Source organism: Callionymus lyra, chromosome 16 (genome assembly GCF_982586985.1).
Source record: "Callionymus lyra chromosome 16, fCalLyr1.hap1.1, whole genome shotgun sequence".
In the NCBI taxonomy this organism is placed as follows: Eukaryota; Metazoa; Chordata; class Actinopteri; order Syngnathiformes; family Callionymidae; genus Callionymus; species Callionymus lyra.
The window spans coordinates 988,811-1,040,778 of record NC_141833.1 but is presented as its reverse complement, the minus strand read 5'-3'; the positions used below and the strand labels follow the sequence as shown (position 1 = coordinate 1,040,778).

Genomic DNA, 51,968 nt, shown 5'->3' with positions numbered 1-51,968 from the left:
ATCTGTTATAAGGCATGGTTCCCATTTTATTTTCATTCAAGTAAATCCAAGTCACATTTGTGTGTGTTTCTTAGAGCAGCTCATATGTTTCATAAACTTGCATTATAGTAAAACTACACTATTAAAAAACACTATTTTCTGACCAACTAAACTTGTTCGGACTAGATATCTTTCTTTGTGGATTTTTTTTATTACTTCGTATGAGATACTGTTCCATCACATCTGTACATGTTCTCATGTATGCAGTTAGGAGATAAATAATACAACCTTAATAAAATCAAACTCACCATATTTTCACCATTATTATCATTTTGCCATCGTTTACTCTTGCAGCTCAATAGATGGGGAACCTTAATTGGTGAGAAGGAATATCTATTACAAACTCAAGTGGCAGTCAACCAGTTTTCCTCAACAAAACCCCTTTATTTTCCCCATGTATGAAATAAATCTAAAATTTTGCATCTTCCTAATTTTAAAGGCCTCTGTGCTCTATAATCTTTTTACCTCTTCACCTGTTCCACACAGGTTAAATGATTAAAAAAAAAACATGTTATGGAAAAGCACATAATTTTGAAAGTTAATCACAATTACTATAATAAGATGTCTAAAGTAAGCTTTTTCTGGCCATTGTCAAACCCATTCCTAAGTTAGCTGACTTAATCATGTGAGCAAATTCAAACCACATGTTCAAAAAAGATATTTAACATGATGATTCATGAAGTACTGTCCTCATTTTCAGATTTCATTCTCCAAAATTATATATTGAAATGTTTTTTCAAAGTCAAAGATTATAAAGCAGACAGAGCAATATTTGAAATGGCAGAGCCTCATTAAGCTTAATCTACCCAGTGGGATTTGTGATTGGCTGGGGAAAGACATGGGATTTTCTCTCCCACACTGCACAAATGAATTGGGTAAAGCAATTCATTCCAAACTAGATAACCCTTATCAGGACTACCACTGGTATTGATTTGGACCCTAAGTACCTCTAGAATGTCCTAGATTTTTCATTAAGACATTCTTCACAAAACTTTCCTCTACATTTAGTTGACGCACCATGTTGATTATGTATGACGGTTGAGGGCCCACTGTGGTCGTCGAATGGATGGAGTGAAGTCAAGTAAGTTCCTCAGCATGGTTGTGACTTCAGAGGTGATGTTTTCAGTGTTGTTCAGTTTCAGTGAGATGACAGTAGTAGCCCATGTATGAACTTCGGCTCTTATGAACCATCTTCTCAAGTTTTATTTTCATTCGATTTTAATGAGATCGTGACAGGATAGCCTAAAAGTGTTTCTGGAAATAACCGACTTAAACAGAGTTTGATTGAAAGGAGTAATTCATACTATCATTTATAATGCCAAAAATGACCTTTCTGGCTGTACCAGTCCACAATCAAGTAAAAACGACCAAACATCGTTGTGGAGTGTTATGTGAGACATCATGTTCCTGTGGTCAGGTCTAAAAACAAACTCAACAATATCTTATACTTCAGCTGCTCAGAGGTCAGTGAACCGCAGGAGTGAGGGAAGGGAAGGACTCTATCTGGACAGTGTCCTGGATATTTGAGCCCTGAATCATGTATGACAAGCGTACCCGCATCTTCAGGACGACCTGAGGGAAGAAGCAAGTTGGGTAATGTGGGTAAAAACAGTGACTTAAGAAACACTCAAATAATCATTTAAAATTTGCTGACATTGTGCTGAATCCCTCAAAAAGCCTCCTACCTTGTTTGGGTTGCTCAGAACAACAGTCTGGGTTACGTTGTTAGAGCTCTGTGCAGGGAGGGAGTCGCCGCTGGGAGCCTTCATCTGGAGCTGGATACTCTGAAGCGAAACATGTAACAAGATTTAAAGGAATGATACTGTGAGGCTGAAGGATCAGATCAAGTTTAGTTTTGAAGATGTTTTAAAAAGCTTTTTAGTCAGTTCAAACCTAGAATATATTCCAATATTACAAGAAAATGTGCTAATTGTTAATACACTGTACATAAAACTATTGGATTCAAAATGAATTATTATACCGATATTCATTTAAAAAAATGAACGTAAAATGTCGTTTCGAGGAGCATAATAAAAGGATTTTCAAGGGCTTTAAAAATATATTTTCTTTAGTGACCATTGGTCTACAAAATGCTTATATTCATTGTGTTGTTTCTGAGTCAAGGTGAACAATCTCCTTGGCTTCCATTAATACATATACAGTGGTGAGGTGCTCCTGTACTCTGGGGTCCGTTGTAACCCGATGCAAAGAAACTAGGGTCTCTTCTTGTCAACTGCTAATCTGGGATGAGGTCACAGAGCAGCAGCTCAGCAGGGAGGCCCAGACTTTCCACTCTCAAGCTTCATCGTCCAGCTCTTCCTGGGGGACCACAAAACGATTGCCAGACCAGCTTTAGGTTGAGGTCAAGCCAACTCAACTGACTCCATTCAACGCGGAGGAGCAGAGGTTCTACTCCGAGCCTCTCCCGGATGTCCTTGCGTCTCACCCCATCTCTAAGAGAGAGCCCAGCAACCGTACAGAAAAACTAATTTCGGCTGCTTGTACCTTAACTCTTGTACCTTCAGTCAATATCCACTATTTGTGACCATTAGTGAGGGTAGTGATCATAGATCAACCGGTATAAAAATAAACATACTTTCTTCTCCAAAGTGGGGGCTGTACGCGGAAAATGAAGGGCGACAGGAGGGTTATGGAGCACACAACTATTGACATGACAGACAAGAGAGACAAACCTTGGGCACCGCAGCCTGCAGTGTGAAGCAGCTGATGTCTGCACTGTTGAGGTTAGAGGCTGCGAGTATAACTGTCAGGCCAGAGTCAGAGTGTTTCTCACAACGCATAGTCAAAGTGACACCATTCTTCTGATACACCGTTTCCTCAGGAGCTGTTGGGAAGATGCACACGTTAGAAAATCCACTATATTTCTAATGAGAGGTGTTTTACCTGTTGGTGTAAAATTCAGATCCAAGCCTCCCAACAGATCTAGAAGATCTCCTGCTGCAGGATTCTGTACATTTGGTGCCTGGTCTGATGGGGCTGTAGTAGGTTTATGATGCTCCTCAGAAGTGCTTAACAAGTCCAGCAGATCACACACCTGAGGTAGACAACAGACACAGGACGACTACTAATAAGAAACTGTATTATTTCAGCAGCTTGAATTGTTACCCAATCAGTACCTGGGTTGCTGGTTCTGGGGGTAGCTGTAGCTTTTCCATTCCAGCTTTGGGCACATGAACGTCTGTGCGGCCGCCGTCTGCCAACTCTCCATCAGAATTCATGGATGTTTTCTCAATCACAGGCATCCTCTCCAATACAGCAGCTCTGTGTTAAGAGAGACATTGCTTGTATGTACTACTATCATTCCGCAGACAATACTTTTCTGGTCCAAGTGTACCTCATGTGGTCGTATTTCTTGAAAAGTGCGTTGTACTCCACTGCTCTCTGCTGGAGCTCCACATCTATGCAACTGCCATAGATGCTAACAATGCTTCGGATCCGACTAGAGCACAAAGAAAACCTTTTTAGTCTCAGCTCAATTATCAATCTCACAGATTTTTCTTTTTTAGTTGGTACACATTAGATCATTCATTTTATATGCTGCTTATCGGGGTCATGGGTCGCTGGAGCCTATATACAATAACAGTTAAATATGCTAGAAAGGTGTGACTTGCCTGATGTCTGACAATATCTATTTCTTCTGTTCATTAAATACAAAGAAACTGTTAAAAAGCATACTGTTTGAGACAGGGGTAGAAGCACATTTTAAAGATGAAATCATATATTTGATTCACTTAAAATTAAAATGATTCCTGGAAAAAAAAACAGAAGAAAAGTTTGCAGTAATACTGTTTAACCAAAAAGATCCTTACTCTACATTTTCCGTGATACGAGTGCTCAGTTTCATGGTGGCTGTGAGAGCAAATCCTCTGGTAGCTGGCGAGGACATGTGGGACTGAAGTACCGTTTCTAGAGCATCCAAGATGTTGTCCTCTGTCACCTGATCATTCAGCAATAAAATGCACATACATATTATATAGTCTATCTTGACCAGACAAGAAGGAACATGTTTTACATACAAATGTTGTAGCAATTTACATGCATAAATTTAAGGAAGGGAAGAGTCTCAATAGATGCTAAATCTTAGTAATCTAAGGGTTGAGGCTAAAAAAAGATTTGCTTTAATTTAGGAAAGCAAAGCGAATGGATGTCATTGCCAAGTGCAGTATACCTGAACTGGTTCCATCTCCTCACAATCTCCTGTCAACAGCAATTCCCCATACTCTCCAATACACCAGCAGGCTACTTGAACGAGAGATTGCTGCAAGCACAGATGAAAACCATTCACCACATAAATCACTGAAAAACTTTACATCATGGTGCGGTGTTGTTCAGTGTGTACATTGCTGCTCTAGACAAATTTCAACCAAATACAATAAAAGAAGCTTCTTTTTTTTAATAAATCAGTCCTTTTTTTTTTGGACTGAAAGATAAAAAGGTTTCAGATAATGCAAACAGAAAAATATATAAATATTCAGAAGGTTATTTTTTATGTTTCAGAATCAAAATGAAATACGTGCATTTTCTTGTTTTTATTCAATTAAAAAGAACATACTTTTGAAAGTATTAAAGTTAAATTCTCCTGGAAAACCAAACAATTAATATTAAGGCATGACCTGCTTAAGAATATATATTTTCTATTCTAGTCAAGAGGTTGTTTGCAAAAATGTACGCGTCATCAACAATCCATGAGTACATATATAGAGGAGTACACAGTTCTGTTGATTTGGTTTCTGATTGTTCAATCACAGATATGAAGTATCAAAATAAACACGACACAAAACACACTAACCTGGGAGATGTCTCTGAGCAGTGCTCGATAAAGCTTGTGGACGATGTAACAGTGAAGCTCTGCAGCAGTAGTGATGAGCTGGATTAGATTTGGGACGGTTTCATCTCTTACATCAGCCCCTGCCTGAAGAAGTAACAGTTATACAAAGCACCGTGGATTTTATTATGTTCTGGGCTTGGGATTTGAACTTGTATCTATTAACAAAACCTTAAGTAATACTGCTTAGTCACATGAAACGAGAACACAAGCTTGAAGGTATTTTCTAAGTGCCCACAAACAGTACAAGCAATACAACTTGGCAAAGTTCCAATAGACTCAAATAATGAAACCAATGTGTTCAATTACCGTTGTGAGGACATGCAGAATAGTGTCAATGTGCCAGCGCTGCGAGGGTGCATACCTGACAGACACACACATACACCATCAGTGGACAAGCACACAAAGGACATCCAGTGCATGAGGATATACAACCGAATAGAACTCATCAACACCATACCAGTGAAAATGCGGTTACTATTGTCAGAACCAATAGTTAGACAAAAAAGCCACTGACGATGTCTGTTACAGCAGCAATCTTGACAAAGCATCTATGAAAAAGGATCCTTATTGTACTGGGCTGGCAGTGTTTCACTTACCTCTCCGCAGCAAGAAATATTCCACTGGCAGCCTGCGACTTGAGCTCAGGAGGACAGGAAATAAGAAAGATTAACAATTCCTTCATCATGGAGCGGATGTTGTTGGGAGACACCAGTGACAAAGAAAGTTCCAGCGCACGACTGGAGGAAGAAACACAGAGTTAGACACCACTGCTCTCATGAGTTATTACGATATTATACATTCTGTCTTAAAAAGTGATAGAGGAGATATCCATGAGCACACATACATAAAAAAATATATATATATTCGAAGCTTAGAAATCTCACACTAGATTTGATACACAGAAACAGAAATTATAGAATAATAATAACATCTGTCATGTTCCCCTTCGTGAGACTTTTATATTTTGTCACTTCCTGTTCCCTTCTCCTGTGTTTTCTTTGTTGACAGTCGGCGAGGGGCACTCTCCCGGCGAGAAAACCGCCGGCCGACAATTAGCCAATCAAGCTCTGAAGCTTAAAGAGGGAATGTGGACCTGTTGTCGCTTCTCTTCACCCTGGTTATCGCCTGACTCCTGCGTGCCTTCGTTCATTCGTTGTTAAGAGACTGAATCCTCGAAATTTTTGCCTTTTTGTGTTCTAGCGGCTCTCACTTCCTGTTGCCCTCGTCGAACCTTTTTGTTATTTCTATGGTCGATTATTTCATGATGGACTGAGAAAGTTGTTATTTATTTATTATTATTTATTTACTTGTTATTTATCCCCCTCTAGTGGAGGTTTTTAGTTTTGTGCTTGTATTTATTAAATTATATTTGTATTTAATTCTACCTTGGCTTGTGTGACTTTGTTACGCTTCTGGGTCACCTTGTTCTTAAAATCTTGACAGGATCATTAATATCAATACAGCATGGCTGGAATTAACTTGAATGTAAAATGATCATACTTATGGAAACAACAATGAACAACAACATCGAGATACTGCAAGTGGAAAGAACCTTACTAAAACACGGTGAATCTGGAATGAGACCTTTCTGGGCTGCTTTTCATTGTTTCAAATGTGACCAGATTTGAGATGTTTGTGAATCGACTTTAGAATGTTTAACGAGGAAACTCATTTCCATGATACATTTGCCCTTCTTCATACATGCCAACTCAGACACTATTGTATGCCCAGATTTACTACACATTCTTGCAACAAAGGATTATCGGTGTATATTAGGCAAAGTAAATTCACCAGCCGACATTTGCATCCACACAGGAGGAGAAGCATACCGCTTGACAGAAGCATCTGGGTCCTTGAGACAATCCACAATGGTCCCACGGTGACGCTGGACAGCAGTGTTGTCAGTCCCAACAATCCTCTGCAGGGATATCATCGCAATATACCTGAAATGTCAACACATATTCACTTAAATCATTTTACAAGAAAAACAAAAATATTGTGGCCAAAAATAACATTTAAATAATCAAGTAAGGCTGACGATAACCAATGGCAAATTATCGTAATTCATAAATGTTCTCAACTCCACTTCATCAACTATTTATTTTCAAGTATTTAGGTTAGGTAGAACTGTATTGATCTATTTATTGTTATAAATAGAATAAATAAATAAAATATGTATAAATATAAATTATTGAACTTTATTTTATATTTATTATCTATTGATTAATTGATTAATTTATTTATTTATAGTATTTATGTGAGCACCAGTAAGAGTGTATTCAACCAGTTATATCTTACAGTAACATAATTAACCAGTAGCTTTGCAATAAACATTGGAAAGTCCAACACTTTCCTTTAAGGTGAGAATTGAAGCAGTATGAGGCAGTAAGGAAGATCAGTTACTGCCTAGTTTGTACAGTAAAAGAGCAAAAATGGCAGAAATCAACTCAATACAGCATGAGCATTAAATGACCAAAAAGAACTGCAGAAGAAATAACCAATTAATTAATCAGTCTCAAAATAACAGGAATTGAAAAAGTAGAATGACACAAAGAGACAAGACAAGGATGTGGGGTAGAACCAACCGAATGTTGCGGTCATTGTTGAGTAGAAACCGTCCCAGTATGTTCACAGCCAAAACCTGCCAAGTTCACTGTGTATGAGTATTTTAAGTTCAGTTGTTGACAAATGTTAGTCATACTTGGCTCTCACCCTGAGGCCACTCTCCGACTTGATGTCCAGGACGGTCAGGACAGTTTCATAGAGGACAGCATTACCCACAGTCTTTGTGCTGTCTGTGTTTGTAGCAACCTAGTCACAGAGACAGAAACTTAAATATGCATGATTTAAGAAACACCAAGAGTTTAAAAAGTGTAAAGATCTTCAATAAAACATAACCATTTAGAAAAAATACTGCCTCATATTTAGTTTCAAGATTTCACGTGAAAAATATTATTATATATCAAAACTATACAATACTGGGAATACTGCGTACCTTAGTGATATTTGACTACACTATATTGTGTTGTGTGAAAGTATGCCAGTAATTCAATTCCTGAAAATCTATTAGATATGATTATATTTATAAACCATATTTCATTATTTTATTCTGTACTGACAGCACACAAATGCCCATGTTGTGTTTATAACACTGGCAATACAAGTTTCAGATTATCTTATAATAATAATTATTTGTTAATCAAATATTATTCATCACGAGTAGATACAGTGGAATGCAAAAGTTAAGGCATCCCTCTAAGATTTCATGATAATTTGCTCTAACTTTATAAGAGAAGATCACAGCAACACTATTTGATTTCCTACAGAGATTTAGACATTTGAGTGTTTTCGAGACCACAATTCTTAGAGTAGCATTACATAACTTTATTATAATAAAATTAAATGTAAAAAATGGTATGTGGAAATGTTTGGGCACCTTTTTAATCGTATTATTTCAAGACCTGTAGGGATTTATAGCTGACAGGTTGAAACACTAAAAAGTAAGTTAATTCATTATCATGAATTAGGTGAAGGGTACCAAAAAACGCCACTGAATTCCATGAGAAGAACTTATTACCTACTGCGATCTACATCATGTTATGGGGGTGTGTGGCTAGCACAGGGACTGGAAACTTTGTTAAAGTAGCAGATTCTTGAAAAAGTTGAAACTACGCTGGGTTTGGATTTTTCACCAGGACACCAAGGAATTCATGCAGAAGCACAAGTACAATCTTCTTGAATGGCCATCCCAGTCCCTAGACCTTAACATCATTGAAAATGTATGGATTGATTTGAAGCGGGCCGTCGGCCGTGCACGGAAGCCAGGAAAACTGACTCAGCATTATACCACTTTATATGAAAGTAGTTTACTGGTCAGAACTAAATAAATATATAAATATATAAATACCCAGAGGCCTGAAAACAAATGTTTTTTGATATCCCTTGTAGTGTGTCTGGGTCAAGGTGATACCACAGACACATTTGCTTTCGAGCCTCCGGGTCACCTTCACCCAGAGATAAAACATGTTTCACCAATACGCTAGCAATTTTAAGTGTTACAAATTTCTTGCATTTTTCTCTTCATTTTCAAGTTTTGTGTGTTTTCTATTCTTGTTATTTTTTTAAAGGCCAACTCAGGGTATACACAGGTGGCTAGGGCTTTTTCTATTTTGACATACCTGTGCAAGTAAGTCATTCATGGCGTCACTTGCTGCTTCATTGTTGGACCCGAGCATCCTCAGCAGCCGTAGGATACGGACCTGTAGGTCATTGTAACAAAGGTAAATACAGGAAGATGTATTGTGATGCAGGACAGGATGGCTCTGAATCATACTGTGCATACTTTTGGTTCCCATTTAGCAATTCTTTTCTCTTATTTTGTGTCATTTCACAATCACTTTTACATGGTTATATATTTTTGGTCTCTGCAATTATTGAAAATATTTCTGGGAATAGATGCAACAACAATTGATTTTAGATGTTTTTATACTAACATTTACATTGTAAACAAAGGTATCCCAAAAAAACAACCTGACAGCTAGACTTCAAATGCATGGAACGTTAATCAATGTGCATTACTCATTTTTAACCAACAAATCTCTGCTCAAATTGTGTTCTGCTCAGGTTTTATGAATGAGACCCAGTCAGTGTTCATGATACATCATTTTGCTTAACCTGAAGAAAAGGATCGCTGACGCCCGCCACATCGTGCTCTGGAGAATAACCAGAGAACACCAGAGTTTTCATTATCTGCACCAAATCTGGAACCGTCTGGAAGACACAATCATGTAGACATGATGACATGTTTAGGTAGCGTGTGTTCCAGTACAAACATTCGTCTGCCTCACCTTCCTGAAGCACTCCAATGTCTCAGGATTCTCACACAGTGTAGTGATGAGTACAACAGTGCCATGCAACACACCTGTACGCAAAAGAAAATGTCAATCAAGAGAGGAAGTAGTTGCATACTAAGAGATCTGCTCACCGTGGTGCTTTTCTGCCAGGAGGGAGCGAGCAGTTGGGGTGAAAAGCTCTCCAAGATCGCGAACTTTTCTCACAATGTGTATGGCACACAGTGCAGCCTAGGAGGGAAAAGTGCTTATCAGTCACTTAATATTATGTGAAATATGAGAATTGGCTTCATTTATTTCATGCATACACCCATGTTGCTAATAATAAAACTTGTGATTATAGTAGTTGTTGAGTAATTAACAATAAGTAAGTAAGTAAGTAAGCAAGGAAAGGTTATTTGTAAAGTAGGACTTTACAATAATCATACAATTAATAAACTATAAGGATTTAAAATAATAGGGGGAGGTAAAGGGATTCAATTACCTTTGCTCATTTCCATAGTATAAATAATATCTAAGTATGGGTTACAAACTTTATTCAACCTTTAAAGGGGGGAGGAAGAACCTGAGTTAATTAATGTACTCCTTTGATAGCCATTGTGACGGTTCCGGTGGCTGCACACAGTATATAGTGATATTTTTTAATACCGCAATGTAATTATGCAGCATAGCATTGTTTCTTTCAGTCTACCATTTAAGTGACCAGACATCACTAATAAAAGCTACAAGATCCTACAAATGTGTCTGACTTAAGACTAAAAGGACTGCGTGACTTTACAATTTTGGTAACAGTGAGCTCACCTTCTTCTTAATGTAAGAGTTGGACACTCGGAGAAGGCGCTCAATCTCTGGTGCGAGATCTCTGCACATCTCAGCTGATCCCATGCAGGCCAACGTGCACAACGCCAGAGACTGGACATATTGGCTGCCATGAGAGAGGTCACTGAAAGACAGCGAAATTGAAACATTTTAAGCAGGTAAAAAGGAGCAGTCGATGTTAAATAAAATTGATGCATCCTTTTTGCTTAAATTATGTTTCAACTCAGCCTACATATGTGATCCTAAGCTCAGAATTTGTTAAAAGTAACTAAGTAACTAAGTAACTAATATTTGTCAAAACAATACTCAATAAAATATATAATTAAAAGATCAAGACAACACAGAGAAAAACAGAAAATCAAGGAAAATCCTGCATGAATAAGAGTGTCTTGAGGAGAGTCAGTAGACTCCATCAAGCCTGAGAGAGAGGAAGATCGTTCGAAAGCTTAGGAGCAAAAATGTGTGAACCATCAGCAGACTCTGATCCACAGACCTCAGAGCCCGAGCTGGGGTTTAAGGCTGGATCAGATCAGTGATGTAAGGAGGAGCCTGACCATGAATAGCTCTGAATTTAGCACCAGAATTTTAAATTTGATCCTGAAAGAAACTTGCAGCCAGTGAAGAGATTTAAGGATCAGAGAAATGCGAGTTCTTTTACTAGAGGTGGTCTTTTAATGCATGGTCATTCTGACCTGATACAACAAAGACATCCAAAATACATTGAAGGAGGTGGTTTGCAAGCTGGACACATGACCTCAATTCATACCATAGAGCGAAATGTTGTGAATTGATTATGTGTGTTTTAGACTATAGGAGTAAATTTGGAAGCAAGAATGAAACCACATTTAATAATAGTTAACATAATATATATGTTTCTATGTTGGTTTGTACCTCTATATTAGTAAAATTTAAAATATTTTAATTAAATTGGGGCCACTTCAATGACACAAGATGTGTTATATTCATTTTATTTGTCTGCATTCTTCATTTTGGTATTTTGTCCCATTGATTATTGCATTCAATTTAAACATGTTTTACTTTATTTTTTAACAAGTTTGCCATTTTGCATTAGTGCATTTTTGCATATGTTGACTTGGAATTGGGTTTTATTAATTGAAAGGATCCAACAAATAAAAAGTTTAAATTTTTTATAGTATATATATTCTTCAAAGATATTTAATGGTAAAAAAAATAAATTCACGAATAACTTTTTTTTTTTTAAAGATCATTATCCTAGTAAATGGACCTTTAACTCTTGTGTCCTCTCAGGATCAAGGTGACCCATTTACTAGGATTATGATCTTAAAAAAAAACAGTTAATTGTGAATTTAATTTTTGGTGAACAAAATGTGTTAATTAATTTAAGAACTTTTCACTTTTATTTTTGTCATTTTGGTTTATCTTTATATTAAATTTACTTCAAAATAAGGACACTTAAATAAGATTGTCATATATGAATCATGAAGGAAACGATATTCTGTTCTTACTTCTTAATAGAATTAGTGATGAGGAGACTGGCATCCTGCTTCTCATCCAGCAGCATCATGGCTCCCAGGTATCCCATTCGCTTCTCACTGTAGCGGGAACTTGCTATCAACCGAACACATTCCATCTAGAAAAAAAGAATGTTTGCATTTTATTAACTGCTGTGTTTTAATATGAAATAGGTTTACACTTATAATTTATTTAATTTTATAATTTATTATTATTAATATTATATTTATTTCTCATACACAAAATAATACATTTCACAATTGTTATGTTAGGGATTATTAATATTTAAATTAAAACAAATGTATTGAAGACAGGTGACAGGGTTGCCTTGGCTGCTATTGAGCCATGCAGAAAAGAGCATCTGAAAAGGGCAATATTTTGTTTGATGTTATAATAATTCCACATTATAAGCAAGAACTCCTAATATCTCTGCTGCCAGTTCCAATGTTGAGACAAGGGAACGAGACCAAGCACTCTATTGTGTCTTTAAATGTGTGTATCTTAAAAAAAATGCCTGTTGCTATGTTTATGCGTTTCTATGTTCTAAATATATATTTAAAATGACCTTGAGTGTCCACAAAGGAACCTTCAAATAAAATGTTTTATATATTTTAGTAGTAGTAGTAGTATTACTATGTTTACTATTATTATAATTATTACTACTATCATTATATAATAGTTATATTTCAACCCAATAAATCGACTTAGAATGTAGGTCCTTGATTTAAATTATGTCAACTGAGTAGTAGAAACATTTACAGAAACAGGTTTAAAGCTTTTCAACAAGTATACTGTGAACGTTTTAAGTTGCAGTGCAGGTGCTGCTTTTGTGGCAGTAAATAAAGCTACGTTTGTCCTGTATCAACACTGCATTTCTTTTGGCTGCTCCCATCTCTATGTTCAAATGGTATTTGCTAGAAGACTTAAGTTGAAGTATTGTTTCAGTTATGTTGGGCAATATGCATTAATTTGAGTAATGCATTGAAGGTCAAATCCATTTTTAATACTATTAAGTATAAGAGTTATTGCTCGCCATGCGTTTACTTTACAGAAGGGCAGGCATTGCTTATCTGTGACTGTTTAGCACTCTGCTTGTTTATCCATCCATCTATGTCCACATTCAACAGAACCACATTTCTCTCTTCTTTTAAGATGGTGTATCATAACATCACCTCACATAACTTTCACAACTCACCTGACCAAAGTGAGCAGGGTAGCCCAGCATATGCACATAGAGGAGTTTGGCCAGGTTGTGGGACCTGCAACCATTGTCGGTCTGTCTGAACTGGGCCCGGATGGCAGCACATTCTCTCTGGATCACACCTCGCTCCTCACACTGGGTCTTGGCTGACCGGATGGCTCGGATCATCTCCTGGAGAGGGGCTGAGGGAGACATGGCTGTGTACGTGTACATGTGCAAGTGTGAATGTGTGTGTATGTGTGTATATGTGTGTGTATGTGTACGTGTACGTGTGTGTGTGTAACAGATTAGTCAAACTTGTTTTAGTACAGTTGTTCATTCATTGTTTTTTACTTCCTGTATTTGAAGCGTCCTTTTAGTCAGAAATACATTAACATCAAGCTATGATAACATTAGTACACTACTCGCATGTCAATATAAAGCATTTATAGTAAATAAAATAAAGGGGAAATCGAGAGGTAGTTTTTATTACCGGTAATTAACCATTGTTGAGTTTTAACAACGGCTAGTTTGTAGAAAAAAAACGATATATATATATTAAGTTGCTTGTAGTAAAATACTTGTTGCGGAATGATGTAGAAAACTGCAGGAGTTTGCTGCTTACTAACCTTCCAAATACCGTCAAGTCTTCGGAAGCTAGCTAAAGTTAGCATAACAGTGTGTTCCAATGTAGACGTAACACACAGACTTACCTGAGTTCCGATCGGAGATGCCAAGTTTAGATCACCAGACCACCGGTAACGATCGTTCCTCGACAGACAACAGCTGTCAGTCACTTAACTGGACAACCAGGTACCGTATGCGAGCCATGCACCTGCCTGTCAGCCCCAATGTAGTATTACTAGTTTCCGCCATCACTTCAAAATAAAACCAAAACGCGATCGGCGCTGTGAATCATTTAAAAGCCTGTTCCAATATGTGATCTAAGTTGTGTTCAAGGAGTCAATGATTTGTTCAATAGTCATTCAAACTTTTCATTAGTAATACAACTTAGAAAGCTACTTGTTGGTCTTTTTGGCTTCGAATGATTTAGGACCCATTAACAAAACACTTTCCCGGAGTGCAATACAATGACAATATGCTAAAAGTTTTTTAAGACTACATTTTCTACAACAATGTACCAAAAACCATGCTACGGTTTTATACCCCAATACCCCTTTGTCATTAAAACCTAATCGTGCTTTTATTTTGAAGGCTGCACATAGTTGTGGTCCGTCAGCATACAGCTCGTCTCGGTGAATGATTTCCGCCATTTGATCCGTGTGCGGACATCTCGACTCCTGGACTCCTCCCTGCTGGGTCAGGTGCTCTTGGAGAATGAAACAGTAATGAGACTGGAAAAACACCAATGAAAGCCGGGAAAAGTCCTTCAGTTTGGACAATGTCAAAACTCTGGAAGGAACATTGTGTGTGAGTGAGACAGGTCTTTTAGGGAGTTAAATAAGGCCCAGAATGTTGAAACATAACAAGGACGCTCTTAAAGAAGACAAAACAAAGACATATACAGTATATGCATCCTAGCTTATACCTCCCCACAGGACACCATTTGTTGAGGGTCACACATTTGTCATTTTACATCAAGAGGCCAGAAACAGAAATGTTGTTTTGTAACATATCAAGATTATAATTTCAGGATTAATAGACACTAAGCAAACCTCAACATTTTAAATCCATTTCTGGTTCAACAAAGATGATGCACTAAAACTAACTTAAGCATTTCACAATCATTTTACATTATAACTTATCTAACTTTAACTTATACTTTTACCCTCTGCATGCAAGTAAAGACAACGTAATAATTAATAAATAAAAAAGCACTTCCTCAGCAATTACAAATTAAGTAAATTTCACCGTAGACACCAAGAAAATACAAAGGTAAGGGAGGAGGAAGGAGTCTTCATAAATTCATTGTCTCAGTGATAAGAAAAAAGAGTACCAAGAAGATCCAGAACAGTATGAACCTGTAGATTAGAACCCACTCCCGTTCACTTGCATAATGGAAAAACAAGTTTGTTAAAGGCTTAACTTAAAGCCAATGCATTTTAAGAATTGGCTAAATATGTATCTATTGCCTCCTGCTGTTTTATTCTTCAATGCAAGAACAACACAGATAAAGACACAAGTCCACATTACTTAACTTGAAATTATTCAATCTTGCTGCAATAGTTACATTCAGTGCAAAGATAAAATATTTAAAATCCTTAAATCTGTGACAATAGCTCATACTCTAATCTAGTCATGTAGTCCTTCATACTTCTTTTTAATGAAATACTATCATTTTATGTCATGGCATGTCTGTAATTACACTTTGTAATATATTTTGTCCATGTTATTTTAGCAATATTGTTTTTTAGCAGGATCTAAACTAAAGGAGGCAACAGCATCACATCAGCTGTCAAATGTAGTGATGAACAGTGCTGGCCAAGTTACTTTGAACTAGAAACTACTAGTGTTACGTGTTGGGTTTATTTCTTTGCTATTGTCCTTACAAGTGTTTAGGCATTCCAGTGTTTTTGTCTGGTATTTGTTTCTTTTTTTTTCCTCTGCTGTGCTCTCACCAGGTTGAGAGGTTCAGACTTGAGGTTCATCTTCCCACCCCTACACAAGCGAGTGTTTGTAAAGACAATTCAATTCAATCTTTGGTTTTCTGTTTATTCTACTTGTGCATTTTCACTGTTTGTGTTTCTGTCTAACTCTTTGTCAATTTTTGCACAAAGGAACAGATGACTTGTGCATAGGTCAACAGCTACAGAGTCCTCTGTGTTTCCTGTGTTGCACAGTTTTGTTGATTAATAAATGTTTGAAAATATTTATCCAGTTTTTTTGTGACTTATCCAACTCACTGCACTATGCTACACCCTGCTAACAAAAGCCAACAGGGAGCGTAACTAGTTACCAAGTAAACACATTGTTTTTGTAAGAGGGAGAAAGGCGAATTTGCTGGTGTAATAATTCAGAAATAACCAGACAAATACCATAAAATAAATAAATCTTAAACAAAGATGGTGTGTTATAAATTACAATCAGAAAAAAACAACTTGTAAACCTGTTGAGCAAACCCTGGGAACCACATGTTGAGGGTGAAGCGCTGGTCTGCGCTGTCACCTTACATCCTCCTTATATCAGTTTTATACATAAAACTAAAAATAGGAATTAATTCTTTTTTGTAGAGTGCTTTTCCAGACCAGGGTCACAAAGCGCTTAAACAATCAAAACAATACTCAAAAAAAGATATACTTAAAATATCAAGATAACACTGAGAACAACACAGGAGTCTCAGAAAATCAAGGAAAATCCTGCACGATAAGAGTACACACCAAAAAGTAAAGTGGTTTTAAAGTATAAGCTATTGGCCAGGCTCCCAAGATTTGAAAGAACTTTATAACTGTATAAAATACACAGTATTTCTTCAGTGTAAAATCTAAGGGGAGAACAAAACTTTGAGAAGCCACAAGCCTGTTTGAATATCAACATCAGGTTCATATCGAGCTGTGAACTTTGTCAACAGTCTAGAGACAGAAATAAAACAAATATAAATCTGTTTAAAAAAAAGGTAAAAATGAAAATTATAAACAAATATATGGAAGAGGACATGTAAGTAAGTAATTTAAATACAGTATGTAGAGCGCTTTTCTAGACCAGGGTCACAAAGCTATTAAAAATGAAAACAGTACAATAAAATAAATACTTAAAAGATCAACATAACTCAGAGAGTCTCAGAAATAGTAAAGCCCGCACAAATAAAAATGTCTTGAGATTGGTCTTGAAGGAGTCAGTGGAATCCTTCAAGCGCAGAGAGAGAGGAAGATCGTTCTAAAGCTTAGGAGCAACAGCCTGGAAGGATTTCTCTCCTCTGGTCCTGAACCAAGTTTAGTTTGATTTGATGTAAGCTTTGAAACAATCTTCCTCTCTCTTTGCGCTTGATGGAGTCTACTGACTCCTTCAAGAAACAGCTTAAGTCACTTGTATTCATGCAGGATTTTCCTTGATTTTCTAAGACTCCTGTTTTTGTCTCAGTGTTATCTTGACCTTTTAAGTATATATTTTATTGAGTATTGTTTTGGTTGTTTAAGCGCTTTGTGACCCTGGTCTGTAAAAGCGCTCTACAAATATAAATTACTTACTTACTTACTTGGTGGGTCAATGCATGTCTGGCTGTTTGATCCACATAACAATTTGCCATAGAAGATGTAGTTGATAAAGTCCACATATACAACAACTTAAGAAAAAAGTGACATCTTTTAGAGAAAAGGAAAAGAAAACCCAGCAATAAAGGTTGATTTTCTATAACCAACAGTAAACATGGCAGGAATACATGGGATGCAGCAGATGAATCATGGCCAGGATGTGTGGTAGTTGCCCCAGTGAAGACTAAAAACATATTAAATATCTGAAGCCTTTTACCTTTTATTTAGTTCAATCAACAAAAGCACAAGATAACATGACAAATTAAAATAAATAAAGGTAAAGGTACCGCAATTATAAAGAGAAAAACGAAATAAAATAAAATATAAAATACAAGTGTGTGACTCTCAATAGCAATAAAAAATGATAGTACTGAAAAGCAAGTATGTCCATTTACTTAGACAGTACACTACAAAGCTTGCAATTAGATTAGACGTGATGATAAACTGTCCATTGTGCCAATAGATAGTAGTCAAATGAGGTTGATGTGGAGAGTGCTGTGGGAGCAGTCGGGGTTTGTTCATTTTGGGACACATCATCTGTAGTGTACATTTAACTCATAGGGTGTTCAGCCTTTCAACACATGACCCCCTCATTAGAGGTGGCCAGCTACAGGGGGATAAGCCTAAGCTTGTATCCCATGTCCAATCATGCATTACCTGGTTTCTCAAACAGCCCAGCCACCGGGACTATGGGATGTCCTCTCCCCCGAGTCTAACCTAGTACTGACAGTTAAATTATCTTTTAAGATTTGAAGTGTTGAAACAGAATTAACCTTTTAATAAGTTTTACATTGTTTTGGAATATTTAATAATAATAAAGTTGGAATTTCTTAATTGAAAGATAATGTATTCAATCAAAACCATGTGGTGCACAGTTAAACCAGCAAGTTAATGAGTTGACATTTGAATGAGAGAGAACTAAGGTTGTGTCATCTGCGTATATTATTTGAGATAGTATATTTGAGACATTAAAGAAATCATTAATAAGAATAAAAATAGTAATGGTCCAAGAATGGACCCAGTGGTGTCCCACAAGTGGCTTAAACCCTTAAAAGAAACAATTTTCTATTCAAGACATCATTGTTAGTTTGGGACGGATGATCACTAGTCACTGTACAGACAAAGGCATTAAAAAAATGATTTGTATGTAGTGTCATGAAAACCATATTTGAACGACTTTCCAACTAAAACACAATGTTAAGTATCAAGTGCTTTTGAAAGATCAGGAAAAATACAAGTGAATTCATACTTATCTAGATCAAATGTAATCTTGGCAATCAGGTGAATCAGCGCCGTGTAAGTGGAGGGATTTGTCTGGAACCCATACTGGTGTTTATAAATCATTCAGTTGAAATCTTAATGTGAGAGTAGCCTTTGTAGATATTTCTTACAATAATTTAGGAAAACAAGTCATATCAGTCTATAATTACCAAGGCAACATGGATCACCGCCTTAAACAATGGAATAAGAACAATATTTAGGTCCTCTTGCACAATGAGTATTACCAAGGACAAAGAGAAAATAAGTGACTGTAATATTCACCGTGTCATCTACCCGACAAGATATGAAGATATTACGAAGATCTTTTTAGTTCATCATTTAGATCACTTATTTCTTTCAGGACGGGCAAATTAAGTGAAACTTCCTGGAATAAAGTCTAATGGATTTCAATTATGAGGGATAGTATCAGCTAGTTTATAATAAATATTAAGACATCCTTAAATTTTGCATTATCTGTATCAAATGGACTGTTGAAATTTTATTTTTTCTGCAACAGCTGATTTATCACTTTCCATGTAGTTTTCGTATAATTTAGGCAGTTCTTAAGTTTTTCACAGTAACTTTTCCTTTTTTTTGCTAATTGAATGGAATGAATTAAACAGACATACCACCTCCAGATCCATTTTCTCTTACATAGTGAACTGGGTTATATCTGGGTTGTTTGTATGTGTAATTATTAGATTCTGAGCATTTTTTTTTTTAATTATCGTGTGGAATAGATGTGATCTTTTGTTTCTGACAACCCGATTAAATTCCATTACCCATGGTTAGTTTATTTTACATCGGGTAGTTGTTGCCCTGCAATGCACTTATGCAGGGTACATTACCTTTAACCCTTAGGTTTTTTTTTTAATTCATTTTTTAAATCTTTTTCCAGAAATGGATTCAGGCTCTAAAGTAGTTAGAACTAATGATTATCAAAATGTGTTCCAACGTTTAGATGCTAACATTTTCTCTTTAGTTCGGAAAATGTATCCTCCTTTAAAAAAAAAAAATTATATATAAATTAAAGAATAGGACAACATTTCAGTGTTTTATTAACACGGTTCAAACATACAGATAGAAAAAAACATGAAAAGACATGAATCAACTTTCAAAGATGTACGGTGGCAAAATCTCAAGATAGAGCTGAGAAGATTAATATTGGAAGGGAATGCATTAATTTAAGAAAAAACAAAACAAAATCAGTGGACTTATTTGACTTTGAATTATGTTTTCTACAACTACCGACAGAGCAATGGAGACAAAAAGGTGAAAATTGATGAGAAATATGACCAATTCTGAATAAACAATACTTTGTTTAGACAGACACCGTTGTCTATACAAAAAAAAGTGCCTCAAACAAGGAACGTTCTCACCAAAAGATTTTGTGGGTCCACACCGACCTTAAATCAAAAGCCTGAACACCAGGCACAACAATATTTACTGTATTGTTTAGCCATTTGCTTTGTGACCTTTATAGGCCAATGGTGTAGGAACGCCCAGCCGGGTTGTGAATGGCAGAGCATGATGGCTCAGTTACTGCCCACTCATACCAAACCTTCTTGCCATTGTTGCAGCGCCAGAATCGCACAGTAACATCATTCCGTGCAATGGGAATAGGTTGCTATGGAGGAGGAAGACAAACATGTTAAATTAATTGCAACAGTAATGACAGGAAGTTATGTTCAAGTCTTACTTTGAGAGGGAAGAAGATGGGAAACCAGGAAAACATTCCAGGTGAATGAGTGGCTGGTTTTATGCCTGTTAGATGCAAAAAGGCACAAGATGTAAACGGTAAAGATTTTGAGATTAGTTCAGTTTATTTTAAAAGGTTATTTGAAATTAATTTGAGAAAGCTTCAGTCTGGGAAATTATTTTAGAAGAAGAAAAAACCCACTAAACCTCACAACAAGAAGTAATGAAGACATCCAAAGTAAAAATAAAATATACAAGCTCCAATTGAGCAGTCAAACTGAATTTGAGATAATGTAATTTTACCTTGTTTCTGCAAACTGCAATGTTAATGATGCTAAGTCAACAACATCATCACTGCCGTGTCTAAATAATTTTGTCATGCTATTCATTTGAGTTAATTTTGATAGTAAAAACTATGTTCTATACCTTCACCCTGACCAGTGATGCAGAGAATATTGTCCATCACCGCCTCCAGTTCTGGTTTAAGTGAGATCATAGTGAAACTCCACTGGACACAAACTCACTAACTGAAATTAACACCCATGACTCCACTAGTGTTACCAACTCAAACTTTAAAAACAAACATCCAAGACGTATGGGATGCAAACACAATATGAAAAATACAGTGATTGAAAAAGCAGTCAGACTTACTGAGCATGACATCTTTGTAGAGTGTAGTCTCGAAGTAACCAGCAAAGCCATGGAGCACCGAGTTGCAATCTACTGTAAATCTTAAGCACTGGTACCTGTTGTTGTTCATATCTACAAGTTGGTAGAATGAATTTAAGCAACATGCTTATAAATCAGAACCGAACATGATGTACCTGTTGTCGGGTGTTTGAAAGTAAAGCAGGGTTTAGGGTCAGCCAACTCATGGAAGTTGTGAAGGCGAACAACGTAGGGTGTCTCGAAGTGGCACTCTGGATCTTTGTCACGTTCCCGACACCCACGAACCTCATTGTAGAGCTTGGAGGATGATAGGGGAGCCAGAAAGGAAGTGTAGGAAGAGGGTATGCTCACTCCATCATCTAAAAGAGAAAATATTTGAAGAAGCAATAACGCATGACAGGTCAGTGAGGATGTCAGTAACACCGTTTGCATTTCATGAAGCATAAAATTGGTTCAGTATCTCACCTTTCATGAAGTGCTGCGCTCCATCTAAACACTCAGGTGAAAGTTCGTTGTCACCGAAGGATCCAAGCAGCTCGCTTACAATAATATCAGCCTTTTCAGGGGCAACCCAGTCCCGCATGTCACATGACACCACAGTAACCTGATCACCCCACTCCTCAAAGCGCCAATTCTCAAGCCTGAAAAAAAACACATTTGGGTTTTAAGACACAAGTTGTGTAAATATAGCCACGACTTGAAAATGCCAAGTTTTGCAAACGTATTATTAATCAGGACGTTACAAATCTAATCGAAAAGTGTAGTATTATCTCAGTTGCAACACCTTCACAACATTTAGGATGATTCTTTATTTAGGTAAAGTGTAGTCATTTCCCAGCCTTCACATCACTTAGTAAAACAATAGTTTTTTTGTTCAAATCCCTAAAGAGAACACGGAAAACAGGCAGGTTATCCTTTAAGTTTAAAGCAACGATGAGAACAAGTTAAAAATACATAATTTTATTCAAAACATAATTTAAGAAAGAGACCAAGTCTGGATACCTGTGCACATTTTTTACTGTTTGACTCACGTAATGACAGCATTTGGATTCTTCTCAACAGCATACACCTTCAACTTCCTGTCTGCTTGTTTAGCAGCACGTATAGAGGCGTTAACCAAGGGGCCCCTGCCTGCTCCCAGAACCATCAGCACCCTGCATCGATGAGACAGTGTTAAACAAAAACAGATACCAAATGGCCTTCTTCTAAACAGGTAAGATTAATTATTCATCATCACATTTCAATTATTTTTTTTTTAAAGAAATACGGCACTCACTGAGTATTGGTGTCTTTCTGATCCTCAGGTACTCTGTCCAGAAGACATTTATAAACAGCCTATGGACAAAAACAAAGATCCATACAAGATTCATGAAGCAAGGTGAACTCATTTAGTTTGGTACTAGTGGTTTGTATAAAGCATAGCATGTCATACTAGTTTATGCATTCATGGGGAGGGTATCGTGTAAATTAAATGCAAGGCTTCAATCAAAATAGTACATCTTTTGGGAATATGGATGAAGCAGATGTAAGGAATAAGCCACACATTATATGGTATAATGGTCTGTACTCAGCGATCATTAAAAACAAATGTATTACAAACGGAACTTATCGTAGAAATATGCTGGTAAAGTTATATCACTTGTCATAGCAATGTATCAAATTAGCAATCCTCAAACCATTAAATAATCTTTTTATTTGGAGATGTGCCAATAGAACATCTACGAAGCCAACCATGTTACCATGTCCTTACCTGTTGATACTGGGCATATTTAATAGGATCCTTCTCAAATACTTCATATGTTTGAGACTCCAAGTTATCCATGAGCGGCTGGGTGTGGCAAAGAAAAAGTAAATATTATAGTTTTAAAAGGGATTCACAAAATCTTATCAAAATAATTTCATACTTGGAGTGGAGACTGAAGATAATCCTCATAACCTTTGGCAAAGAGCTCATAGGCGTTAGGCGCCGGTCGGTTCTGGTTGAGGTATTCAAGGTACTGCAGGTATGTTTGGAAGTCCTTCTCAGTGTGACGACTTGTTCCTGTAAAAATGAACTGTGCCTCCAGCTGGAAATAAAACATTTAATTTAAATTGTTTTATTATACTGGGGTGATCATTTATAGAGGGTTCTGTCTCAATTCTAATTCATTCATTCATTTTCTGCATTCAATTCCATATTGGGGGCTGTATGATGGTAAATTTCAAAGACAGTAGTATTACTCTGCGATTCTCAAATTACTATAGAGCCTCGTGCCGGCAGCCAAAGGCAAACTATATAGTTTTTATACTGTACGAACATTTTAAAGACTGCATGTAAAATAAAAAATTATGTACGAACATAATTGTACTTCAAACATCGGTCATAAACGCTTCTGAGTCGTCACTGTGAAAGTCTCAAAACTTTGTCTCCCATCTGAGTGCCACATTATACGACCAAAACATTTGCAGGCATGTATATATTGGTTAGGAAATGAATGCAGTGGAAAAGAGTAAAAAAAGGGCTATTGAGTTTTTGTTAAGACATGTACAACTCCATTTATTCAGAATGGTGAATACAATTAATATTATGGTGAATTAAAGGTTTTATTTCTACTTTACCCACACTTTAAAATGTCAAGACAAGAATTAAACTACATATAGTAGAAATACATTTACCTTAAACAGACGAAAGATTATCCTTTGATGGGCTTTTGACAGGACTGGGAATCCCTTCTTATTGGTGAGGAAGATGCTGGTGGGAAGTATGGCTGCTTTAATGGGCTCTCCGAGCCACTTGTCGATCACAGTGTCCGAGGGCAGGTCTGCGCCGACTTCAATAGCTTCAAAGCATCAAAACAGGGTTTTTCAGTGCCGAGTGATATTTATACCAGCCCATTTCCTTAATAGTTTAAATCTTACCGAGGCAGATCCTCTTGTTGTAGTCACACAGGGTCCGAAAAGAGTGCCACCTGAACAAAAATATATAGGTAAACATGAATAGGATGTTTAAAGGGATTGAATAGAAACGGCTTAACATGCTGAAAGAACACACTGCGTTGTACACAAGAACTGAAACAAAATGAAACGTACCAGCTCCAGGTTTTCTCGTCCACATTTGCATCATCAGGGTCAGCGGTAGGCTCATCCTCAATCAGATCCTCCCGCAGGTCCTCGGCAGCCAAGAGAGGGATTTGGATCCAAAACTGAAAAGGAACCAGAATTTCTTTGTTCCCATGATGTTTTAGATTAAGTATAACAATATGAACAGCTATGCTCTGTAGACACATTTTACCAATATTGCTTATTGTATCATTACCTTCAAGTTAGGGCTGTACACCAGGTCTTTATTTTCACTATGATATTAATATTTCATATACAGCCATACGGGTAAGTAGCCCAGACAACATCCAGAACGTGAAGGACGGGGAAAAAAAATGGTAGCCGGCTGTGGCCACACTAGTAATTTGCTTCACCGCCTTAGCCGAAAACATGTTTTAGAGTACCAGGAGTTTTAAAGAACCCTCCCCATCCACAGCTCAACCTGCAAGTAGGAGACATCCATTCAAGATGTGTTCGTTAAGGGACTGCTTATGAGAATAAAAGCAAGCAGTGTGTCGACATAACGACATCACATTCCACCTCGCCAAGGATAAGGTTCCTGTAAATACCGTAGATAATGATGGTTAACTTCACTTATTATGCAAACTATGTTCAATAGAATGTTCCATTTGGACTGAAGCCATTGTCATTCTCATCTTTAACTTAATTACTGGCACCATACTTTGAATGCTTTACCCATGTCTTGACATAAACATGCTACAGTCCTTATGACAGTAAAATGGGCTATTTAAAGCCTGCAGTAATTCTTTTTAGGTGAAAATGTGTACAACACTCACATAAAAATAGAAAAAATACCATGAAATATGTTGCAAAAATGTACAAAAATACTGTGATATGAATATGTTGCCATACCGCTCAGCCCTACTTCTAGTTAATATTGTTACTTTATAAATGCTTTTGTTTCGCTTGTTATGCAACCGACTTCAGTGGGCATTCGCAAGGCATATTGCTTTATTCATAGTGAATGGACTGACATTTCAAAAATCTGTAAAACTTTCGTAATTTAAGTAATAGTTGTTCAGCAAACTTGAAAGTTATAGTTTAAATGAGGGTGAGTCGAAAAGGAGTGAAGTTTGAATTTTGGGTGAACTAAGGGTTGGGATTATTTTGGGAGTAATATGTTCCTTTTTGAATGGATGTACATTTTTGCCTAGAACTCTAAAAGGGAATTTACTTAAATAATCTCAAACCTTAGTCAACATGAGGGTGAGCATAAAATGAGTAAATTGTGCTGCCATCTCCTCATTATAACCCAGATTGTTATTCGGTGTACTTTTTTCTAGAAACTTTACAAACCACTCTTACGTTTGAAGTGTGGTGTCCAGACTGGATGTGGTTCAGTAACACACGGGCCAAGTTTGCATTGTGAGGACCCCTCACTGGAATCATAAGCACAGGCACTCCCAGGTAGGCTGAGAAGTGGAGTTCTTGTGCCAGAGCCTGATGTGGAACACAAAGACAGGAATCAAGGCATGTAAAGGAGCGTTAAACAACAGCATGATAAATATGCTTAGGAGCCAGATGCAATTTTCATATTTGACTTACAGCCTCAGAATTTCTACGATCAGTCTCTATCTCAGAGTCTGCATTGATCCATGCAGAGAGCTTCCCAACAATAAGAGTGTTCCAATCTAAAAAATCAGAAAGACACAATAGGTGACGTGATTGACACGCTTGACAACAAACAAACTTTAATAATGAGTGATACATTTAGGGAGTGTGTAACTTTACCGGATTAACTAGAAATATGTCCTTATAAAACACCGACTCAGAGTTCATCAGCTGAATACTGAAGTGTGCCAAGAATTTAATTTGTAACCATTAAAATGCAACTTAATCCATGTAGTATACCAATGATTTTTTTTACGACATTGTTAGTAACTTAGTGATGATACATCCTTATCCAATTCAAAGTGTTACCTCTTGTCATTATTTGACAGTAGAAGTGCAATACGGATTAAAAGGGGAAAGCAATGAAAAAAAAAATAGGTGTTGAACGAGGTCATTTGTTTGAGCAAATCTAGTTGCTAAAGTCACCTCTTCCGCAGAGCAGCAGGTCGGATCTGGTCTGGGCACCAGGTCTGGATTTAGCGGGCTCCAACTCAAACTCTCTCCTGAACCTCGGGTGGAACAGGGGCATGCAAAGAAAGTCGAACCTGGACAGACGAGATGCATTTTAAAACCAGTTCCCCATACAAGTTTATTGAACGATCGCAAAATTAAATGATATATTTGTACTAAAGTGCAGACACGTTGGTTGTAAACATGCTACAGTTTAACTATCCGAGCCGCATTCTCGGTGTGGCTCTGCACGTGTTGATACATTGCCGGCTAGCTTAGCAGCAACATGGCTAACAACAGGCTAACATTAAGATCAGACTTTTCCACTCTTCAGATAAATCGAAAGCTTTCCCCTACCCACGCTTCGCGACCGCTGCCAGCGAGTCAGTCACCTCCGGCACACAGTTCAAGTCTCTCCCGCAGGACACCCTGGTTGACGTGCTGCCGGACGCCATGACTAGACTCTCACTGAGCGTCCGATTGGAATCGACTTGACCGTGACGTCAGATCTGACGCGGCAACACGCGCCATCTTGGCTCCGCCTGGAGACCTCTGTGGCTCTAAAATGGCATCAAACTCACTGGTGATGGTTTACACTCGGACTAAGGTTATTTAAAATAAAATAAAATAAAAAAATGATTCAGAAAAATGTCAACCCCCAACCATTTCAAGTGTTATTGTGTATCTCCCGGAAATTATTGCACTGTCTTGTAGCATTCTTAAAAATTGTTTAGTTGAATACAGTTTTCCTTGATTTTCTGGAACTCCTGTTGTGTTATCAGTTTTATCTTGACCTTTAAAGTATATACTTTATTGAATATTGTTTTGATTGTTTAAGCGCTTTGTGACCCTGGTCTGGAAAAGCGCTAGAAAGGCGCTATATAAATAGAGATTATTATTATTATTATTATATAAATAAAAATTACTTACTTACTTACTTACCCTTTTCAAAACATAAAAAATAGTTGTGGTAACAAAATAAAACGAATTTTTTTTAGCTACACCTATCAGTGCATCATTATATATGTGAACATATCAGCAGCATCTCATTTTCTCTTTTATTATGTGCAGGATGGAATTACAGTCATATCTGACTCCCAACACTTTTGACAAATGAGCTTCAAGCTGTCATTTGAAGTGGCTATAAAGGTGTGTGTGTCCTTCACTAGCTTGTATCACAAGACAGCATCAGGGGTGTGGGAACGCTCTAGACTACATCGGACTTTTCTTCTTAAAGGATACATATCTCAAGATTTTTGTTATATCTTCATGGCTTTGGAGGATGTTTGTCAGTTTAAGAACACTCTGGTAAACCACAAGTGGTTGACTGATGATTGCAATCTGGAATGGAGGACATTCAGATTAAATCAAAATATTCCGCTGAACCTATCTCTTCCGAGTCATTCGACTTTTCATAGCAACCTGCTGCACAAGCCGATCAAAAGACCATTTCCTCTGACTCATGGAACCACGACTCTTGGATTCATCTACCAAGGAGGGGTGATAGCTGCTGCCGACACTCGTGCCAGTGCTGGGGGACTCGTGGCCTGCCCCTCTGTTTCTAAAATAACTCCGATCCATTCCCATTTGGTTGTAACCTCATCTGGAAGTGGAGCCGATTGCATGCTTTGGGAAAGAATATTGAAAAGAGAAATCCGACTTTATCAGTTACGGCACAACCGCCGTCTATCAATACGTGGAACTGCTAAGCTCCTGTCTTTTATGCTCCATCCCTTTAAAGGAACAGATGTGTGTGTGGCCCTTATACTGTGTGGATGGGACAAGGCTACTACTGACACATTAAGTGGAAGTGTCTTGACTGCTGCTGCAGGAGATGCTAGAGAAAAAAATAAATCCACTCCTCTTCAAAGCGGGCCGAGCCTTATTTACGTGTGCAGTGATGGCGCCCGACTTCATGGGAGTGTCTTCTCCGTTGGCTCTGGCTCTCCTTATGCTTACGGGATACTTGATGAGGAAATGAATTGGAGGATGAATGAAGATGAAGCAATCTCCGTGGCCAGACAGGCAGTCTTTGGAGCTACTCACAGGGATGCATATTCGGGAAATAATGTGGATATTTTTCACGTTACAGCTGAGGGATGGAGTCAGCAACAAAGAGAGGACCTAAAAGAGAAGTACTACCAAGAAAAAGGGGCAAATAACAAGGAGTAATAGTAAGCTTCTGAATTACAAAGTTGCTTAAAATAGGCCTGCTTATTCATCCATACCAATGTGATTAAATAAATGCATTTTTGTGATACCTATACATTAAAATCAATGTCTCCATCTTATTGTTTGGGAATGTAAAATAAATGCAATAAATGTATTATGTAATACAAATATTTATATATTCTGTACATCATAGTCTTTATTTTGTTATCTGATGAAGATCAACTGCTTGTGTTTTTTGTTTATTCATAGTTAACTTTAGGGGAATCACAGTTACGTGAAAATGCAATGAAAAGGGTCTTGGTTATTTGGCTGCTTTGTTAACAAATGTCAGCTGGAACATTCTCAAATATATTAATAATATCCTTAGATACAGATCTTAAATGAATTTCCAAAATGGCCACTCAGATAGAAGAAAGACATCCTAATAGAAATACAACAAAAAATATTTAGAATCCAAATAGCAGGCATAATTATTGCATTTCTCTGGTTCCCGGCTCATGAAGGGTTTAAGGGATATTAATTTCATTTGCAAAAGAAAAAAACAACAAAAGGATACGTCAACAACAAAGTTTCACTCAGTAGAGCAGAAATAAAAATCAAAAGTTGAAGAAAATTGTCAGAAAAAAGGGCAGGTAGATTGGAACAGAGAATTAAAAAATGAATTAGACAAATTAGAAACACAATACGAATCTGATAAGAATAAGCAATTATATCAAAGTTAGGATTTGAAGACACAGGGTTAAACATTACAATTTATTAAATGAAGAAGCACAGATCAGGAAACTGTGAAAATTGTGAAAACCCAGAAACAATATATCATGCTATAAATGAATGTCCAAAATACATAAAAGAGAGAGAAAAGCATTTTGAGGAATTTAAGGAAGTAAATAATATATATGGATTTTTAATATATATTAAGTAGAACATTTTATGAGAAATGTTACGAGTCTGCTGTACCACCGACAGGGGTCACTCGTCATGGCATAAAACTATTTCCCGCGGAAGTTGCTTGTCATCGTACGGTCCCAAAGATGGCGCTCGGAAGCGTGTTGAACAGCTATTGTGCCGATTTTTCAAATAATGAGTTTTCTCTTGGTTGCGGAAAAGCTATCGGCTTTGATGCCACACCGAATGACAGTCTCTCATTTTCTCTGAGAAACTCCATGGGTCCAGCGGAGGAGGAAGACGTCGAGAGGAAGATTGAGTTCCTTCATGGAACAACAACATTAGCATTCAAAGTGAGTAGGTTACGGTTTCATAATGGATACTTTGGTTTGGCTGACCATGTAAAGTCGGTATATTAATGTGTATTCTGTCTTCCTTTAGCTCTGGTCAAATAACAGGCAATATGTTTATGATGATACGTTTAGTTAGATGCCAAGTTAGCTCGTTAGCATTGCTAAAAACCGCTGTCTCATCGTAGACGGTTCGACTAGTGCTTGACTGGTTTAAGTTATGAACGTAATAATAGTTCATGTTTGGCCTCCTGGACAAAGGTTTAGATTACTTTTTTGTTTTCTAGATCAAGTGTCAAGTAAATAAAGCACAAGGTTGACACATGCTACATGTTGGCTTGAATAAGTGAAAATCACCAATCATAACATTGTCATGGATGACTCGTCTGTCAAACAGAAGCACATTTTAAACGAAAAATGCCATCGGTTTGGGTGGATGAGGTTCTTGGTCCTTTAGTGTCAGTTCTACAATTATATAAACCCAAAATGGTAACTTATTCAATTGGCTGATGGTTATTATAACCGCATTCTTCACATACACATGCATGGTCTTGGGTGAAAATTATAAAAGACGGTTTAAATGATATTATTAGACCGATGTCCTCACTTCCATGCCAGTTATAGCAAACATCTGTCATCTTTGACAATATCTTGTAACTAAGATGGTTTAAGAAATATGATTTAATTAATAATTTCTTAAAAAGTCAATAGCTGAAATATTATGTTTTAATGATCAATCTACTTAAAATTACAATTATTTATTCAAAATGTGTAACCTGCCATATTAAATGATCTGAGACCTTTCAATTTGTTCATGTCATAAAATGTTTATAAAGACACTTTACTCCTGTACTGCACACCACAGTGTCAGACTTGATGTCCTTCAGCCTGACATACTGTGGTCGATCAGTAAGATAGTCCGTAATCCAGGAGACCAGACCAGGGTCTACATGCATCTTAGTCAGTTTGTCCTGCAGCAGAGTGGGTTGGATAGTGTTGAAGGCACTAGAAAAGTCCAGGAACAGGATTCTCACTGAACCGCTTCCTTTATCCAAGTGGGAGTAGGTCCGATGCAGGAGGTGAAGGATGGCATCTTCCACACCAACTGCTGGCTGGTAGGCAAACTGCAGGGGGTCTTGCGCGTGCTGGACTTGTGGCCTGAGATGTTTGAGGACCAGCCGCTCCAGCGTCTTCAGCGTCTTCATCAGCTGCGAAGTCAGTGCCACCTGTCTGTAATCGTTCAGCACACTCGGTCTGATCTTTTTAGGGACTGGAACGATACAGGAAGTCTTCCACAGAGTTGGTACTTTCCCCAGCTGTAGACTGAGGTTGAAGACATGCTGGAGCGGCTCAGCTAGTTCAGCAGCGCAGGTCTTTAGCAGTCGAGCAGACACCTTATCAGGACCAGCAGCCTTCCCTGGACGAATCCTCCGAAGTACATCCTGTACCTGGAGTGAGGTGAAGCTGGGAAGTGGTTGGGTAAGGTGACCTGCTCAAACCTGTTGAAAAAGTTGTTCAGTCCATTTGCCTCCTCCACCGTGTCCACTGCAGTCAGAGAGGCCTTGGTCTTGTGTCCAGTGATGGTTTTAACACCATCCCAGACCTCTCTTATTTCTTCTCGGCTCAGCTTCTCCTCCAACCTCCTCCTGTATGTCCTTTTCCTCCCTCAAGCATCGCTTCACCTCCTGCTGAGCTGATCTCATGGCGTCCCTGTCTCTGCTCCTGAAAGTCACTTTCTTCCTGTTAAGGACATCCTTGACCTCCTTTGTTACCCACGGGTTATTATTGGGGTAACAGCGGACAGTCTTAGTAGGGGCGACAACGTCCAAGCAGAAATTTAAATAATCTGTTAGACAGTGTGTCTGTCCCTCGATGTCCTCACCATGAGACTTCAGAAGCACATCCCAGTCTGTTGTTTCAAAGCAGTCTCTGATGGCGTCCTCCACAGCTGGTGTCCACTTTCTGATTGTCATAGTGGTCACAGTCTGTCTCTGCACCAGAGGAATGTACTGTGACTGAAGGTGGACCAGGTTATGATCGGACCTTCCAAGTGGAGGAAGAGGTTTTGCTCTGTAGGCGTCCTTCAAGTTGGAATAAAGAAGGTCAATTGTCCTGTTATTCCTGGTGGGACAATCCACAGCCTGATGGAAAGTAGACAGAGTAGAGTCCAGGTTGGCATGATTAAAGTCTCCAGAGATGATGATAAATGCGTCAGGATGTTGATTCTGAAGTCGAGCTGTCATTGTGTGGATCTTCTCACAGGCAGATGCAGCCGCAGCGCTCGGAGGAATGTAAACACACAGCGCGATCACGTAACTGAACTCACGCGGTAGATAATATGGACGCATGCTGACAGCCAACAGTTCTAAATCTTGACAACACGAGACTTTCTTCACAGTAACGTGTCCCGGACTACACTAGCGTTTATTCACGTACATGATCATACCTCCTCCTCTGCGCTTCCCACAGGTGTCTGCGTCTCTGTCCGCTCTGACGGTGCTGAAACCAGGCAGCTCCACGTGTGAGTCCGGAGTCAGCTGCGTGAGCCACGTCTCCGTGAAGATCAACAAGCTGCTCTCTCTGTAGATCCGCTGGTTGTTGAGGGCAGACAGCACGTCGATCTTATTCGTCAGTGAATTGACGTTCCCCATCGTGATCGTTGGGATCGTTGGTCTGTGACGTCTCCGATTGTACGTTAGCTTAGCCTTTAGCCGCTTCCTTACCCGACAGCCACGATACCGGCGCTGAAGTTCGATCGGGATCTCGTGGTGATCTCCAGCCCGTGCCATTGACTTCAGCGACAGTAGATCCTCTCTTGAGTAAACAAGACGATTCTCTCCATATTCAAAAATTGACAATCGAAAATTGCTGCGGAGCTACTGGAGAGGCAGCCGTCCTTGTCGGCGCCTTTAATCCTTTATTCTTTATCCTTTATCCTTCATTTGGTGATGAATGAGGAAAAACTTCCTTTTAACAGGCATGAGTACATGACTTGCCACCACAATGCCTTTGGCAATCTTTTAACTAAATCATTACAAATTGTGTCTAATCAAACCTTTCATCTTTTTTCTTTTCAGTTCCAGCATGGCGTTATCGTTGCTGTTGACTCTCGTGCCACAGCGGGCTCCTATATTGCCTCACAGACGGTCAAGAAAGTAATTGAGATAAACCCTTACCTGTTGGGAACTATGGCTGGTGGAGCTGCTGACTGTAGCTTTTGGGAACGTCTGCTGGCCCGTCAGTGCCGCATCTATGAGCTCCGCAACAAGGAACGCATCTCAGTGGCTGCAGCGTCCAAACTGCTCGCTAACATGGTGTACCAGTACAAGGGCATGGGACTCAGCATGGGAACCATGGTGTGTGGCTGGGACAAGAGAGGACCAGGTAATTCTTTAGAAGGTCATGTGCAACAGATTTGACTGCAAAAATGGCATTGATAATTATACTGCAAAAAAAAAGTTATACAAAACATGAAAAATAGAAATACTTGATTTATATGAAACCACCTTATTGCATCTTAGCATAAATGCATATATCTTTGCCGGAAAGACACAAGTACCTGTACAGACGTTTTCAGCACAGGTAAAAATGTCAACATCAAGAGACTGTTTCTGGTTTAGAATATCTGACCCTTGGGTTGTCTCTGGTTCAATTTCATGAAGTTATTTTAAATGCACACAGTGGGACATCAAGCTTATAAACATCTAACTGAACATTGAGAAATGTATCCCCAAAAAAATCACAAGTTGTTTGGGTAAGCGTTGAGCAGGGTTTTGCCTCGTATGTTTAAATGATGAAAGACTATAATGAAATTGAATCACAGTAGTTTGTTGCAATTAGGAGAAACACTCGTTAATTTTGATGTTACCTGATAACAAGCTAAATAGCTAACTACTTATTGATTGAAAGTGAACCAGCTCGATTGTGTCCTTCAGAGGTGTTAGTGCATCACCGTCTTGCCATGGTGGAAGGCAAGTCTGCTACCACAAGATGGAGCTCCATTGCCTCCTACCAATGTACGGTTTGAGGTTGATATAAAGGCAGACTGATCACCACACATTGTTGAAAACGGAAGAAGTTAGAGGAAGGTGGGGTGGCGAGTCTGAGAAAGATAATTTGTGCCAGCCCTGCTTTGTAACAATTTTTACACTTGGGTATATATACAGCAATATATACAGTTATTGTGAAGGGATTCAATTTATACTGCAGTGTAAATGTAAGGCCATACCAGCCAGCCCTAGCCAGAAGGCGCCACATTTGTTTTGCATCTGGTGGTTCAAGTGGTTGCAAATTACAACATTTTCTAACAAAGACTGCCCTTTCTTCATCCTTCCCAGCAGTGGTGCTCCGACTTATCAGCCACCAATCATAATTGTAATTTTTTTTGTTGTAAAAACGGCGTGATCCACATTTGTTGAAGAATCCCTTTCATTGATGTTCACAATATAATTTGAGTTTTGCGTGAAATATCACTTTAAGTTAGTCCTGAAACGGAGGAAATTAATAATACCTCATGGAGGAAATGCGCTTTTAAACATTTATACGATAAATTAAGTTTAATTCGACATTTAAAAAACAAACATTTGGCAGAGAACAGACTTTTCAATGTTAATGGCAGAGAACGAGAAGAGAACAGCCAAAGTACCAACAGTTGGATGGCGCTACAAGATTAACAGTCAGATAGCAAAGCAAATAACACGAAAAATTATTAAATGAATCGGACTAGCTGACCATCCTTTCTCAGTGGTTGAAGACGTTTTCCTCCAACTGCTCTCACTTGAAGCTCTGATACGCTCTAACGGAATGTAAATTGGAGACGAACATAAATGGAACTGTGAGCGAAAAGCAGAGATGCTTCTCTTTATTAAAAACAATCCTTACCCAACATTCTGGTAATGCTGTAAGATATATTGCCTATTTTACTTTCTAAACTATTTGGTTAGTTAAAAGCCTTAATATTTTCATCTGTTGTGTTAAATATAACAGATAGTTATTCAGTTCTTATTTTGACTAAATACTTGTGTCTGCTAGGGTGTTTGTGATCTCTTTTAGAAGAAAGTAAAACTTGCTTTGTGTGATTGAGGCGATTTCACAGTTATTTATTCCAGATCATGTAGCCAGTAGCTCTCATCATAACTAAATCGATGATCTTTCTATAGTCTGTGATCGGCATCGGTGATTGGTAGCGTTAAACTTGATCGGAGAATCCCTGCTTCCCAGGTTTTTTGTAATTACTGCTCTGTCACCCAACTGATATGTGCATTATAGGGAAAAAAAGAGAGCTATTTGTTTGTTAAATAAATTATTTTAAGGGTGAAATTTAAACATTACTTTTAATCATGGGCTTTTATGTATTTAAAAAATCCCTTGAGTAATTTCCACTAGATGGCACTGTGACGTCATATTCTCAGTTTCTCTAGCGACATCCCTCTTCATATGGTTTAAGGCGAAATCTAACTGTGTTCTCAAGTCAACCACAGCTACATTATAATAAGAAATCACTGAGGTTCAGACTGATGTCTGCTAACCAAAAATGGTTGATTTGCAGGGCAATCAATTGGGGAATAATATAATAATTCTTACATTGTTTTAACAAATGGATCTGTTAATGAATTAATCAATCTATATTACACAGGTGCATTACGTCAGGACAATGGCTTTTTATTTAATTATTGTGCATTAAAATGGTCTTTGTCATGACCAGATAACATTTTAAATTATACATTTGTTTTGTTATTTATCTAGAAACCAGCTGTCCAGAAGCTCAGAAGTAGCTTTTTTCTAAACTCCCAGACTCCCCAAGTGTGCTTTGGTTGACAAATGAAAGGCCATAACCTGTTTGATTCTAGCCAACCATCCAGTGCTTTTGCATCTTAGCACATTATATCAACTGTCACTTCAATCACACTGCTGTTTAGACCAAGGCCCCTGTTTGGTGCTGCTGCAGTTCCACTATCCAAGAGTCTAGTGGTCACCTCGACCCAGAGGCAGCACACGGGTTGAGTGTTAATTTATCATAGAAGAATATTAGCCGTTTATAATGCATCTGTAAGTGAGTACCGCTTTCACAGATTTTGCATTGAGAAAAAAACATACATACTCACTGACGTATGTATCCATCATCTACACAGCTGTCTGGGCATGCTCACAGGCTAATATCATCCATCTCGCATCAATATGAACAATGGTTCCTGTAAAACAAAACAAATGTGACTACAAAGAACAGTGTGCCGCAAACTAGAAACGTACATCATAATAGTTTGTTTGGCCTTTATTTAATTTGCTAGTGTTGTCATGATGGTAGCATTTATGCAGTCTTAGTCTAGTGTAAGTAAACTATTCAGTAATGAAACCAACAGTCAATCATTTTTCCTTTCAAGCTGCAGCCTTCCAAGTATAAAATGGGTGACTCTTTAAACGTTTTTTTGGTGGATGCCTCGTCCGCAGGTTCATACTTATCTATATATACATATATATATATATATGTGTATATATAGCTGTTGAAGCAAGTGCTGCTTTGCTTTAAGAGGTTTCAGTTGTTTAAAATTCCTTTCTGAGAATATAAACTAACCCCATGATTGTAACATTTAAGTGATTTTCAATAATAAAAAAGTTTAAAAATATGACAAAACATGTTGAATAAAATATTTTAATGGCAAATTAGACCCGAGCTATTGTGGATGGTTGGGGTTAAACAACAGGTGAGCAGCAGGGCAAATCACAACACAAGGATTTATAGATTTCTAAATGCTTTGTATGTTTCTCTGGTTCCTTCTGTTTGTGCAGCATGTTCAATTTTGGATTATCTTATCTTGACTATTAATAAACTGGAATATTCTAATGTATTATTAGGACAAGAGTTACTAATCTTTAAAATCTTGCAAACTGATGTATATATACACTACCTGGCACAACATGACTAATAAATGTTCTTTTCTTTAGGGCTGTACTACGTTGACTCTGAGGGAAACCGCGTATGTGGCGACCTGTTTGCGGTTGGTTCAGGCTCTATGTACGCGTATGGTGTCATTGACAGTGGCTTGCGGCAAGACATGTCAGTGGAGGAGGCCTGCGAGCTTGGACGACGGGCCATCTTCCAGGCCACATACCGTGATGCCTACAGCGGTGGTCAGGTCAACCTCTATCATGTCCACAGTGAAGGCTGGACCCAGGTGTCACAGGAAGATGTTCTGAAGCTCTATCAGAAGTACAACGATCAGGCATAGTTGGTAAATTCAAAATATTGCAATTAACCTGCTTTTGAAAAAGTGCTTAACTTTTGTAGTGCTAATCATTTAAATAAAGGAATCTTCTGTTATTGCTGCCATCTTCTGGCATCACACCAGTTGCTGAAACATTGGCTTATGATGAAATTTGTACGATGTATAGTAGATTTTTCTGCCTGTATGTCCTGCAAATTACTTTTGTCCCTCAATAAAAGTATCTGAATTTCTCTTGTCCTCAAACATATTTTTCACTTGCAATGTTACCTCTTGGTTGGTCCTGAAATTTTGTGAAAAGTTTCATCACTCATTTTACCCTAGTAAGTAAAGGTTATTTGTAAAGCGCCTTTCTAGACCAGGGTCACAAAGCGCTTTTACAATCATAAACAATTCTGACTCAAACACAGAGAGAGAAGAAGATTGTTCCGTGGCTTGGTGGTGAAGATCCTGTGCTGGCGAGGCCCTAGTGATTCTGCTGTCAGGAGCGGCGTCCGGCTGGGGGTACTTTGATCCTGTCGGGCTTCGCCTTGGTTTAAACCAGTAAAGGGCTTGGGGTTTTCCTCATTTACTGTCACCAGTTTCAGAATGTAATCAGATCTGGCCGTTTCCATCATCTCGTTGAATGAGCACATCAGATCCCTGAGGTGAATTCTATGCACCTCAAGTTTAGTGAATTTCCAGAGACACTCGGTCAAGTCTCTTCAGCCTCAGGAGAACTTTATTTCCCCAAAGGGAACTGTTTTTTCTGAAAAGTGAAGTTGGATTTAACAGGTGGTAGACAATAGGTCTTTAGAACCCACCAAGATCATCTGAGACTCAAAAGAAGTGAATTCCTGTGTCTGATCACTTTGCATGAATAACTGTCTATAAACAAGCCAAACCACCCACACAACGTCAGGGGCGGGGCTTCCCTTCAACATCGCAGCCAGCAGGACAGAGTTCATTAAGATGAATAAAGTATTCCTCTCTCTGCCATGTCTCTGAAAAACAGATTAAATCCAACTTTTCTCTTGTGAAGAGATCATTCAGAGAAAAGGTTTTATTTGCAATGGAGCATTTAACAGGCCGTTGTGCAGCGCTGATGACAGGTTAGGTTAGGTTAGGTAGAACTTTATTGATCCCTCAGTAGGTCTCCTTCGGGAAATTGATTTTTTCCAATTAGACACAGCAATACAGCAATTATTCATAAAATAAAAATAAGAACAAGAACAAAGAGAAATAAAGAGAAAGAACAAGATGATACAATCTAAGCCTAAAGATAAATAACATAGATCAAAGAAAAATAACAAAGACAAATTATACCATTACTAACATAGAATAGAACATCATGATACTTTCGCTCCACTCCTGCCCCCAAACTCAGAATTGTACAATCTAATAGCCTGAGGAATGAATGAGTCCTTGAATCTATTAGTACTGCACCTGGGAAGGAGCATCTGTGCACTCATTCTGCTTCTCTGCTCACTGATGACAGTGCTGAGAGGATGACTGTCATCCATGATGGACAGTAGTTTGTCCAGTGATCTCCTCTCTGCAACTGTAACCAGTGAGTCCAGCTTCATGCCAACCACAGAGCCAGCCCTCCTGATCGACCTGTCCCAACCTGTTGACACTCCTCTTGGACACATTCCCACCCCAACACACCACAGCATAAAACAGGACACTGGCCACCACAGGCTGATAGAACATGCAGATGGATGAGCTTCCTGAAGATATTAAATGATTGGAGCCTCCTCAGAAAGTACAGTCTACTCTTGACTTTCTTATATACATGGTCTGTGTTGCAGGACCAGTCCAGTTTACTGTCCAGCCACACACCGAGGTACTCATAGTTATCAACTATCTCCACCTCATTGCCTATGATGGACACTGAACGTGGCTTTGTCCTGGACCTCCTGAAGTCCAAGACCAGCTCCTTGGTCTTTGAGGTGTTTGAGCTGCAAGTGGTTCCTCTCACTCCAGTCCACAAAGTCACGTATCAGACTTCTGTACTCGTCTTCGCTGTTGTCCCTGATGCATCCAACAATGGCAGTGTCGTCAGCATACTTCTGGACGATACTCGGCTCTGAGTTGTAGCAGATGTCTGAAGTGTAGATGGTGAAGAGGAGAGGAGTCAGTACTGTCCCCTGAGGTGCTCCTGTACTGCACACCACAGTGTCAGACTTGATGTCCTTCAGCCTGACATACTGTGGTCGATCATTAAGATAATCTGTAATCCAGGAGACCAGACCAGGGTCCACATGCATCTCTGTCAATTTGTCCTTTAACAGAGTGGGCTGGATGGTGTTGAAGGCACTAGAAAAGTCCAGGAACAGGATCCTCACTGAACCGCTTCCTTTATCCAGGTGGAAGTAGGTTCGATGCAGAAGGTGAAGGATGGCATCTTCCACACCAACTGCTGGCCGGTAGGCAAACTGCAGGGGGTCTTGTGCGTGCTGGACTTGTGGCCTGAGATGTTTGAGGACCAGCCGCTCCAGTGTCTTCATCAGCTGCGTCACTTCAGGCATCTGCTTCATCACTGACAGCAGAGCACAGCGGGACATTTTGAAGGCTTCTCCAGCAGTCACGTGGGTTACAGTTGGAACTTGTGGGCAGCTCTGGAGTAAACACTGAAGTAAAAAGAGGGACATTAAAACATCTGACCACCACTCCTGCGCTGTGTAAGCTCCAGGATCTCCGTTGAGGTCCAGGCAAACGGCAGCATTGACGCACTCTCACACACGTCACAGTTAGGAATGTAGCGCAGACAATGAGCATGTCCGATGAAATCACAATGAGTCCAGGCGAGCGGCAGCGTGTCTTCTCTTGACTTGTACACCAGAACGGTAACCTCTTCTCGATTTCTTGTGGAACTCACTGGTATCCGACAGAGCAGCAGATATTCCAGAGGGTCCGTGTCGATGACAAAGGGAGGAGGAAACGCTCGATCAAATCTGTCCTTGATCGACTATCTGATGCTTAACAGAGAGTCACGATCATATATCTGCAAGGCTTGAGACACATCCTTTGAGAGATAAGCATAATATTTTTTTTACTTTTTTAACAGTCAATAACAGGATCTGACTGCTGCTGATTACAGGCGCCGCCGGAAGCGGAAGTCAGTTGGTGTTGATACATCTGTCCTTTGTTCCTACAGCTTTTCATCTCAGTTGTATGTTCTGTATTTATTAGCAGACTCCTGCAGTCTAAATGGTGCCATTCCCAGCATCCCCAGCAATTTGAGCCTCCTGAAACAGTTTTCTTTTCGCTTTCTTGATAATTTGTCTGTTACATAACATACATATATACCAAATAAACCACACAGAATGAAAAAATAAAAGATGAATAGCCCTTTCAGAGATAACTAGCCATATTTGCTGTTTTTGTTTTTTAGATTTTATTGTCGCCTTAAATTCAATCAAATATTTATAAGGTTGGAGGGGCGCTCTTGTGCAGTGATGGAGTAAGACGTACTTTTTTGAGCTCCGTGTGTTTCGACAAAAAATAGTTATTTAAAAGACTCTGCACCGCGGCATTTTCTGGAACATTTTCTATCAACTTTTTTGGAACACAACCGCTTTGAAATATGGGGAAAAGAGACGAGAATCAAAGCAAGTCGACTGCGGGACAGGCCAGCGGTGCTAGTAACGACGCCATCTTGGCGGCCGTTGCGAACCAAAGCACCGAACTCGCGAAAGTTTTTGAACTTGTGAACGCCATGAAGGAATCCATAGACGGGCGTTTCGACGCAATGGAAAGGACCCTGGCTTCCCTGCAAACTGACCACCGCGAGGTGAAACAACGTCTAGAGTGTGTGGACGAAGCTTTAACGTCCGCAGACTCACGCATCACAGCACTGGAGGCTACGTGTGTGGAGCTGGGGACCGCAAATGTTAAGCTAAGGGCTAAGCTGGTGGATCTGGAGGGGCGCTCACGTCGTCAAAACATCCGTGTTATTGGCATCCCAGAGGGGGAGGAGATGGGTCGCCCAACCGAGTTCATCATTGGATTATTACCCAAATTGCTTGGAATTGATAATTTTCCGAAGCCTCTTAAGGTGGATCGGGCGCATCGAGTCAACAACGCCCGACCCGGGTCATCGGACAAGCTGCGCACCTTCATGGCCAAACTTCACAACTGCTGCAACATCGCTAAGATCTTCCGGCTCGGGCGCCAGCGTGGACCGCTGAACTACCAAGGGAAGCCAATCTTCATTTTTCCTGACTATCCACCAGAAGTCATTGCTCAGCGCCTCCTTTACAATAGTGTGAAGAAGACGCTCAAAGATGCCGGCGCCGAGTGTTCCTTCCGCTTCCCGGCCAAGCTACAGGTGACATTGAACGGCTCTGTCAGCACTTTCAACTCCGTGTCTGACGCTGAGAGGTTCGCTGGTTCCCTGCCTGCCAGAGCATAATCTCATGGTTTGATCTGTTTACATTACGTTCCACTGTTTACAAACATATATATTCATACTTAATATTGTTTTAGTGACGACTAGCCTGTGTTCCTATGTACATGTAAAAATATTTTGATACGTATAAAAAAGCAGAAATAGTTCTATAAAAGTTATAATATTCGGGTTATTTGTTTATGCATTTGTTTATAAATAGACTTTTTTTTCTATAATAATATTGAGGTGTTTGGGTAAACTTCTGTTCACATTTACTCCTTTTTTCCTAAATAAGTTATTTGTGTTATACAATCGGTGCATCTAAATAAGGTGTTACACACGGGTTTGAGATGGTGTTTTTTTTTCTCTCTCTTTTTTCTGAGGGGGGAGGGGGCTCTATCGCCCAGCAGCCTCTGAGGCTTAGGGTTTTTTTGGTGTCTTTATTCTAATGACACCGGGGTTAGGGGTTTATATGTGTTCATTCTTGTTTTGTGTTTGTTTTATGTTTCATTTTATTTTATTTTATTTTTTCGTTGCCAGTCCACAGCTACATATGTTGCAGGTATATTCCTATTAACAGACTGCTTTGATGCAGGATAATTCAAGAACTTGGTCAGATTTGAGTTCAATTAATTTCACAACTTGGAACTGCAGAGGAATGGGCAAGGCTTTAAAAAGAGGAAAAGTTTTTCAACATCTAAAATTTATTTCCTCAGACATTATCTTTTTGCAAGAAACCCATATATCTTCATCAGAGCAAAGAAATCTCAGAGCACAATGGATATCAAATGTCTATCAATCAACATTTTCCTCCAAAGCTAGAGGGGTTGCCATCCTCATCCGGAAAAATGTCCCATTCTTGTTTTCATCCATGACAGCAGATCCAGGTGGCAGATTTGTGCTCGTAACAGGTTCCATTAATTCTGTTCCGCTGACACTCCTTAACATATATGCCCCAAACTTTGATTGCCCAGATTTTTTCCAGAAAATGTTTAATCTTGTTGCAGACCATGACAACTCAAATATTATAATAGGAGGTGACTTCAATTGCTATCTTGATGCTTCCCTCGACAGATCTTCTTCAAAGACACCATCCCCTTTGAAATCGGTCCCTGTGCTTAATAATTTAATTAAACAGCAAAATTTAGTTGATATTTGGAGAATACAACACCCTTTGGACAAGCAATATTCCTTTTTCTCACCGGTCCATGGTAGTTTCACTAGAATTGATTATTTCCTGGTGGACTCAAGATTAATTTCTAATGTATCCAGCTCAAAATATAATAACATAATAATATCCGACCATGCTCCAGCTACAATGAAAATTGACTTTAAACTTCCAGCTCGCTCGTACAATTGGAAATTTAACCCCTCACTGAACACTGACAAATCTTTTCTTGAATATATCTCAATCCAAATTTCAGACTTCTTCCTTTTTAACGATAATGATTCAGTCTCCGATGCAACTTTGTGGGAGACATTTAAAGTGGTAATGTGTGGACATATTATTTCATATCAGTCAAAACAGAAAAAGGAGAGATGTAAACGTTATAAAGAAATTGAATCTGAACTTGAGACACTGCAGTCTGATTATCTTAACACAAAATCTGAAAACACCCTAGATGCAATGCTCAAATTAAAATATGAATATAATACGATATCTGCAGAACAAGTAAAAAACTATATACACAAACTAAAACAAAAGCATTTTGAACTGAGTGAGAAAGCTCATACACTCCTCGCCAGGCAGCTGAAAGGTGTGCAAGCAGACAGGGCTATCCATAAGATTTCCTCTGCTGCGGGAGAATTGATCACAAACCCAAAGTCAATCAACAAGTGTTTCCAGGACTATTACTTATATTCATCTAAGACAAAGGCCTCTGTTGATGACATCGATGCTTTTTTAGACAAGCTTGATATTCCCAGACTTGGTAACGATGCTCGTCAGGAATTAGAATCTGAGATCTCATTGGATGAAATCAAAGCGGCTATCCGCTCGTTTCCCAGTGGGAAGGCATGTGGTCCAGATGGGTTTGGGATTGAATTTTATAAAGCAAACATAGATGCAGTCTCACCCTTGTTACTGAGGATGATAAACTGTTCGGTAAAGAGCAACATCTTCCCAAACTCTATCTATGAGGCAAACATCTGTTTACTCCTCAAAAAAGACAGAGATGCAACAAAGGTGTCTTCATATTGTCCCCTGAGCCTCTTAAACAGCGACCAGAAGATAATTGCCAAAGTTTTGTCTTCTCTGTTATCAAAGCACATCTGCAATCTGATTCATCCTGACCAAACTGGATTCATTCCTGACCGCTATCCTGTCTCAAATACTCGGCGTCTTCTAAATATCATGTACTCATCAGGAAAACCACAGTCAGCAGTAATATCATTAAATGCACAACAGGCCTTCGATCAAATAGAGTGGACATTTATGTTTGGAGTGCTGAGGAAGTTTGGATTTGGCGAAAAATTTATAACTATTTTAAAACTTCTCTATGCTCATCCTAAATCCTGTATCTTGACCAACTACGATAAATCCACTCCTTTCGATCTTAATCGAGGGACCAGACAAGGGTGTTGTCTTTCTCCGATGCTCTTTGCTTTGGCACTGGAGCCCCTGGCTGTGGCGATCAGATCCTGTCCCCAAATATGTGGAATAGAATGTGGGAAGGTAACATCTAAAATTGGCCTTTATGCTGACGATGTGGTGTTGACAATTTCAAAATTAACAGAGTCTCTACCATCCCTTCTTGATCTCATTAAAGAGTTTGGCCAGCTTTCTTGATTTGCCATTAATTTTGACAAAAGCACTTTGATGCCCCTCTCGAAGGACTTGGATCCAGATTATTTGACTAAATTGCCCTTTAAAATCAGTTCAGATTATTTTACTTATCTCGGTATCAATGTCACAAGACAACCCAAGTTTTTGTTTAAATTCAATTTTTTAAATTTGATTAATGCATTAAAAAATAAAATAAACAAATGGAAGCTCCTGCCACTGTCGCTTGTTGGTCGGGTTAACATTATTAAGATGACTATACTTCCCAAATTTAGCTATCTCTTTCAAAATGTGCCTATTTTTCTCACTTCCTCATTTTTTAAGACAATTGACTCAATCATAGTACCTTTTATTTGGAATTACAAACCTCCTCGCATAAGTAAGGCACATCTCCAGAAATCCAAGGCAGATGGGGGTCTTGCTCTTCCAGTGTTCAGACACTATTACTGGGCATGCAATGCCAGAAACTGGATCTTTTGGAATCAATTTTCATCTGGGTTAAATTCAAATGACGCATCTGCCCCCTCATGGCCTCTTATTGAAACTAACATCACACTTTCTCATTTCAATACTTCTCCCATTTCTATCTTACTCTCAAATACTATTCCTCAGCTCAGAGTTCTAAAAAATGATTTCATCTTATTCAATTCCTTTAAAATATTAAAACAAATTAAAAATGTCCTAAACTTGTCAGAACTCTCTGTTTATACACCTATTTGCAATAACTCTTCTTTTAAACCAGGACGGATGGATCCAGTGTTCAGTGAGTGGTCTGAGAGAGGTTTATGTTCCTTCAAAGATTTGTATTTTGGCGGTAGATTTGCTTCCTTTGCTCAATTCCAGTCAAAGTTCAATTTGCCGAGCTCTCACTAGTTCAGATATCTTCAAATCCGGAACTTTGTCAGCAAATCATTTCAGTCTTTCAAGCGTTTGCCAAAAGAACATACTTTTCATCATACAATGGGGAAATCCTCCACCTCAAACCATTTAATTTCACTACTTGTGTCTCTATTTTACAAGGCGGTCCCTTCGTCGCACATTAAAGAGTCGTGGGAAAAAGATTTGGGCGAGAAAATATCAGACGATGTGTGGACGAGGGGATTGAGCCGGATTAAACTCTGTTCGATAAATGCAAGGCTTCAATTAATTCAATTTAAGGTTGCTCATAGACTCCACTATTCCAAAACAAGGCTAAACAGAATCTTCCCTGCCATTCCATCCTCATGTGATCGCTGTTCAACGTCAGAGGGTTCACTCGGACATATGTTCTGGTCTTGCTGCAGGTTAAGATCTTATTGGTTGGAGTTTTTCAATTTTTTCTCTAAAGCATACAAGGTGAATGTGATCCAGACCGGTGCTTTGGTTGTTTTGGGATGTTCTGAATCAACCTCTAATCTATCCAGCACTCAGCAACAAGCTCTAGCTTTCTCTCTGGTTGTTGCAAAGAGAGTGATCCTGAGTGAATGGAAATCACCATCTCCACCTTCCTTCAAAAAATGGCTCAATGATATGGTTTCTCTCCTGTGTCTGGAACAAATTAGATACACAATGTCTAATTTACACTTGAAATTTGTCAAGATCTGGGGACCGTTTCTGGACGCTATCAGGAAATGACAATGAAGCATAAGCCACCTATTGTTGCTGTTCCTTTAGAGGGAGTTTTGTGAGATCTCTGACCTCCTTGTAAATACTTTTTTTTTTTTTTTTCTGCAGCATTGAAAATGTTAACTTATTATTATTATTTTTTTTTTCTCTTTTGTGGTCTGGCACTTGGTTTTTCTTGTTTTGATGTTTCTTATTGTCCTGTTGGTTTTATTTTTTCTGTCTTTTACATATATAATATCATTTACTATATATATATATATTTTTTTTTTTGTTTGTTTGTTTGTTACTCTGTACTGTCTTTTTTTTGTCTGAAATGAAAATAAAATTTGTAAAAAAAAAAAAAAAAATATATATATATATATATATATATATTTACAAGGTTTAAAGAATAATCGTGTGAGTTTGTTCCATTTAATGACAAATACTAGGCATAAGGCATCTCCTCAGAAAAAAAGGTCTTGAGAGATGTTTTTTTATGTGATTTATAGTAAATGCGTAATTATTCCAGCATTTTATATACATTTCACAGCAACAACAGGTAGCCTGATATGCATAATTAGTACAGATCCTCCTTTTAGTTAGTTTTCTTTAAAATAAGTTAAATAATTATTTAAATAAAAATATTTTTCTTCTCTGATTTGCTAAACAGAAAGCAACAAACAACATCTGTGGTCCATTACTGCCACACATGGATTTGTTTTTTAAGCACCATTGCAGTGAACTGTTGTTAATATACAGCTCTGAAGGGGACGTTGATGTTCACTCGATCCCTCCATCCACGAGCGGAAATTTTTTGAAGATCACTTAGACAACCCTTAAGATGGTGTCAGGCCAAGTGAGCATGGGCACATAAATCGAGTATTGAAACAAAGTCTTTATCTTTGTCACTGACATTGCACCAATACTTGCTTTAGTTTGAACCCTCACAAACAGCCCTGGTGTTTTACAGTGTAACGACGCTCGGCTGTACCTTCATTGCTCTTAATGGTTGAAATAAAAGTGTTGAGTGGGAAATTCAATGTGACCGTGGACCATGGTTTAAAACTAGTTTCACAGGTGACTAGTTGGCAGATGGAATGAGAATAGGATTTTGTTAAATGGAAGGGGGTGTCTCTTCTGGGGGAACTCAAGCGATGGATGCTGCCTCATCGATAAAACCCAATCATGTCCTTGCATGCATGTCTGACGTTTGATACGTGTAGTTTTCAACAAAGGCTTACCCCAAATGAGACACGATGTTAAAAATTTCTTCCATTTATTATTATTTCACTGTGAGATGAGATGTCTATGTTATATTCTGGCCTCACTGGACATATGTTGACTCTTTTTTTGCCTCTCAAAAGGACACTTGACCTAACATAAAAAACACTGTCTATAGCGTAGAAACAATTTAGCAACAGCAGAAGGGAAGAAGTTCCACTGAAAGGAACAATTTCCTTATTCCTTCCTTATAGAGAACATAGCCTAACACAAAATCCTGCTTTGAATCTAAAAAAGAGCTGAAAGGCAGTTGAAGCTTTAAATTGATGGAAAACTCATCAATGACCAGGAACTGACCCCCTCTAAACTATTTGTTTCACAGACCCTAAACCCAGCTTAAGCAGTGGCAAAATAAAAGTATACTTTTTAGACAACATTTTGTTGTTTAGTTGGGAATTGATCCCTGACCGAGGACATTTTTCACAGAAAAATATTGAATCATTACAAATTTATATCATTTAGGGGTACAATTTCATCTACTTAGTGAAAAAGAGTCACAATAAGAAGGATCATATTAAAACTAAGTAAGTTAGTAATTAAGTAATATTTGTAGAGCGCTTTTCCAGACCAGGGTCACAAAGGCTTTAACAATCATAACAATACTCTAATAAAATATATGCTTAAAAGGTCAAGACACCACAAGACAAAGTCTCAGTCTCAGTCTCAGAGAAGCAAGGAAGTAGTTGATGTTGTTGTGTGTGTTCAAATGTGTTTTATGATGTAATTGTTAATTTGATCAGATTCCTGTGACTTTTTAAGGTCTGAGCCACCTGGGAGTACTGCAATATTTTATGTTTATGTTTGTTTTCTCAGGAGTTGATCAATTCGTGCACATTTCTATGTAACCTGTTGGGAGTTTGAAATTACATTTCTGTTTAGTTGACTTTCTGCACTGTTTCATTGGCAACCTACCCAACCCACACATCAGAAATACTTATTTACGTTTACTCCCTTTTTTTTTTTCTTCTACATAATTAAAAAAAAATAATAATAATTTTCACTTTAATGATTTCTCTTCTTGGTCAGTGGGTGTTTGGGTCTTTTAATATATTATTTCTACAATTCCACTTACAGTATTTATGTCTCAAATTTATGCAACACAAGCTAGACTTTACCCTTTTTAAAAATGTATTTTCACAATTTTACTTATATTCAACATCACAACTACAATTGTGCTCTCTCTTCTATTGCAACACTTTACTCTTATAATTATTTTTCGTTTTTCTTGGTTATAGAAAAAAAATCCAACTTCTTAAATTCCTATAGTTTAATGTAACTCAATTATTAATTTACACATACCTTTATTTGAACTATTAATTCCTTTATGAAATGAATCTGTGATTATCCACAGTAAAAATAACTTTCATGCATTTGATTGTTCATATTAACAATCAAAACACCAAAATAACATTTGCAAAAAAATAATTTAGATAAGATATAAACAGAAATGTTAATGTTACACGTTGGCAACGGGAGGAAGTCTCCCATGAAAAAAACCCCCAAACTTTAGCACACACACTCACAAACTCCACTTCACCTGCACACACATGCACACACGAACACACACACACCTGCAATGATGATCTGTTTGTCTTAAGTCATGAGGCCTGTTCTGCTCTTTCCATGCAGTTTTCTTTTTCACTTAATAATAAATCATCTGTTATAAGCCTCTCATGAGTAGGTTACTTTCATTTTAAGTGCCATGATTGAGTTTCTTTGATTTATTTTAAGTCACTGTCTTTCAGACAGGAGAGCCACAGTTCCCACTAAAGTGTATTTTCATGGTCTGCGGTCCCGGACAGGGATTTTCCCAGTTCTCACTTTAACGTACTTCTTTTCATAATCCAAAGGGAGAATCACTAACTAGGGGTATATATGATCAGTCCGGACGTCTCCAGAAAGAACAGTGATAGACCAGGAGCAGTGAATTTACTGCTACCACGTTACACCTTTTAATTTAGCTCTTTAAATTTGGTCTATAACTTTTGACTAGTCCCCCGCAGACACTAATTTACTTTCCCTTTCCATTGCCAAAACAAAATTAACACAGCAAAATCTGACATCCTTAGTGACTTTGTTTAGTAAGGAACAGATACTACACTCCATCAGCAGTGACACTCTTACTGTAAAATAAGTATCAGAGGACTTCAAAACTCAACTAAATCTAAATGCGCAGAATTTATTCAAGAGATTTCTGCTTACCACCAGTTTTGGGCCAATATTCAATCAACTTGGAAGTCATAGTCGCATCAACCTCTATCGGTTGTTAGTTATTCACTCTGCTGTCCTCTTATTTATTTTCTACTGTTTATTTGTGTGTGTTTTTGATATTTTGATAAATATTTTTAAAATAATTTATAATCATTTTTAATAATAATTTGTTGTGTATGATGTATGTCAGTATAAATAAAATGTGTTTTCATTTGTATATGAGCAAGGAGCATATTAAACATTGTTATTCATCATTAGCTTCCAAATATATTTCACCAGCTGCCACTGATGCGAACTGATGTACCACTGATGAGTCAAATAATGTAACTTGTCAGTTGGATTGCAGTGGAGCTTTCCACATCATTAGAGATTTTAATGTTGTGGACAACTAATAGTTTTTTTTAATGCAATTTGACCTGCTCTGCCAAATATGACAAAATACAAAAACCTAAAGATCTTTGGGTTAACAGAGTATGTGTGTGTGCAAGACCAAATTGGGCCAAATGATAGCCAGTAGGGTCCTCGCACAGCAGCTACTTTTCTGTTGCTTTCAAGATTGCTGGTTATCAACAGGTATTTTCAGAATAGCTGTTATTATCACTGCAAGCTTCAGTGTATTTTACCTCAGACCTGAGACTTGGGCAAGGAGGCATGACAAAAAAATGGCTTTACTTTCTACTCAAATTGGATGGAATGCTTTGAAAAAGACCAGCTGGTGAATTTGAAAGGTGCCAGCGTGATGATGATTTTCACCAGACAGAAAATAAACCCCCTGCCCACATTGTGCCATCTGTCAGGTGGTCATATGTGGTTTCACTTCTGGACGTCAGATCATATCTGAACGCAGCCCAAAATCTGTTCGAAAACAGCTCTTCGGAGATACACCAACCCATAAATGTGCTATTTTAAGATTTATACCCGTGTCAAAGCCGGCTGGTTTTGTGACAGTGTGTTTAATTTTGTTCCCTGTATCTGGTAGAAGTGTTTAGAGTGTGTAATAATGCACATTTTCCAGGCTATACTGTATTTTACATGATTTTAAAATGAAATGTATCAACACACTTTTATTTTGGTAACTATTTTAATTTGTGTTACCTCCACCATAGAATAAGGAAAAATCTCCCAAAGTCATCACCGCTTAGATCCTAACCTTATCCATATATCCAAGTCCACTACCTGCCAGCTTGACCCCATGCCCTCAACCATGGTCAAATCCTTCCTCACCTTCCTTCTCTCCTTCATAATTACTGTCCTCTGGTATCGTCCCCCAACTTTTCAAAACTGCATCCGTCACCCCTATAGTAAAGACGCCTGGTCTAGACTACAATAATGGAAATAAACTGGGCTCTTTCCTGGGCCCCCTTCTTGGTCACATCCTCCATAAAGTCAATAATAATTTTCACTGCTTCGCGGATGACAACCAGCTCTACTTTCACGAAAACCCAACTCCACACTTCCACTCTCTGCCCCCTCCACTCAGTCTTTGTGTCATCTTCGAAAGCACACTTTCATTTTATTCTCACATTAACAAAATCACCCAGTCTGTGTGTTTTCAACTCTGCAACATAAAAAGACCCTGCCCCTCCTTCACCCCCCATACTACAGCCATCCTTTCCCATAGTCTCACATTGTACATCACCAAATTTACTTCAGCTTAACAATAGGTGAGCTGGCACCATCCAGAGTCACGTCCTCAAGGCAAGTAGGTTGGTCAGCAGATAAAGCTTCGGTAAAGTCGACAAACCTCAAGGCAAAGCAGAAGGCCAGGCAAATCAAAGAAATCCATTCAGGCAAAGGAGACAGTTACAACGGTATTCAAATCAAAACATGAGAGGCTACAATTGATGAACTTACTGACCACTTACTGACGTGAAAATGATACACAGAAAGATGCAAAACTAGCACATCCACAGCAGAATATGCTTGTTAAGCATATCTGGGGGGACTTCAGCAACGGCTAGTGTCTGATGGTGTCGAGGATTCAAAGCGCGCCTCGAGTAATCAAGGACGTGATGTATGCGGTGATGTTTGAGGCCTTGTGAACCAGCCAACAACGTGTTCGGTTTAGGATGCACTTTTGGCTCCTCTCCAAATATAGCTGCCATTAAAAACAATGTATCTTCCAAAAAAACATCTTTTGAATTGAGCGTATCTTTATGCAGGACATAGCAACCGACCTTTAGCAACATTTTCTAACGAGCCCCAGACATGAGAAGGTAAACATGTTTTTATTATTTAGGAACTAATTAGTATTGGTCCCCAAATAATTTCAATTGTTTCTATTATTGATGGCAGAATAACCCCTTAACGTCCCTACATCTCATTGCTAAACTACAAGATTCTGGACACAAATCAACTAGGATTGAGCCCACTATTGATATTTACATTTTTACGTAATTAATTTTAGGGATAACTAAACCGTGAAGGACAGGCTAACTCTCGCTTTTTGTTTTTATTAAGACATTATTTATATTTCTCACATAAATGGCGCAGTGAAATCATCTGCCTGAAACATAACGTCATCCCCCACTTTCATGCTGTGACCTCAGATGTTAATTCATTTCCTCATCCCTCTACACAAACAACCGAGATGGCTTAAAGATAATTCTGATGATTGTGTATAACAATAGTTAAGGTAGAAAAGGTGTTGTTTTTCACCCTCGACTGTGGCAGATACTATTTTGGCATTCCTTCTTATTATAAACCTCTCACTTAAAACAACTCAACTTTCATTTTTAGTAACTTGCCAATTGACGTTGGTAGGAATATTTTTGTTTTCTCTGAGTCTATTAATACACTTACGGGGGTGAGTGGTGCTAAAAAAGTAAACACAGCAGATCCTGAATTATGTTCATTCTGAGTCACTCCCATACCAGCAGGCATGG

The 51,968-nt window shown here is 38.3% G+C and overlaps 4 protein-coding genes across 4 annotated transcripts; 2 read left to right on the top strand and 2 right to left on the bottom strand.

Annotated features, from left to right (window-relative positions):
• Positions 1-1,204: 1,204 nt before the first annotated feature.
• ap1g2 (adaptor related protein complex 1 subunit gamma 2) lies at positions 1,205-14,082 on the bottom strand. Its single transcript, XM_087810583.1, has 22 exons — positions 13,945-14,082; positions 13,247-13,449; positions 12,045-12,169; positions 10,540-10,681; positions 9,873-9,969; positions 9,736-9,809; positions 9,563-9,658; positions 9,067-9,147; positions 7,601-7,699; positions 7,474-7,529; positions 6,718-6,831; positions 5,485-5,625; positions 5,195-5,249; positions 4,850-4,972; positions 4,229-4,318; positions 3,870-3,997; positions 3,395-3,499; positions 3,177-3,321; positions 2,944-3,094; positions 2,733-2,884; positions 1,725-1,823; positions 1,205-1,611 (listed from the first exon to the last, which is right to left on the bottom strand). The coding sequence occupies exons 2-22, from the start codon at positions 13,445-13,447 to the stop codon at positions 1,504-1,506; spliced, it is 2,382 nt and encodes a 793-aa protein (XP_087666709.1). The 5' UTR covers positions 13,448-13,449; positions 13,945-14,082; the 3' UTR covers positions 1,205-1,503.
• A 5,658-nt stretch (positions 14,083-19,740) lies between these two features.
• On the bottom strand, positions 19,741-26,714 carry prmt5 (protein arginine methyltransferase 5). Its single transcript, XM_087811577.1, has 16 exons — positions 26,584-26,714; positions 26,203-26,321; positions 25,711-25,796; positions 25,471-25,605; positions 24,136-24,248; positions 23,965-24,014; positions 23,722-23,885; positions 22,971-23,132; positions 22,817-22,894; positions 22,343-22,401; positions 22,098-22,220; positions 21,532-21,707; positions 21,222-21,425; positions 21,049-21,159; positions 20,399-20,463; positions 19,741-20,326 (listed from the first exon to the last, which is right to left on the bottom strand). Exons 1-16 carry the CDS (start codon positions 26,679-26,681, stop codon positions 20,177-20,179), a joined length of 1,893 nt encoding a protein of 630 aa, XP_087667703.1. The 5' UTR covers positions 26,682-26,714; the 3' UTR covers positions 19,741-20,176.
• Positions 26,715-27,508: 794 nt separating this feature from the next.
• Positions 27,509-28,398, top strand: psmb11a (proteasome 20S subunit beta 11a). The gene is made up of 3 exons (XM_087811724.1): positions 27,509-27,534; positions 27,645-28,012; positions 28,097-28,398. Exons 1-3 carry the CDS (start codon positions 27,509-27,511, stop codon positions 28,396-28,398), a joined length of 696 nt encoding a protein of 231 aa, XP_087667850.1.
• A 1,011-nt stretch (positions 28,399-29,409) lies between these two features.
• Positions 29,410-37,086, top strand: psmb5 (proteasome 20S subunit beta 5). The gene is made up of 3 exons (XM_087811108.1): positions 29,410-29,636; positions 32,711-33,017; positions 36,576-37,086. The coding sequence occupies exons 1-3, from the start codon at positions 29,430-29,432 to the stop codon at positions 36,857-36,859; spliced, it is 798 nt and encodes a 265-aa protein (XP_087667234.1). The 5' UTR covers positions 29,410-29,429; the 3' UTR covers positions 36,860-37,086.
• The last annotated feature ends 14,882 nt before the right edge of the window (positions 37,087-51,968 follow it).

What these genes read in the sequence shown, in the direction of transcription:
- psmb5 (XM_087811108.1), top strand. Translation starts at nt 29,430, where the DNA reads ATGGCGCTCGGAAGCGTGTTGAACAGCTATTGTGCCGATTTTTCAAAT. An exon ending in CAACAACATTAGCATTCAAA is followed by an intron (nt 29,637 to 32,710) that starts GTGAGTAGGTTA and finishes TTTTCTTTTCAG; the next exon opens with TTCCAGCATGGCGTTATCGT. An exon ending in CTGGGACAAGAGAGGACCAG is followed by an intron (nt 33,018 to 36,575) that starts GTAATTCTTTAG and finishes TCTTTTCTTTAG; the next exon opens with GGCTGTACTACGTTGACTCT.
- ap1g2 (XM_087810583.1), bottom strand. Translation starts at nt 13,447, where the DNA reads ATGTCTCCCTCAGCCCCTCTCCAGGAGATGATCCGAGCCATCCGGTCA. An exon ending in CCAGATGCTTCTGTCAAGCG is followed by an intron (nt 5,626 to 6,717) that starts GTATGCTTCTCC and finishes TTCTTCCTCCAG; the next exon opens with TCGTGCGCTGGAACTTTCTT. An exon ending in AGGAGATGGAACCAGTTCAG is followed by an intron (nt 3,998 to 4,228) that starts GTATACTGCACT and finishes CTGAATGATCAG; the next exon opens with GTGACAGAGGACAACATCTT.
- prmt5 (XM_087811577.1), bottom strand. Translation starts at nt 26,681, where the DNA reads ATGGCGTCCGGCAGCACGTCAACCAGGGTGTCCTGCGGGAGAGACTTG. An exon ending in CAACAAGAGGATCTGCCTCG is followed by an intron (nt 23,886 to 23,964) that starts GTAAGATTTAAA and finishes GATGCTTTGAAG; the next exon opens with CTATTGAAGTCGGCGCAGAC. An exon ending in AATATGCCCAGTATCAACAG is followed by an intron (nt 22,402 to 22,816) that starts GTAAGGACATGG and finishes TTTTGTCCATAG; the next exon opens with GCTGTTTATAAATGTCTTCT.
- psmb11a (XM_087811724.1), top strand. Translation starts at nt 27,509, where the DNA reads ATGTTTGTCAGTTTAAGAACACTCTG. An exon ending in GTCAGTTTAAGAACACTCTG is followed by an intron (nt 27,535 to 27,644) that starts GTAAACCACAAG and finishes GACTTTTCATAG; the next exon opens with CAACCTGCTGCACAAGCCGA. An exon ending in ACTGTGTGGATGGGACAAGG is followed by an intron (nt 28,013 to 28,096) that starts CTACTACTGACA and finishes CTCCTCTTCAAA; the next exon opens with GCGGGCCGAGCCTTATTTAC.